Source organism: Nicotiana tabacum, chromosome 11 (genome assembly GCF_000715075.1).
Source record: "Nicotiana tabacum cultivar K326 chromosome 11, ASM71507v2, whole genome shotgun sequence".
Lineage (NCBI taxonomy): Eukaryota > Viridiplantae > Streptophyta > Magnoliopsida > Solanales > Solanaceae > Nicotiana > Nicotiana tabacum.
Window position 1 is genome coordinate 44,789,779 of NC_134090.1, and position 72,089 is coordinate 44,861,867.

The 72,089-nt window shown below is 39.2% G+C and overlaps 2 long non-coding RNA genes and 1 pseudogene across 2 annotated transcripts; 1 reads left to right on the forward strand and 2 right to left on the reverse strand.

The window, feature by feature from the left end:
• Window positions 1–25,328: 25,328 nt before the first annotated feature.
• Window positions 25,329–29,186, reverse strand: LOC142166270 (uncharacterized). The gene is made up of 3 exons (XR_012696538.1): window positions 29,031–29,186; window positions 28,794–28,867; window positions 25,329–25,564 (listed from the first exon to the last, which is right to left on the reverse strand). It is a non-coding gene; the product is annotated as an uncharacterized LOC142166270 (long non-coding RNA).
• Window positions 29,187–43,071: 13,885 nt separating this feature from the next.
• LOC107783675 (cytochrome P450 71AU50-like) lies at window positions 43,072–46,113 on the forward strand (annotated as a pseudogene).
• On the reverse strand, window positions 45,606–46,641 carry LOC142166271 (uncharacterized). The gene is made up of 2 exons (XR_012696539.1): window positions 46,428–46,641; window positions 45,606–45,829 (listed from the first exon to the last, which is right to left on the reverse strand). It is a non-coding gene; the product is annotated as an uncharacterized LOC142166271 (long non-coding RNA).
• Between the last annotated feature and the right edge of the window lie 25,448 nt (window positions 46,642–72,089).

Below are 72,089 nucleotides of genomic sequence, written 5' to 3' on the forward strand. Positions count from 1 at the left end.
GATTCATAACATTTAAGAAATCAAGGGTTTTCAAACAAACAATCAAAGCATTTACACCTAAATCATGCACTTTCTTATCAAACAGTTTTCTCATTAAAGAACTCATATACTTGGCTCTTCAAAATGTACAATTCAGTAGTTGACAATCGTTAGTCCGTGCTACTAACTCACCTCAAATATTTATCCGAGTTTAATTGCTATTAATGATTGCACATTGTATCTACCCATGAATTTTATCATCCTTATAATATAAACATCTCTATACGCTATAAAGTTTTTAAATTTAGTCGTAGGGAGTAAGAAAATTACCTTAAACATTATTCTCAAAAATCCTAGGTCTTGCATTTTTGGAAGGTCCTTCGAATTCTTGTTAAAGATCTATGATTTTGAAAATTTATGGTGTTAAACAATGTTAATGTTATGACCCAATTCCATTATAGGTTGTGATGGCGCCCAACACCGTTATTAAGCAAGCCAACACTGATCAAACTAGTGGTTTCCGGTTTAAATAAATTATTGAGTGGTAACATTTCCTTCTTTGTTAAAAAGATTTAGAAATTTGCAAGTGTAACATAAATAAACGGAAGCAGTGAGTACAAATCGAAATCATGTAAGCGAACCCAAAATCATAAGTCTACTAGTGTTTGCCAAGACCTGGTGCCACAAGTGTGTGGGCAATCCAGTAGAACATACAAAAGAATGCTAGTAAAACATAAGGGAGACTCCAGCTGCTGCAAAACGGCTCGGAAGGCAACTCACCGAGAAGTCTCGAGTTGGGGATCAACTATGTGTGCCAGACGGGTAACTAGATGCACCTGCCTCAGATCCTGTACAATTAAATACATAAGTGTAGTATGAATGCATAAACAACATGTACCCAGTAAGTATCCAGTCTAACCTCGAAGAAGTAGTGACGAGGGGTCGACTTTGACACTTACTATGGGTTAACAATAATATAATCAAATTGTTATACTAAGCATGGATTTCATGAATAATACTGAAAGCTTAATAACAGGAAATGATGAGTTTTTCTTTTACAAATACAAATTTCAAATTCAGGTTTATCATTTAACAGCTTACATTTCAATACATTTAAGCAGTATCAATCATGGAGAGTTCCAAAGAATTATCATGCGCAACTTATGCTGAGGTCGTACGGCCTGATCCAACATAATATTTAAATTGTGCACTACCGGAGGGTCGAACGTCGCGAACCATAGATGCATCTATTTAATCTGCTACTGAGGCGTTCGATTCACAAATAGCAATTTATTTTTAAAGAGCACACAAGTTTCTCATTTACAATCAAGTATTTCATTAAATCTTCAAGTAAGTGAATTTAACCGTTTACAATTCTCTTATCAGATTCCAACATGACATAAGCAATTAAATTAGCAAATAAGTGCAAATATTTTAAATAAAGCATGATACAGGTCCTAAACTACCCGGACAATAGCATGATAGTAGCTACGTACGAATTCTCATCACCTCGTACGTACATAGCCCCCCCCCCCCCCACATAGCCTCCACAAATAGGTACAAACATTTATTTAATTCACCTATGGGGTTAATTCCCTCTTACAAGGTTAGAAAGGAGACTTACCTCATCTCAAAGCCTACTTCCCGATTCAAGAATGCTATCAGACCTCCAAATTTGATGTCAAACGACTCGAAACTAGTCAAACATTACATAAATTAATCAATCTATGCTCAAAAGTCATTTTCTCACTATCAAAGTGATTAGCCAACCCAAAATACAAGATTCCTAAAATTCACACCCGGGCCCACATACCCGAATTCAGGAAATCTTCGATGAAAGTTGTTACCCATACCCTAAGGAACATAAATATATGATTTTTACTAAGTTCCATAACCATTTTCGTGGTTAAATCCCATTTTTATTAAACCCTAAGTTTTTCATCTAAACCCTTGATTTTCACCAATTTTCATGTTAAAATCTACCTGTAATCTATGTATTAATCTCACATTAAGTGAAAATTATTTACTTCACAAAGCTAGGTCGAAATCCACTCTTTAAAAGCTCTCCAATCGCTCAAGTGTGGAAGAAAATGTGATAAAAATGGCCTAAGTCCTTATTAAATGAACCCGTACTACCCAGCGACTTTCGCACCTGCGGTGCATTGGCTGCATCTGCGGTTCTACACCTGCGGCAAGACCTTCACAGGTGCGCCTTTTCCCCACCTGGCCAGGCTCTACATTTGCGAGCCCTTTTCGCTTCTACGACCACAGTTCTCGCACCTAGAGTCTCACATGTGTGTAAATTCCTCCCACCTGCGGTGCCTGGGCTTCCTTCGCATTTCCGCTTCTGCGGCTTATGGCTCGCACATATGGCTGGCCAAGCGCAGGTGCGGTTATGACAGAACTGGAGCTTCAGCAGCTACTCCCAACTTCTAACTTAGCCCGAGCCTTGTCCAATCGACACTCGGAGCCCTCAAGGCCGCGCCCGAATATACCACAAGTTTGAAATCGTAAAACGGACTCGCTCGAACTCTCGGAATGCCCGAAACAACATTAAAAATAAGAATCGCACCCCAAAACTAATTGATTCAAATTATGAACTTCAAGTTTTTCTATTCGCTCAAAATGCACCAAAATGTACTTAGACTACTCGGATTGATACCAAATTTTGCGTGTAAGTCTTAAATGACATTACGGAACTACTTTCGGTCTCAGAATTTTGTTTGGACCTCGATATCACAAAAACTCGCTCCAAACCAAATTTAAAGAACTTCTAAAACCTTTAAAGAACTGACTTTCACTATTAGGCGCCAAAACGCTCCCGATTAATCCAAAACCCGATCCGAACATATGCCCAAGTCCAAAATCATCATACAAACCGATTGAAACCGTCAAATCCTGATTCCGAGGTCTTTTACTCCCAATATTGACCGAAGTCAAACTTGGCCTTTTAAGCCAACCTTAAGGAACCATGTATTCCAATTTCAACCTGAACTCTTTCAAATCCCGAACTAACCATTCCCGCAAGTCATACATCAGTAAAAGTAAGTACGAGAAGTCTTATGTAGGGGAACATGATTCTAGAAAGCAAAACGACCGGTCGGGTCGTTACATTCTCCACTTCTTAAACAAACGTTTGTACTCGAACGGGTTTAGATTCATACCTGAAGTGCTGAATAAATGTAGATATCTGCTTCACATGTCCTCCTCTGACTCCCAGGCCGCCTCCTCGACTTTGGCCCCTCCATTGAACCTTTACCACGGATATCCTCTTGGATCTCAACTAGCGATCCTGTCTAGCAATAATGGCAACTGATTCCTTCTCATAATCTAAGATCTCATCTAGCTGAATAGTGCTGATATCTAACACATGTGACAAGTCGGCGTGATACGTCCGGAGCATTGACACATAAAAAACCGGATGAACTCCTGATAGGCTGGGAGGTAATACAAGCTCATTAGCAACCTCCCCAACTCGCCTCAACACCTCAAATTGGCCTATAAACCTTGGGCTCAACTTACCTTTCTTTCTGAATTTCATAATCCCCTTCATTACCGAGACTTTCAAGAGAACCTTCTCACCCACCATAAATGATAAATCATGCACCTTCTGGTTCGTGTAACTCTTCTGTTTGGATTGTGCTGTGCGAAGTCGTTCCTGAATCAACTTCACCTTTTCCAAGGCATCATTCACTAAATTGGTACCATATAATTTAGCCTCGCCGGGCTCAAACCACCCGATGGGAGAACGATATCGCCGACCATATAAAGCCTCAAATGGAGTCATCTCGATGCTGGACTGATAACTGTTGTTGTAAACAAACTCGGCCAAGGGCAAGAACTGATCCCACTGTCTCCTAAAGTCAATCACACATGCTCTGACCATGTCCTCCATGATCTGAACTGTCCGCTCCGACTGCCCCTCGGTCTGTGGATGAAACATAGTGCTGAGCTCTACATGGGTCCCCAACTCACTTTGTATGGCTCTCCAGAAGTGCAAGGTGAACTGAGGGCCTCTATCTGATATGATGGAAACAGGCACACCGTGCAACCGAACTATCTCTCGAATATAAATCTGGGCCAACCTCTTTGAAATATAAGTAGTTGCAACTGGAATAAAGTGTGCTGACTTGGTCAACCTGTCAACAATGACCCAAACTGCATCAAACTTCTGCAAGGTCTACGACAACCCAACTACGAAGTCCATAGTAATGTGTTCCCATTTCCACTCTGGTATAGTCATCTACTGGAGTAAGCCACTTGTCCTCTGGTGCTCATACTTAACCTGCTGGCAATTTAGGCACCTAGCTACATACTCAACTATGTCTTTCTTCATCTGCCGCCACCAATAATGCTGCCTCAGGTCACGATACATCTTTGTAGCACCTGGATGAATGGAATACCGAGATCTGTGTGCCTCTTCTAGAATCCTCTCCCTCAAGCCATCAACATTAGTAACACATAGATGACCCTGGAGTCGCAGAACACCAACCTCGCTAATAGAAACATCATTAGAACTACCCTATAGTACCGTCCCTCTGAGGACTGCCAAGTGCGGATCATCAAACTTTCGAGCCTTGATCTACTCCAATAGAGAAGACTAGGCAACAACACATGCAATAACTCGGCTGGGCTTTGAAATGTCCAACCTCACAAGTTTGTTAGCCAAGGACTAAATGTCCAGAGCTAGTGGCCTCTACTCTGCTGAAATGAATGCCAAGCTACCTATACTCTTTGCCTTCCTATTTAAGGCATCCGCAACCACATTTGCCTTGCCCGGATGATAAAGAATGTTGATGTCATAATCCTTTAGTAACTCAAGCCATCTACTCTGCCTCAAATTGAGATTCCTTTGCTTGAATAAATGCTGTAAGTTACGATGATCAGTGTAAACCTCACATGACACCCCATAAAGATAATGCCTCCAGATCTTAAGAGCATGAACAATCGCAGCTAATTCTAGATCATGCACATGGTAGTTCTTCTTATGAATCTTCAGTTGACGTGAAGAATATGCAATAACTCGTCCCTCCTACATCAGTACACAACCCAAACCAACGCGTGACGCGTAGAAATACACCGTGTACATCCCTGAGCCGGAAGGCAACACTAGAACTGGTGCTGTGGTCAAATATGTTTTAAGCTTCTGAAAGCTCACCTAACAATCATTGGACCAATATAACGGAGCACCCTTCTGGGTCAATCTAGTCAAAGGTGTTGCAATGGATTAAAGACCCTCCACAAACCAGCGATAATAACCTGCTAACCCCAGGAAACCCCTTATCTCAATCACCGAAGTGGGACGAGGCCAACTATGAACTGCCTCAATCTTCTTGGGATCCACCTTAATGCCCTTTCCTAATACAACATGCCCCAAGACTGCCACAGACTCTGGCCAAAACTTGTATGCGGTGAAATTAGAGGATTAATTCCTCGCTATCAAGCCACTTCGGAAGAATGCCTTGAGACCCCGAGGACATGGAGCCATGACCGAGTCCCCTCCCTTGAGGATTGTCGAGGCCCAACTCGAAGAAGATGGAGGTCGAGGCTAGAGCATAAGGGGAAGCTCCCAACGCACACGGCTAAATCTGGTAGAGCCGGCCTATCCAGAGCCTATGCCGAAGCATCACATCTCGTTGTCCCATCTCCATACTTTACAATTAATGTATGTTGTACTATAACCGGGTTCCCCTCCTATATAAAGGGAACCTACACTACTTTGTAATGGGTTGATGTTGCTCCAACTATTCCTCCAGAAGATCAATAATATCTCTCTCTTTCTTCTCTCTAACTTGCCTCGTTCCTACTAGCTCAAGGCCACTCTAGCACTTACTATTCTCTCACTTGTTCTTCATTTATTGCTTGGTATTGGCCATAAAGAGCCTTGTTTAATCATATCTTAACTGTTATCCCATTCCCGACTACCCCCGATAGTTCGAGATCGAGCCTAGATATCGACTCGAGGTCCTCCATCGACCATTCTGAAGCTAGAGCAGCAGGCCCCTCGGTTTGATCACTACCCCGTTTTAGCTTGAATTTTATAGTCAAACTTCATATTCTTAGCATCATCTACTCTAACAACTAACATAAAACTAGATCACGTATTTTTAGAATCCCATTCACAAATTAATCTGTTGTTACCATTTTCACGGTAAACAGTTTGCCGCCCATCGTGGGGCTAAAAATAATAGTGATTATTTTCTTGTTGGTTTCATTACAAAAATGCAAGTTATCTTTCACACCTTTTCTTGTCCAAGATCTCTTAATTTCAGGTCAAAATGTCTAGCTCGGTAAATAGAATCAAGAACGATAACCTCGAAAACCACAGGGAAAACAGTGTGGCTGTTCCGGCTGCCAGAACACAACCACAGAACCCGGATAATGCGTCGGGGCCGATTCTAGCGGATGCGGACTCACAGGACGCACAACAGGTCGACGAGACCTCGCACACCGACAAGAAGCCCAAAAACCCCTATCCTGGGAAGAACAGGAAGTTAGCCTTCATGTTATTTTTGAAATGTTGCAGGCACAATAGTTGGCCATCGCTCAGTTACAAAGTCATCCGAAGACTCCCAACATAGCAGCGCCGAAAACAACTCCCCCCGCCGAACAAGTACCCAAGATATCAAACAATAACGGATCGGTAGCCGACCCTACCATAATAAAGATGCTTGAGGATCTCAGCAAAAGGATCGAATTAGGCTCGTGGAGGTTCGTGTAATGGCCGTTCCCCGATGAAGCAGCCCTAGAACCCATTTCAAGGAAGTCTAGAATGCTAGAGCTTCATAAGTACAATGGGACCTCAGATCCAAACGAACACATCATCGCCTATACGTGCGTGGGAAAAGGCAATGACCCACGGGATGATGAGTTCGAGCCCACCTTATTGAAGAGGTTGGGGAAACACTTTCGAAAGGAACCATGATGTGGCGTCATAACCTAGCACCTGATCCCATAAACTCTCCTAACATACTAAAAGATTCCTCCGTAGAGATACACGCTGATGCCATCGAAGTAGAGACGAGAGAGCTCGACACATCCAGGGTCGAACAAAGGGAGAATAAAATGCCACAGGAATTCACACCTTATTCCCTGGTGGAACGAAGGAGATTGCCCCTGTCCTCGAATGATTGGGCAACACAGACCTTCACTCATAGCCTAAACAGCCCTAGACCGACGATCTCAGGGCAGTTCAAACAAAACTTGATTGGGTACCCAGCCAAGACCTGGTCGGATGCCCATACCCAGCATCGATCGCAAATCAAGGTCATGGATGGCCATCCGGGAGCCTCCTTGGGCTCACCTTACTCAAATAGGCTCCTAGCAAAGAAACCAATGCCAAACAAAGGGAGGTACCGCTTATACGCCGCAGACGGGGAGGGAATGCCCCGAGATGCAATCTACCTCGCAACAATCGGAGAACGGCCCGAGGACAATATCATTGAGGAATCAATAATGAAGCCAGATTCGACGAGGTCGCATGGCCGGCAAGGGCGCCTCGCCTATCAAAGTAAAATTTCCACATCGCTATACCAAACATCGTGTTTGTCGTAGGCGAAACCGGAGATGTCACATGGATCGAACCAATTCGGCCGAATTCCTCTCAAAGGAATCATAGCCTGGCGCGGGAAATACATAGCAAGCACGGCCACATGGCCGCGGGGCCAAAGACAGCCACCAGCTCTGTTGGAAAGACGCCAAGCCACTCTACAAAAATCACCACGGGAAACTGATGAGCGACCGAATTCAAGTTCAGTCCCCAGTATAGAAGGCAGTCTGGAGGAACAAAGCAAACGGGCCACTGCGCATTACCACGATAATAGAGGAGTGACGACCCTCTCCATGGACTTGTAAAAGGGAGAGTAAAATTTCTCGCCACCGGAGAAAGGCAGGTCTAGGGATTGTCGCGCCCCCTTTTTCCCTTTTCGCATCGGAAAATCGGGTTTATTGCATTTTGGGTATAAGACAACTCATTCCCTTTTGAAACTAGGTTTTGCATTTGAAGAGTCATCACCTAGTGATTTAAGGTGCATTAGGACACCTATATGGTTCATTTCTAAGTTTACTTGATAATTAGAGATAGGGTAAGGGCTGGAAATTATCCCAAGGGGAAGGTGTTAGGCACCCCTCAGGATCAACTAGTGTGGTTCCCGACCAGATAGTTTTGAGATTTTTGTACAATTAGCAGATAGACAAGTATAGGCTGAAGTAGTAGGGGATTTGAGTTTGAACACATAAGAGATTGAAAACAATTAAAAGGCAAATTTTGAAAAAATGAGTTATAGTTCTACAAATACTTGAGAATATAAAAGGAGGGGGTCCTAGGTTTATTTATAATATGGATCACATCAATGCGATACCCGGTATGACACTCTTCAGAAGAGGGGGTACACGTGGTATTAGCGCAGTCATCATATCCAAGTCAAGAATTAAACTCATGCAAATAGGGAGGCAGGGATTAAGCCTCATGCAAGTGTGGAGGCAAGGATTAGCCTCATACAAATGGGGAGGCAGGGATTAGCCTCATGCAAGTATAGAGTCAAGGATTAGACTCATGCAAATAGAGATGCAGGGATTAACCTCATGCAAGTAAGGAGTCAGGGATTAGACTCATGCGAATAGGGAGGCAAGGATTAGCCTCATGCAAGTATGGAGTGAGAGATTAGACTCATGCAAATAAGGAGGCAGGGATTAGCCTCATGCAAGTATGGAGTCAGAGATTAGACTCATGCAAATAGGGAGGCAGGGATTAGCCTCATGCAAGTGTGGAGGCAAGGATTAGCCTCATGCAAATGGGGAGGTAGGGATTAGCCTCATCCAAGTATGGAGTCAAGGATTAGACACATGCAAATAGGGAGGTAGGGATTAGCCTCATGCAAGTAAGGAGTCAGAGATTAGACTCATGCAAGTAGGGAGGCAGGGATTAGCCTCATGCAAATGTGGAGGCAAGGATTAGCCTTATGCAAATGGGGAGGCAGGGATTAGCCTCATGCAAGTAGGAAGGCAGGGATTAGCCTCATGCAAGTATGGAGTCAAGGATTAGACTCATGCAAGTATGGAGGTAGGGATTAGCCACATGGAATCAAGGATTAGACTCATACAAATAGGGAGGTAGGGATTAGCCTCATGCAAATGTGGAGGCAAAGATTAGCCTCATGCAAATGGGGAGGCAGGTATTAGCCTCATGGAGTCAAGGATTAGACTCATGCAAATGGGGAGGAAGGGATTAGCCTCATGCAAGTATGGAGTCAGGGATTAGACTCATGCAAATAAGGAGGCAGGGATTACCCTCATGCAAATATGGAGGCAAGGATTAGCCTCATGCAAATATGGTGGCAAGTATTAGCCTCATGCAGGTATGGAGGCAAGGATTAGCCTCATGCAGATATGGAGGCAAGGATTAGCCTCATGCAGAGGGCAAGTGGCAAATAAGAGTAGTATATGTCTTAGCTGGAGATATATTCGGTGTCTGATGGCCTGATTGATAGTGATCTTTTTGTGTATACATGTTTGCGAATGCTATCGTTACGTCAAATGTGCCTGTGTTCAAAGAAAAATTGTAAGTTATGTGGGGGAAGGTTGGTTCGTGCCTTTTTCGGCTGGCTTTGCTCTGCTCCATTCTGAAAGACTTTCGAGTTCCCCTGGGTGATACCTAACTTCTATGGAAATAGAGTTTTTGAAAATATGTAATTTGATAAAGATAGAGTTATTTCAGAAATATATTGATACATCAAGTAATTTTAAATGAACTAGTGACTGTAACACATCTCAAAGGCATTGCAGCTCTCTTATATTGGAATTTTGAGGGTCCTCCTCAAAATTCTGCCCCAGTTTGGCGGATGATCTTTTGATTGTTTGCAGATAATAAGCCTTGCTAAGTCTTTTTCGGAATTTTGAGAATCCTTCTCAAAATTCTGCCCCAGTTTCCTTAACTAATTGTTGACCGTCTGACACCTGCTGGCATTGGCTGGACTTGCTTCGGAATTTTGAGGACCTTCCTCAAAATTCTTCCCCAGTTTCTAATCTTGGGGGAAATGAAAATTTTATTATGATATGACCAAACCCATAAGGCTGCCTACGTATCCCCTTTTAAATGGGAATCAGGTTAAGCGTAGTTCAATTACGTTAGATGAGGAAATGTAAATAATCTAAGCATAGTATCTCTTGACTACGCCTGAATTGATTGGCTTTGGACAGATTTCTCCGTCCATTTCTGCAAGTATGAGTGCTCCTCCTATCAGCACCCTATGAACCATGTACAGACCCTGCCAGTTGAGGGAGAATTTCTCTTTGGCTTCATCTTGATGCGGGAAGATTTCTTCAATATCAGTTGCCCTGGTGCAAACCGTCTTGGTTTGACCCTTTTGTTGAAAACTCTGGTCATTCTGTTCTAATAAAATTGGTCGTGACATACTGTGTTCATCCTCTTTCCATCGATAAGGGCCAATTGTTCATAGGGACTCCTTATCCACTCTGCATCACTGAGTTCAGCTTCCTGTATGATTCTTAAAGAAGGAATCTCTACCTCGGATGGGATGACAGCCTCGGTACCATAAACCAGGATGTAGGGAGTTGCTCTGGTTGATGTGCGAACTGTAGTGTGGTATCCCAACAAAGCAAAGGGTAACTTCTCATGCCACTGTTTGTGATTCTCTACCATTTTCCTTAGTATCTTCTTAATGTTTTTGTTGGTGGCTTCTATGGCTCCATTCATCTGAGGCTTGTAGGTTGTGGAATTCTTGTGCTTGATTTTGAAAGTTTCACACATAACTTTCATCAGATCACTGTTGAGATTGGTGGCGTTGTCGGTAATAATGGACTTAGGAACCCCGAATCGGCAAACAATATGACCCTTGACAAAATCTGTGATGACTTTCTTGGTTACAGCTTTGTAAGATGCGGCCTCTACCCATTTTGTGAAGTAATCAATGGCGACTACAATAAATATGTGTCTGTTTGAAGTAGTGGGCTCAATTGGACCAATAACTTCCATTCCCCAGGCGGTGAATGGCCAAGGTGAGCTTGTTGCATTGACCTCATTCGGCGGCACTTTTATCATATCGACATGCACTTGACATTGAAAGCATTTGTGGACATACTGGATGCAATCTGTCTCCATGGTCATCCAAAAGTAACCGGCTCTGAGTATCTTCTTAGCCAAGATGAAACCATTCATGTGTGGGCCACAGGTCTCGGCATGTATGTCCTCAAGTAGTTTAGACGCTTCTTTTGCATCGACACATCTTAGCAATACCAAATTGGGAGTTCTTCTGTACAGATTTCCTCCGTTGTGGAAGAAGTGATTGGATAATCTCCTGAGTGTGCGTTTCTGAGTATGATTTGCATGCTCCGGGTATTATCTTTTCGATAAGTACTCCTTGATGTCATGGAACCAAGGCTTTCCATACGTTTCTTCTTCAACATGAGCACAATATGCCGGCTGATTATAGATCTTCACCGGAATGGGATCAATATAATTCTTATCTGGATGTTGTATCATAGATGACAAAGTGGCCAATGCATCGGCAAACTTATTCCGAATTCTGGGCACATGTCTGAATTCTATCTTCGTGAACCTCTTTCTCAGTTCTTGCACATGGTGCAGATAAGGCATTATCTTGGAATTATTGGTGACACGCTCTCCTTATACCTGGTGTACAAGCAGATATGAATCACTGATCACTAGCAACTCCTGAACGTCCATGTCGACTGCCATGTTGAGCCCTAGTATGCAGGCTTCATACTCTGCCATGTTGTTGGTACAAGGAAATCTGATTTTAGTAGATACCGGATAATACTGACCCATTTCTGATACCAAAACTGCTCCAATGCCCACTCCTTTAAAATTTTGCAGCTCCATCAAAGAACATCCTCCAACCATCGTATGCTTCGGTAATGTCTTCCCCTATGAACGACACTTCTTCATCAGGAAAATATGTTTTCAAAGGTTCGTATGCTCCTCCCACCGGCTTTTCAGCAAGGTGATCTGCTAATGTTTGTCCTTTGACCTCCTTTTGAGTTACGTAGACTATATCCAATTCACTCAACAATATCTGCCATTTGGCCAACTTTCCAGTCGGCATGGGTTTCTGGAATATGTACTTCAGAGGGTCCATCCTAGATATGAGGTATGTAGTGTAGGCACAGAAGTAATACCTCAATTTATGGGATGTCCAGGACAAAGCACAACAAGTGCATTCAAGCAGAGAGTACCGTGCTTCATAAGGTATGAACTTCTTACTCAGGTAGTATATGGCCTACTCCTTCCTTCCTGTCTCGTCATGTTGTCCCAAAACACACCCGAAGGCTCCATTTAATATAGATAGATAGAGAGTAGCAAAGGCCGTCCTGGTTCTGGCAGGACCAGAACTGGTGGTGTGGACATGTACTCCTTGATCTTGTCGAAAGCTTTCTAACAATCCTCGGTCCAGCTTGTTTCGGCATCTTTTCTTAGCATCTTGAAGATGGGCTCACATATGACTGTGGACTTTGCTATGAAGCGGCTGATGTAGTTGAGACATCTTAGGAAGCTCATCACATCTTTTTTGCTCTTAGGTGGTGGTAACTCCTGAATATCTTTGACTTTAGATGGATCCAACTCGATCTCTCGATGACTAACAATGAATCCCAATAATTTTCCTGCGGGAAACTCGAATACACATTTTGCGGGGTTCAGTTTCAAATTGTACCTCCTTAGTTTGTCAAAGAAATTTCTCAGATCCGCTATGTGATCTGCGGTCTTCTTGGATTTGATAATGACATCGTCCACATATATCTCTATTTCTTTGTGTATCATATCATGGAAGATGGTTGTCATGGCTCTCATGTAGGTGGCCCCAGCATTCTTCAAGCTGAATGGCATCATCTTGTAATAGTATACACCCCACGGTGCGATGAAGGCTGTCTTCTCTGCATCTTCTTCATCCATCCAAATCTGGTGATAACCTGCAAAGCAACTACAAAGGATTGGAGTTCATGCTTGGCGCAGTTATCGATCAGGATGTGTATATTTGGCAGCAGGAAGTTGTCATTGGGACATGCTCTGTTTAAATCCCGATAGTCAACACATACTCTGACCTTCTTGTCCTTCTTCGGAATTGGCACAATGTTAGCTAACCAGGTTGGATATTTAACCACCCTAAGAACTTTGGCTTTGATCTGCTTTGTAACTTCCTCTTTGATTTTCAGGCTCATGTCTGGTTTGAACTTTCTGAGTTTCTGTTTTACCGGCGGACACATGGGATTAATAGGCAAATTGTGAGCCACTATGGAAGTGCTCAAACTGATCATGTCATCATATGAACATGCAAAAATGTCCTCATATTCTTTTAGGAAATGAATGTACTCTTCCTTCTCTGTTGGTGACAAGTGAATGTTGATGTAGGTCTCCTCGACGGTCTCGACGTCTCCCAAATTTACTGCTTCGGTCTCATCCCGATTGGACTTAGGTTTATTCCAAAAAATTTCAACCTCCCTGACAATTTCCTCCGGTATCTCATCTTCTTCCTCTGAATCACTATTATCATGTTGTGTTTCCCTATTACATGTCACAATCACTGGTTCATCAGGAAAAGTAATAATAATGATGTAGAAAGGAAAAATGTAAAGATAGTAGTGAATAATAAAGAGCAAATATGTTTGATTAAAACTTGAAAAATTGTCCAGACAAAGTACGGCTCGATAAATCGAGCATTCATTTTGAAGCAAGTAAAACTTAAAACAAAATTACGGGAAATCTTAAATGCCTAGAATGGCTTATAGAAGTAAATTCTGCCAAGTTACCCAGGGACTTGGTGGGCTCGGGATGGTGTGGCAGTCCAGTTTTTGAGAAAAGCTCCCTTCTCCACAGTCTGAATAGTGAAGCCTTCTTCCTCCTCCTCCTCAATTATGGCACCGCAGTCCATGTCCTCATCCCCCAAGAACAAATTCTTCAACCCAGCTAGTGCTTCTTCTTCTACAGTCTCCCATATTGTGTCAGCCTGGTGAAAAGCTTGTTCCAAATATGGCACTGGCTGCTCAAGATGGTAATACGGTCCACGCTATGGAGGCGACCAATCATTGTACTTTTGCCATGTATACTGCTAGTCGAGCCCAAAGGTGGTACCATGATTTTTCAGTTGCATTGTTTTGGTTATACCATGGAGGTTCTTTCCCAACCATTTGTCGGGTTCATATTCAGACAATGCTAGTATGCTTTCTATTTTGTTACTCCATCACTTATCCTTCTCGGCGACAATGACCCGTTCAATATGATGATAGGTTTTCCCTCCTAGACTTCTTCTATGTCCAATGGCCGGGATGGTTTGACTAGTGTAGATGGGGTTACTTCCATCTCCATGAATGATTACCTCCAGGCGGTTCCATTCAAACTTCACGACTTGATGTAGTGTGGAAGGCACGGCTCCAGTGGCATGGATCCATGGCCGGCCCAACAGAAGATTATATGAGACTCAGCACCTGAAATTCAACCTCGAACTATGTTGGCCCCATCTGTAAGCAAAGGTTCATTTCCCCGATCGTGGCCCTCTAAGACCCATCGAAAGCCTTCACATTCATGCTTCCTACTCGTATCTCATGGAAACCTTTGTCCAACCTTTTCAGAGTGTCCAATGGACAAATATTTATGCTCGAACCTCCATCAACCAAGACCCTCGCAATGAACTTGTCTTCACATTGCACCGTAATATGTAATGCTCGATTGTGGTTCAGTCCCTCGGGTGGTAGCTCATATTCGTGGAAGATGATATTATGACTTTCTAGTACTTACCCAACCATGTTGGCCATTTCTCTGCCGGTGGTGTTATTGGGCACATAAGCCTTGCTCAACACTTTCATTAAGGCGTTCTTGTGTGCCTCTAAATTCTGCAATAGTGACAGGATAGATATCTGAGCAGGGACTTTGTTCAGATGGTCAACAACAGAGTACTACTTTGCCCGTACTTTCCTCCACATGTCATCTGGCTCGGTCTCAATGATAGGCTGCCTAGTAGTGGCTTCCTTACTTGAACCTCTGAGGTGTTTAGGTGTATAGACTCTTCTGATTCTAGTCATTCCTTGTGCAGCGTTAGATTCCTCTACCTTGGCCTTCCCTTTCCGCCGAGCCTCGGCAACATAATCCCAGGGTATTACTTTTGAGTTGAATGGGGGTGTGGTTGATACTGTCACAATGAAAGGTGTGACCACTTCTACTTCAAATGGAGCGGGGGTGGATGCGGACGGAGCCACTTCCACCTTGAATGGAACTGATGTAGTTACCTCAACCTCGATTGGTCCCTGAGTCTGAACCACAATAGAAGTAAGTGTGACTGCAACCTTAAAGTCATCGCCTTCTTGAATAAACTCGATCGACCCCTCAGGGTCCCATTCTTCATTTGTCTTTATCACATGTACACCATCACCTCTGTGATCAGGGAGGGGATTGTTGAGGACATTAGGTGAGGCTTCCTTTGCTTGTATGACCTTGTTGTCAATTAGTGTCTGGATCTTATCCTTCAATGTTTGGCACTCAACAGTGGTGTGCCCTTTCATACTGGACGCACAAGTTTTGTTCGGATTGACCCACTTGGATGGATTTTCTAATGCCATACTGGGAACATGAGTGACGTAACTGGCGACTTTCAACCTTTCATACAATTGGTCGATGGGCTCAGCAATGGCAGTGTATTGTCTGGGTGGCTTGCGGTCGAAGTTGGGTCTTGGTCTTGGATAATTTTGGCGTGCGGGTGGCGATTGGAAGTAGGATGGTTGGGAGTTATAGGTGTGATGGACAGTGGTTGGTGGGGAATATCTAAGAGGTGAAGGTTGATATATAGGCAGTGATGCTTAGTATGTGGGTGGAGGTATTTGATATGTGGGTGGAGGTGTTTAATATATGGGTGGAGGTGTCTGATAGGTAAGCGGAGATTTTGGGCCCTGGGCCACCATTACCGCCCTAACATCTCTCTTCTTCGATATGCCACCTGATTATAGTGCTTTATTTGTGGCTTGCAGTGCCTCGAAGTTTGTTTCCATCCCACTCTTGATTCTTTCTCCAAGCTTGATGATGTCAGAGAATTTGTGATTTTCGATAACCATCAACTTCTCATAATATTGTGGATCATGTGCTATAAGGAAGAAGTTATTCATCTATTCTTCGTCCAAAGTGGGCCTGACCTTGGCCGCTTCTGGCCTCCAACGAGTAGTGTATTTACGGAAAGTCTTAGTAGGTTTTTTCTTAAGATTCTGAATGTAGAAAACATCCGGTACATTTTCTATGTTGAATCGGAACTGGTCCATGAAATTCGACGCCATGATTACCCAATTGGACCATTTCTTGGGATTTTGGCTGATATACCAAGACAAGCATCCCCAGTAAGACTCCTAATAAAGAGCTTCATCCGGATCTTTTCATCTTTCCTGACCCTGACAAGCTTGTCACAATAGGTTCTTAGATGAACCCTGGGATCACCTGTGCCATCTAACATTTCGAACTTGGGAGGTTTGTACCCCTCTGGCAGTTCGACATCCGGCTGTATGCACAGATCTTCATAGTTCAAAACTTATATTCCTCTGTTTCCTTTAACACCTTGAACTCGGCTTGTTAACTTTTTGAGTTCTTCAACCATGTTTTTAATGAGCAGGTCCTTCTCAGAGGATTCCGGTGTATATGAGATTGGTTGAGTAGAGTGAGGTACAATTTCCACATATATAGGGTTGCTTTGATGGGTGCCAGGGACTTGGGTGTAATGATGGTCATTGGTGGAGTTTTGGGGATTGGGAATGGTTTGTGGTATGTTTTGGGGAGTGTGGTAAGTGGTGGTTGGTGGGTACTGAATAAGTTGATGATGATATTGTGGCGAAGTTGGTATCGGCAACGGATTGATATTTTGGGATGGAGTTGCGTATTGATTTGGTGCAGTAGGATTTTGTGCCTGTTGGTTTTGTGTGTTCTGAGGAGGTGCTGGGTTCTTTATGTTTTGTTGGTGGATATCGGGGACATTGAGGGTGAGTGACAAGTTTGCCAAGTTGTGAACCTGCTATTCCAGTATCTTTTGTTCCAGTCTCAAGACTAGATCATTTGGGACCGGAGTACTACGGTCATCTGAGGTTTCTGCGTTCTCAATATTCTCCTTTCGGATTCCACTTAAGTCATCCATCATTGCCTTTTCCTCTACCTCTTGTGTTGCTTGGATGAGGAGGATGAGATAGAGGGCCTCTAGATCTGCTGTGGTACACTGATGATGCCAGTATGAGTGAACCAACCTAAGGGGATGAGAATAATAAAAATAAGAAGAAGGAAAAAAATAAAAAGGTAACAAGTCAGTGAGGATCCTGAAATGTTTGCAGTATTTAAATACATATTACGGAGACGTAAATTCGTGTCCTACTTTGGGAACCTCGTTGTGCCCGAGGTAGGCCTAGCGACAAATAAATTTGGAGAACTTTAAATTCCAATAAATGCTTCATTTCATAATATAAAAATAGACGAATCCCAAAACGACACTAAGATAATAGAAAATAAGTCACTAATGGCACTTGGCCTTATTATATTCAGGAAAGCAAGTAAATGTAGCCTATTTGGTCCTAGAAGGGCCTTCCTTGGGATGAATGCTCTCATTGATCAAATCCTCTAGTTCACGTAGGTTCACCAGTAAGATTGCCTTTTTCCAAATGTCCTCCTTCGTTTCTCTCAGCGTTCTGGCAGTCGGTGACTCTCTTCCTCACTTTTCCTTCCAATTCCAACAGGTTGTATTCCAGATATTTCAGCTTTTCGCTACATTTGGCGGCCCTCTCTTCCATTCATTGATCTGTTCATCTGATGGAAGATTACTCCACCAGTCTAGCAAGAGTAAAGGTGTACTAACCATACCGAAGCTGGGGACCTCGTGCCTCTTTTTCTGCAAAACAAAAAGGGTTAGGCCTTTCTCCCCCCCCCCTCAGACTCGACTATTTATACATTCATGATCAACATATTGGCATTTAGTTCTCCAAATTAATTCACAGAACGTGGTTGTGTCCATTAGGATTATGGAAAACCCGATGGACTTTTGGATAGGCTTGTCTTAAAGGATCATTACATGGACATCATATTGATCCGACTAGGTTTGACCATGATGCATACACAATTTTAACCCGATGGGGTTTTAGACTAGTAACCTCAAGTGGACAACTCGAGCGGGAAGGCACAGAAAAATCGACTGCACCGCTGATCGACTGGTATTACTGCAAATAAGCCTTTTCGAATTTAAGGGTAGCAAATAGGAAGAGCACAACTACTCATTAAAGCGTTGCTATAGGATTTGATACGTACGAGTGGAATATGATGTGGAGCATGATTTATGCAGCAGTGAATAACATGTAGTCAAGTATTTACACGTAGGGAAAAATAAATACAGTATTTAAATAATTGAAAGACAGTTACAGGAAAAAGAAAATAAAGAGACAATTTAGTTTCAGGGATAAAGAACCATAAATGCTTAAAAGAAGATGGCGGTTAAATTCAAATAAGGGAGAGGGGTATGGGATGAAGCATACTTGAACTAATTCATAAAAAGATAAGTTCGTTATGGTAAGAGCCTAAGAGGTATCCCCAGCAGAGTCGCCATGCTGTCGCGCCCCCTTTTTTCCCTTCGGGGAGAAAGTATGAGTTCCGACGTTCATAGGGGTAATAACTCGTTTCCTTTTGGGATTTGGGTATTTGAAGAGTCGCCACCTAACAGATTATGGTGTGTTAGGGCACCTAAAGTGATTAACTCTTGGATTGATTTGCATTACCAGAGATTTAGGGTAAGGGCTCGAAATAACCTTGAGGGGAAGGTGTTAGGCACCACTCTTGGTCCACAACTTTGGGTCCCGGCCGAACTTATACTTATGAATTAATCCATTAACAAATAAGTAGTTGAAACAAATAATTGCAAGTAAAGCACGCTGGACGTTGTATGACTCAGATAATAGACAAAAGTTTTGAACAAGTTGTATACATATAAAACAAAGTTTTAAATAGAAGGGTTTTGGGAAAGGAGGGATCCTAGGTTGGTTAGCCTACAGGATCACCCCACACAATGTCCGGTAAACACTCCTCAATGAGGAGCTACACATGACATTAGCGCATTGTCATTATATCTCATATCTACCCTTCCCACCCCGTGGTCATAGCTTAAAGCGTTCTAATAACCTTGGCAATGTCCTATGTGTGCACTACCCGCCCCTTCCTTGTGGCCCTGGAGGTATTTTAGGACCTCTAAATCTGGGCAGTTCTAGACGACCCCTAAGGTGCTTAAAAGGGAGAAAATTCTTGGTGACAGGCAAGAATACATAGGACTTAACAGCTAAATATAAAAAGATACAGTTAAAAGGCCCAAGTTTACCTCCACAAGAAATACACATAGGCAGCACGTCTCAAACATAAACAATATCAGTTTTTGTTTAGAGAAAAAGGGCTAAACTGGACGTCTAAATGGATGTCAACGCACAGAAACATGCAACCTTGTTTTTGTAAACTTAATAGTAAGGCCCTAATCAGTTTTTCCTACTGATTTTAACCTGTTAAATCTGAACAACATCAAGTAGTAGAAATACAGTTTCAGAGTTGCATAATTTAAAAATGCCCTATAGGCTTGCCTACACGTTGAATAGTGATGCCCTAAGAGCATGATAACTATGTTTGATATAGTAAAATAGTGGGTAGATTTTTAAAACAGACTCTTGAATTCCTATAGGCATGCTTTCTAATAGTAAATTAGAGCAGTATTTGAAAAAATTCATTTCAGGAAAAACAAACCATTGATTAGACCAACTTCGAAGTAGACTAATCATGAATTGAACTGATTTATTTAAACTAAACTAATTTTAAATTCATAGATAGAATTTCTGATGTTGTTACCTATGAGCATGATATCTAGTTGTTTATAGACTTATAGGCATGATTTCTAGTGGAAATAAATGTAAACAACCATTGGAACAGAAACTTGAACTTGATCACATGCTTAAGTATGATATCTATTTGTGAAGTTGATTTTAAATCCTATAGGCATGATTTCTAGCATGGTGAGACAAACATAGCAAATATATGAAATCATATAGGCATGGTTTCTAACATGATAGGGCAGACATAGCATATATGAGATCCTATAGGCATGGTTTTGTACCTATATTACCCCACAAATATGTAACTACCCACTCCTTTTTACTAATCACCCCAATACTCATTTACAAATTATTACAAACTAGATGAATGAATTACATAGATAAAGAAAAAGAAGAAGTTACACTATAGGGAGCCTGAAGCAGGCCCAAGTGATTTCCCAAACCTCCAATAGCTTCAGATGCCAATTTCATAGACAATATCATTGTCTAGGTGCGTCAGAGTTTCCTAAGGATCTCAAGGATCCCGGGCAGTGCTCACACCTATACTTTGTAACCAAATTGAGTAAGTGCAGTGTGGAAGGGCCAGCCTTAGTGTGCTAGAGTTCAGATAGATCTCAAGAGGATCCCAAGGCAGTACACACACTGGAGGGTGCAGAACCCTGGGACTTAGGAGTAGAGTGAGAGTGCTTGACATAGTTTGAAAGGGTTTCAGTAGGAAAACAATGTAAAAGAGAGATTTAGTTGAAATAACTTTGTAAGCAAGAGAGTTGTTGGGTAAACAACTTTTGAAAACAGTGGTGTAATTAAACAAACAGCATGTCAGTCAAACAAGTTCAGCAATACTCAAATAACAGTCCTTCATACAGAGGAATGGGAATTGGGGGACACATAGAGCACAAAGTATTAGGACCATAGCAGTTCTTGTGGGGTTTAAGGGATTAGGGGATAGCTATTGGTACCAATACAGTAGGAGTTTTAGAAACAATCATAGAATCAACCATTTAATGTGACAGATCAGCTTGCATATCAAAACCGGATAACAAGTAGATAAGCATTCAAAGCAGGGTAGAGTCATGTTGAGACAAACTACTAGGGGAGGGGGGTAGAACATGTTCTGAAAAGCCCTAACAAGGTTAGACTAGCATGCTATATGAAGCACTAATGTAAGCATGTCAATTACATGTTGAACAACAAAACTATAGATAGAAACAAATTAGAAACATGATAAAGTGAAGTAGTAAAGAAGCATATTGGTTTTGAGACTTGAATTGAAATCATAACATACCGGTAGAGAGATGGTAAACACAAAGTGAGGAATAGGAAAGCACAATAGTTAGCCTTGGCTAGCAGCCGGCTAACTTAGAATAATAGCTAGTAACCAAAGAGAGAGCAGAAAGTTTTGAGTGTGAGAGAGAGCTTTTTGAACCAATGTGTTCGTGTGTTGTGTTATAAAAGCCAGGTACTTATAGTTTGAAAATAGGCAGAAAATAAGGTAGGAATCAAAGTTTAGCAATAATTATGGAACTAGTACTAATCAGAATCAAATCAATGCAAGTACTCCCTTAATTAAGGGGCAATTAACCAACGGTTATGAGCAAAAATATTTAAGGAAAGAAATCAAGTAAGGCATTAGGTACAAAATAGACAATTAGGGGTAAATACATGAGGGTTCAATTAAGGAAACAGTTAGTGAAGAATCAGCAAATAACATGGTTAACCTAAATAAGGTAAGAAAACTAAATGAGGTTGCAGAATATAGAAATAATTAAGAATCGGCATATAGCAAATTAGTGAATCAAGGACTCGAAATAAAACTGATTTAAGGAGAATATCATAGGTTCCCATGAATAAGAAAATAAGCCAAGTTTAGACAGGAAGAATCGAAGGTCTAAAGGAAAGTTTTCAAATCAAGCCAAGAAACAGGGAATTCAGAATCAATTAAAGAGAGTCATGAGTCAATGTTTTAGCATATAAATAGAGTAAGATAAGAATAAACTCTAGCAAACATGAAGGTTAAACAACACTGATAGAAAAGAGGCAAGTCTTGAGCAGTAGAAACATATTCGAGGCAAGATAGTCACAGAAACTCAAACGAGAACCGGTCAGTCATGCTGATACACAGAACCAAATGAAGAAACCTAGAAAATTAGGGCTTTCAACAAAGATGTAGTAAAGTCATAAAATCAGTTAAGATAATGCAAGAAATAGAAGTTTAAACGCAAAGAATCAGTTAAACAAGGTTTTAAAAAGAAGTTCTGAAACCCTAGTTTTTTGAAGCAGGTGAAAAACACTTAAAATCAACGATTCTTGTAAAGAATCTTAGGGACAGTGTAAAACATTAAAGGAACAAATTCAAATCATCTTAGATTTGTACAGATCTAGGAAGTACAGAAAATAAATTAGGAAACTCATATAGAGATGAAGAACCTGCTTAGAAAACCCAAAGATCGTTGCAAATACAGCATGATTTTGCTTGAAATCACACTGGAGTAGCCAAGAATAGGTAGGTGACGAACCCTAGGTGCAAGTCGGCATGGCCCTGGGTCCTTGAAGACCTTAGAGAAGGCAAGCATGGCATGAGAGACGCCATTGGAGGCGTAGGAGACGATGAGAGGTCACCGGAGATGACCGGAGAAGAGAGGTCGGTGGTTGAAGGGCTAGGGTTAGGTTGAGAGTGTACTAAGAGTACAGAGGATTTTAGGGTGGCGGTATATGAAAAATGATTAGGGTTGGGGTGGTTTAGAATTAAAAAAGGCAAGAATCAATACGGGCCGTTGATCTGAAAGATCAATGGCCATGATTTAATTGGTTCTGGGTCGGGTAGGTGTGTTTAGGGTTTGGGTGGGGTAATTTGGCCTAAAATTGAGCTGGGTATTAGGGTTAATTTAGGCTAAAATTGAAATCCAATTTGGCTAAGTTTTAAATAGCCAATTTAACCCTATATAATTTATAATAAATAATAGATGATTTTTAAAAAAGTAATTTCATGTACTAAAATGATTTAAAATAGATATTTAACATTTTAAAAATATAGAAGATCATTTTATGCATATAAAACGTAATAGTACATTAATAAGGCTAATATTGCAATTATATGCAAATTAGCTTTAAAAATACAAAATGCAATTATAAGGATGCACTAAAATATTTTAGCAATATTTTGGCATAAAAATAGAATTTAGATGACTAGATTACCAAAACAATAATTTGAGGGATAATTATTGGGGATTTTATGAGTAAAAAAGGGAGGAAATAAATCAATTTAAAATTATGGAAAAATTATAAAAACCTGGTGCATGCTTATATATGCATATATATACTATTTTGAAAGTATTTATGCATATTACAAATGTATAGGGAAAAATTTGGTATCAACATATAGTATATTGTGACGCATCTCGTATTGGACTTGGTGCGGTGTTGATGCAGGGTGGCAAGGTTATTGGATATGCTTCACGGCAGCTAAAGATTCACAAGAAGAATTATCATGTCCATGACTTGGAGCTGGCAGCCATTGTTCACGCATTGAAGATGTGGAGGCACTATCTATATAGCGTGTCAGGTGAGATGTTCACGGATCATAAGAGTTTGCAGTATTTGTTCAAGCAAAAAGAGCTCAATTTGAGGCAGAGGAGGTGGTTGGAGCTATTGAAAGACTATGATATCACCATCTTGTATCATCCCGGGAAGGCCAATGTGGTGGCCGATGCTTTGAGTAGGAAGTCAGCTAGTATGGGCAGCCTTGCGTATATTCCAGTCAATGAGAGATCGCTTGCCTTCGATGTTCAGTTTTTAGCCAATCAGTTCATGAGGTTGGATGTTTCTGAGTTCAGTCATGTTTTAGCTTGCACGATCGCTCGGTCTTCTTTGTTTGAGCGCATCGAGGAGCGAAAATTTGATGACCCTCATATGCTTGTCCTTAGGGACATAGTGCGGCACGGTGATGCCAAGAAGGTTACGGATGGAGATGATGGAGCTTTGAGGATGCGGGGTCGTGTTTGTGTGCCTAATGTGGATGGACTTCGTGAGTTGATTCTAAAGGAGGCCCACAGTTCCCGGTATTCTATTCATATGGGCGCTACCAAGATGTATCAGGACTTGCGGTAGCATTATTGGTGGAAGAGGATGATGAAAGATATAGTTGCACGTGTATCCCGGTGTCTAAATTGTCAACAAGTACGAGCATCAGAGACCTGGTGGTTTGCTTCAGAAGATGGAGATTCCTGAGTGGAAGTTGGAGCGTATCAATGTGGATTTCATTGTTGGACTCTCATAGACTCAGAGGAAGTTTGATGCAGTTTGGTTTATTGTGGATAGATTCCCATGGCAATTACCTATTTTTCAGAGCGGTTGGCAGAGATTTATATACGTGAGGTCGTTCGTCTTTACGGTGTGCCCGTGTCTATCATTTTTTATCAAGGTACGCAGTTTACCTCGCACTTCTAGAGGGCGGTACAACGTGAGTTGGGTACGCGGGTTGAGTTAAGCATAGCATTTCATCCTCAGACGGACGGATAATCCACGCGTACTATTCAGATCTTGGAGGATATGCTCTGCACATGTGTTATAGACTTTAGAGGATCGTGGAATAAGTTCTTGCCCCTTGTTGAGTTCGCCTACAACATCAGCTATCAGTCGAACATCCAGATTGCTCGCTATGAGGCATTATATAGTAGACGATGTCGGTCTTTGGTGGGATGGTTTGAGCCGGGGGAGGCTCGGTTATTGGGTACAAATTTGGTACAGGATGCCTTGGATAAGGTTAAGATCATTCAGGATAGACTTCGCATAGCTCAGTCCATATAGAATAGTTATGCTGATCGTTGGGTTTGTGGTGTGGCATTCATGGTCGTAAAGTGAGTGTTGCATCGGGTATCACCCATGAACACTAAAACAAAAAGGGACTTTAGCGGCAATAAAAAACAACATTGGCGGCAATAACAATAGCCGCTATATCATTTACCGGCAATTGGTATTTAGCCGCTGAAGCCGGGGTTGGTAAAGCCTTTAGCGGCGTTTATCCCAAAAGTTGGTAAAGGGTATGACTTATTGCCGCTAAAACTCATTTACTTTAACAGCAAATATTTGCGGCAATAATGATGGCTGCTAAACCACTCTAAAAATGGCTAATAATGCTCCTTTAACGTCCATTTTTATAGTTGCTAAAGTCAAAACAATTATCGCTAAAAGTCCATACCTTTAGCGGGAATTGTTTTGTGGCAATTAGAATGGCAACAATATCTCTTCTAAAAATGTATTATTATGCCCTTGTAGCGTCCATTTTAATGCCTAGTAAATTCAATTAAATTGCCACTAAAAGTCATCTTCAATTGCAATATAATGGCTACAATATTCATGTATAAACGTCTTAATTTGTGCTTTTATCGATAGCCGGTATATCCTGTTAAATTGGCGCTAAAAGTCAATAGATATAACGGTAAGTTTATCCATCATTAATAATGGCTACTATATTTGATAAAAAATAATGCAAATAACAAAACATATCAATATTAATTCATAAAACCATAATATATCTCGTTAAATCTTAACAAAAGGAAGTACTTCCAAAATATTAATATTACATTAAATTAAATAAATAAACTTAAAATTATTTAAACTAAATAGCTAATTTCATTATATAACTAATCTTCACAAATAACAATCTTCAAATAATTTCTGCAACTCTTTGTCATATTGAAATCTTTGGCCTGCTAAATTATTGAATATCATACTGTATGACCTGAAATTATAAAATAACTATATCAATAGATGAAATACAATACTCAATTCCAGGCTAGTTGGAGCTTGCTTGAGATTATGATTAGATAAGTCAATTCTTCCATATAGTAAAAAAGAACACACAATGCTCATGCAATGTTGGGAAGAGAAATGCGATAATAATGAACTAATCGAAACAGTGTCAGGAGCAACTGCATCATACTGCATGGGACAACCAAAATTAAAGAAAAAACAACATCGACACTATCCATCTCAAATTTAACTATAATTAGACCATATAAAGTCCTACATTGTAATTCACAAACTAGAAAATCCCTTAACCATTGCAACAACCGGCGTCCATGTCCAAAACTATTTAAGATTTGCTATCAGTCAAAGTGGATTATTATCCTCATGAAGATAACTTAGCAAGAATTTCATGTTGATAGCAAAAAGTTCCTTTTCTAGAAAGCCTAAGTTCTTTTGAGAGCAAAAAGTCAAATCTATCAAGTTCAAGATTGAAGATACCAGCAAAAGAGTCGAACTTAAACCGTTGGTTTGATATTGTGGATAACAACTTTTCTAGCAATAAGAAGAAAAATGTTTGAGCTTTTCTTCTACACTTACTACAAAATTAAACTGTCCTAAGGTGAGATTTTTTCTTTCACTCCAGAATAATAGTTCAACTTTTGGTCTCAAAACCAACTCAAACTATCCAAATTTCCAGTTGAATCTCAAAACTTAATGCTAACCAACTGGTTCAGAGCTGTAGATGTATATTAAAAATAAAGACGGAGAAAGTAGTTCACAACTGAAGATTACTATCTGCAGCTTTCATTGAAGAAACCAGCTTTCCGGATCAAAAGGCACCTATTTTTCTATCCAGATAAGTAGGTTTGTTGATCAAAATCAAGTATACCGAGATGGTTATCATTAAGTAACTGTCTAATGCACAACACCATCAGACCAACAATCCAGGCAGTGGAAAGATAAGTTATCACAGCTGCGAACTAACTATATGTTAAATCCCAATCTACACAGTTCATGGACTTTCTATGCCTATAAGCAGACCAAACTCTTGCAGCTGCAATGGATCAGATGCCCCACTGAGGCAACTTATAGTAGAATATTCAGATAATTGATTCAAGGACAAATAATTCCTATAGTGCTATTGAATGTAGTCATGTACTGTCACTGTATGGCCCATGAATGCTCCGTCTCGTAGGTCGTTCACAATTGAAATTTTCAATGGTATCTGAATCTTAAAAGAAGTTTAAAAAATGGGTTTCAATATTGACTGATATTTTTTGAATCAATATTAAGTAAATACTACATGAAATATGCATGTAATTTATATTTTTATCTACTTGTGGCAGAAAGGTGGCTTCCTTAAAAATATGGTAGACAATGGTGGAGGGGAGTTATTGGTAAAAAAATTAATAAGTGGGAAGACGAATTCAATATATAAAAGCTGACAAAAACACTAGCTTACTGAAATATGATCATCGTCATTGGGTTGGTTTTATCATTTGTCAAATGGTTCACTTAATGTTAATTTTTAATGAAGTAAATTATCAACTTGTACATATTTGCCGATAATAGTTTAATGTGTTGTCCTTGTATGTAGATGTATGCAAGGTCGAACCCTATTTTCTCCTTGCAGTCTTTGCATTTGTATCATTCCCCAACAATATGGTACATCTGCGTAGAGCTCATTGTTAATGATATCTCTGTAACAAAAGAGTACATATGCTATAAATTTCAAGGTCAGGTATATCAAGTTTGCAAAAGGTACTCCAGTTGCCATTAGACTTCCTACGTAGAAAAACTGTAACTTTCAGGCTTCTAAAGACAATTTCTCAAAAGAAAATTCAACATAGCAAGGAACTACCCTTGTATAATCCTTATAGTACTGTATGTAGTTTTAAAATGGCAACTTCCAAAGTCATGATATATAACTGAAACTTCAGTTTTCTACTATTCTCTTGGGTCCTATCTTAGTTGATATTGTTTCTTCCAGAAGAAGAGTAGGATATTTAATCACCTTTTTTATTTTTAGCATATGTTCCGACACGCATGGGCGGAGCTACAGTGTTGGTCGCGGGTTCGGCCGAATCCAATAGCTTTTGTTCATATCCTGTATTTATATTTAAAAAAATCCAATGTATATGTATAAATTATTAATTTAGAACCAAGTCACAAATTCTAGCTCGGCCTCTGCTGATCCATCATCAACTTCCTAATAAAGACTCTACTAAATAGGGAGATATGTAAAGAAAGAGCCTTTACATTCCCATCTTTTTTTCCTATCTTTCAGATTCTGTCAAGTTTTTATATCCAGAACTAAGTCATGTACTTTTAGGTACTAATCAATCAACTCATTAGATTGATCATCATGTGCCTGGTCTTAAAAGTAGTTCTGATTATCCATCAACTGCTCAAAATAAGGCTGGGTTGCAGAATGATTTTGACCGTCCATCAAATGCTCAATATAAGGTCGCACATCTTCATCGTCGTCTTGTTCAATTACCAGCCAGTTGCGACCTCTAGTTCGCGTAATTCCTTCTCCAAAATGAAAAAATTATCTAGCTGAATTAAGCTATACTAGTACTAATATAACTCCAACAGATCAGCAGAGATCAGCAGGTGACGCTCAAAACAGGAGGAAGCATCATGTTTATCTAAAGATGTGAAAAAATTAACAACTAGTGTGTTGTTTTCCTAGGAAGCTACCCTTGAGTTTGAAAATATTTGAGTCACGTTTTAGTTGTTTGACAAACTCTACACTGATTTACAATCTCACTAAACAATTATTATCAATAGTTTTTTAACAACAGTTAGAACAAAATGATCAAGTTAGTCAAATTGAGCATATGCTTATTTCGTACAAAGCCATCAGATTTATGAAAAGCAGAAAAGCTCGCATCAATTAACAAAAGAATAAAAACAGTATATATGTCGACTAGTGGAATTCATATCTCGACTAGTGATAGATTCAATGAAAACATCAATATGCATCGACGACGCTTAGAAAATTTCTGAAAATTCACAAGAATAACAATAGCATTAGAAAACATACCGAGGAACCAATTCATAAAACAATAAAGGAATAGAGGAGGAATAAACTCAATCAATCGCATATCAATTTAACAGCAGCCGAATATCACAAACTATTTAGCATATGCGGAAAACCTATACTTTTACAAATCTCAAAACGCAATAGTTGGATATAGAAAATCACAAATTTGTACCTGGTAAGCAGAATTTTTTGCTGATAAAGACTAGAAAGTGAAAGAGAAGAATGATTTCTGCAACAATCTTGAACCTACACGAAAAGAGAAGTTGGAGATGGATGAAAGGGAGAATACTAACAACGAATATTGAGAATAATCGAGCAGCACCAATCCAAATTCAATAGTAAATCGCAACTGCTGGGTAAGAAAAGAAGTAATAAGAGGAGTTATCTAGGGGGAAAGCTGGACGAAGACCTGATATGCTGATTTTGTTAATCCTGTCGTTCGATGAAGGCTGAGGAATGCGCGATTCTGTATCCCGTTCGATGAAGGCCGTGGAGGCGCGATAATAGGTTTTCCTATTATTTTGTAATTGGAGGGAATAGTTTAGTCTTAGTCCAAAAAATTAGAGGGAAAGAATTTTTTATTATGGGTTTGGAGGGAAAGTAAAAATAATAAAAATTGATTTAAATTAGTAATTTTTAGTGGCAACTTATTTTTATTGTCGGTAAAAGCATATCTTTTACCGACTAATGGTCATGTACCGCTAATATTTCAGCTTAAAGAATCTATTAACGGCAATTACCGTATTGCCGTTAAATAATTACCGCCAAAGGCCTTTTTTAGTAGTGGAAGAGTGTAATGAGGTTTGGAAAGAAGGGCAAGCTGAGCCCTAGATATATCGGGCCTTTTAAGATCCTTGAGCGAGTGGGAGAGGTGGCTTACACACTTGCGTTGCCACCATGTTTATCAGCGGTACATCTAGTGTTTCATGTGTCCATGCTTTGGAAGTATCATGGCGATCCATCCCACGTGTTAGACTTCAGCACTGTCTAGTTGGACAAGGATATGACCTACGAGGAAGAGCCGATAGTTATTCTAGACCGGCAGGTCCGTCAGTTGAGGTCAAAGAGTTATCCTTCAGCTCGAGTGCAGTGGAGAGGTTAGCCTGTTGAGACAGCTAACTAGGAGTCCAAGTCCGATATACGGAGCAGATATCCCCACCTTTTCACCAGCTCAGGTACTTTTCTATATCTGTTCGAGGATGAACGGTTATTTAAGAGGTGGAGAATGTGATGACCCAAAAGGTCATCTTATATTTTAGAACTCGATTATGTGTTTCGAGGCCTTTAAAATCTCATTTTACCCTCCTCAATTTGTGTGCATAGTCCGGGCATGTTTCCGAAAAGTTTTTATGGTGAAAGTTGATGAAAATAATAATTTTTGCCTTTAAAAGTTGATTTAGTTAACTTCGATCAACGTTTTGAGTAAACGAACCCGGATTCATGTTTTGACAGTCCCGGTGGGTCCGTATCGAAATATGGGACCTGGGCGTATGCCCGAAATCGAATTTCGAGGTCCCTAACTCGAGAAATGAATTTTTTATGAAAATTGAAAGTCTGAAAATTAAATAATTTTAAGAATTTGGTTAATGTTTGATTTCATTGGTATCGAGTCCATATTTTGGTTCCAAAGCCCGGTGCAGGTTCATTATGATATTTAAGACTTGTCTGTGAAATTTGGTGAGAAACGGAGTTGGTTTGACGTGATTCGGACGTCCGGTTGTGAAAATAGAGGTTTTAAAACTTTCTTGAAAATTTCATTCAATTTGGTGCTAAATTCGTAGTTATATGTGTTATTTTGGCGATTTGATCACGCGAGAAAGTTCGTATTATGTTTTAGGACTTGTGTGCATGTTTGGTTTGGAGTCCCGAGGGATCAGATGAGTTTCGGATAGGTTACAGGATGTTTAGAACTTAGGAAATCTGCTTTTTGGCTTCAGTTGATATCTGGTGTGTCCTTCATCGCGTTCGCGGAGGTACTCTCGCGAACGCGAAAGGTAAATTAGAGTCAGGGGGATTTTCTTCTTCGCGAGCGCGAAGGATTGTTCGCGAACACGGAGCATTGGGGGCATTACCCTTCACGAACGCGACCAGGCTCTCGCGAACACGTAGCGTAAGGGACCTGAGGGAGGGGACAACCGTTCTTCTACGTGAACGCGAGCACTGACTCGCGAATGCGAAGGCCAAGGGGGAGCAGCCTTCGCAAACGCATAGTAGAATTCACAAATGCGTAGGCCTTTGGGCCGCTGCCTTTCGCGATCGCGGCAGGCCCTTCCCGAACATGAAGAAGGCCTGACGCCTGAGACTTAAAACAGAGCAGAAATGGGATTTTTCAAAATTTCATAACTCTTTCATTATAACTCGGACTTAAGAGCGATTCTGAAGGGAGAATTCAACACCAAATCATAGTTTTGTACTCTTTAACTCATTTTCTTCCGTTTATAACATAACCCATTGAATTCCTAGAGCTAATCTTTGTTCTTTCATGGTAGAAAACTAGAGATTTAGGAAGAATTGGAGGTTTTTGCAAATTGGGGATTTAGACCTTAATTTGAGGTCAGATTCCAAAACTAATTATATATCCGGGCTCAGAGATGAATGGATAAATAAATTTTGGTCCGAACCTTGAGTTTTGACCAAGTGGGCCCGGAGTCAATTTTTGGCTTTTTGGGTGAAAGTTTGAGAAATCTAAATTTATGCATTGTAGTTGATTCCTTTAGAAATAAGAGTTAATTGTGGCTAGATACGGGTGTTTTGGAGGTAGATACTAGAGGAAAAGCGATAATTGAGCATTGAGTGGCATGCGGAGCGAGGTAAGTGTCTTGTCTAACTTTGACTCGAGGGATTAGGAATCCTTGACTTATTTTCTATGTGAAATCCATGTGAGTGGCATATAGGTGAAGTGACGAGTACCTATGCGCCGCTAATTTATCTGTTTTTCCTGTTTTCTTCCCGTTCTTCTTATATTGTCTTTTCCTGCCTTAACTGCTACATGCTTTACTTGTAATTCCATCCTATTTGCTACTTGTTAGACATTGTATCTCTTGTTGGAAGTATTAGTTCTTTCATAGCTTCGTTGTCTCCTAGTATTTGTTTAAGCTGGTTATTGGTACTTTCAAGGCATATTCTGTATTGGTCTCGTTGAGTATTATTACTTGTGTAAAGTCTCATAGTGTATAATCTTCTTAGATGTTTTGGTTAGAAGTGGAGCCTTGTGAAGAGTTATGTAATTCGAGTTGTGTAATTTCTATATTTGTTGAGTAAATGATATTCATATGGTAGGATCGGGTTGCACGCCGCAATAGGTGAAATAAGGGTGATATATTAAGGAGGAATAAGGGTGAATTGCTATGTACGATGGGATCGGATTGCACGTTGTAACATGTATAATTAGGGTAGATTGTGGTGAAATAAGGGTAAACTGTGATTGTGATTATTGTGATATGGTGGGATAAGGGTGATATGGTGGGATATTGTGATATGGTGATTATAATATTGTGATATGGTGATTATTGTGATATGGTTGAGTAAATGATATTGATACGGTGGGATCGGGTTGCGCGCCGCAATAGGTGAAAAAGGGTGATATATTAAGGAGGAATAATGGTGAATTGCTATGTACGATGGGATCGTGTTGCACGCCGCAACATGTGTAATTAGGGTGGATTGTGGTGAAATAAGGGTGAACTGTGATTGTGATTATTGTGATATGGTGGGATCGGGTTGCACGCCGTAACAACCTTTATGTTAATATTTTTCTTGACTGTGTTAGTTGAAACGATAGTCTGAAACTGCACTTAAGGGTTGGTAATAGCTGAGCATTGATGATATGCTTTGAGAACTGTATTCATTCCTTGTAAGTTACTGCTTTATTTTATCCTGTCCTTCTTTCTGCTTTTATTATACACTGTACGCAGGTTATATTGTAAATGCCCCACCGTATCCTCGTCACTACCTCGTTGAGGTTAGGCTCGGCACTTACCTGTACATGTGATCGATTGTACTGATACTACACTTTGCACTTCCTGTGCAGATTTTGGAGCATGTTCGTGTTGATCGAGAGGTTGGCTGTAGGATTCACTCGTTCGGAGACCCAAGGTAGTCTTATCGGCGTCTGCAGGTCCTGGTGTCCCATTCTATACCCCAAACTTTGTTGTTTTCCTTATTTCGTAAACAAGTGTATTTTCTTTCGGACAAATGCTTGTAGTAAAATCTTAGAATGTTCGTGGATGGTGACACTAGATTTTGGGTAGTAACAGTAGCAGCATATAAACAAAGAGGCTATTTACTTGCTTCCACATTTATATCTACTTATTTTAGCTTGTTTATTGTTGATCACTGAAACATAAAGGATTTGGCTAATAAAAACTTTAACGTTGGCTTTCCTAGTAAGTATGATATTAGGTGTTATCACGGTCTCGATGGTGGAAATTTCGGGTCGTGACATTTTTCGATGATGACAACTTGGTTTTTGTTATTGGGTTAGACTCTTACTGGTGGTTTTAAAATCATTGATTAGTTATAGCTATAAATTAAATAAAAAATAGTAGAGCTCAAGTATTAACAATAAGATCAATTTTTTGTCTTACTTTTCTTGTTATATATAGTTAATTGCTGCACAAATTAATTTAAAAGTTAACAAAAAGCTCTTTCCCGTTAATTCTTATTGTAAGTGGCCACTGTGACAATGTCAACAATTTGCAAGCAAATATTGATAAAATATTATTTGCTGCAATGCAAAAAAAAATATTTTCAGTCTGTGATTATGGAGTACTAATTAACAAATTATAGCACCTTACAAGGTTAAAAAGCACTTCGGTATACTAAGTTTCTGATATGTGCAGGACTCAGAGAAAGGTCGGACCATAAGAGTCTCTTATACGCAGTCTTACCTTGTATTTTTGCAAGAGAATGTTTTCACGACGGGAACCCGTGACCTAAATTACAGCACCTTAGAATGTTCATTTTAGAAAGGTCAGTTTCTTTTGTCCTTTTTTCTTATATAGTAGGGTTTTGAACTCATCCGGATATTCTAGTACATGAACAGAGAATTAGGAACTGCCGAATTTAAGACGTTTTTCTAAAGTCAAGTGTAACTAACTTTTGCAAAATTTTCAATAATTTAGATAGAGGCAACCAAGGCTCTTCTGAATAAAATTTAATTAAGAAATTGGATCTCAAGTTTTGCTAAATCATAATCATAAAAGCGAACTAAATCTGTTGCTGTCAACTACAGCCCCTAGTTCCAAAATAGCTGGAAAGATAAATATTTTATCGAAATTCGTTCTTTTTGTCCTCTTTTTAAAAAAATTGAAAACAAACAAAATACCAAATAAAAGGTTTAAAACGTGCATTTACAGTCTCTTTCTATCAATTATTGTACCTTTCCTTTCCCTGCATCTATATTTCTCATGTCAGAAAAAAAAAAAAAAAAAAGCCACAGCAATCTCACCTTCTGTTTTTTTGGCTGAAATCATCGAATGGAATACTTACAATAGTAACGTTTAATAATATTCAATGTATAGGTACTTCACTTTTTTCGTAGAGATGGTCTAAAGAAAATTAAAAAATTTATCAGCAAATCACTGCATAATTATGCTTAAGCAGTAGTTTTCGCCAAGTCCTTCTGTTAATTGTCCTTAGTTTGAGCATTTTATATTAATGCTTTGGTTCTCTACCATACATCTTTGATATGTTATACCTACTTTACAGGAAGGGCTACGACTTGCCCGTGGCGGAGGTAGAGTGTTGGGACCGGGTTCAGCCGAACCCAGTAACTTTCATTCGAATAATGTATTTTATCTTAAAAAATTCATTAAATATGTATAAATAATTAATTTAGAACCCAATAACTTTTAGTGATTAGAATCCCGAACCCATAAGCTCGAAATCCTGGCTCCGCCTCTGCGACTTGCCCTATAATATAATTTTACACCATTGGAGGTCAATGTGAATTCAACTGAGGTAATTTTCTCTCTCCACTCTCACAATTCACATTACTCATCCTTGATTAATGAATGCAGGAGGTCAATGTGAATTCAACTGAGGTAATTTTCTCTCTCCACTCTCACAATTCACATTACTCATCCTTGATTAATGAATGCAGGTATCTCCTACATCTACTGGGTAGACCTTGGGTGACACACATTTACAAGGAGCAAAATCAAGTGGCAGATAAGCTGGCCAAACAAGGGGCAACTCTTCCTCTGCAAGCCCCCATTACTGTATTTTTGGAATCACCTTATTTTGTCATGCACGAGTTCAGAGATGATCAACGGGGAACACTTCACAAACGTTCCATAACTGCTACCATGAAGCTGGACCACCCCTCCTTTTGTTTAAATTGGTCGTTCAACTCTTGTAATATTAACTTTGACATTTCAGTAGAAGTTGGTATAACTGCACGCCACTCTTTTTGTAATACTGTACCACATTATGCTCCTTGTATTGTTCCTTAATATATGAAATATGCATCTTTGATTGACCTAAAAAAGAGATTGCTCTCGTGTATTGAAACTGATAAGAGTACATTGAATTTGTCCAGTGACAAATGGAAGGTAAACCTAACAAAATGTGCAGAGCCATAGAAACTGTCGCGCCCCCCTTTTTTCCCTCCGCGAAGAGAGAAGTCCGGGTTCCAACATTCATGGGGGTAATAACTCGTTTCCTTTTTTGGGAATTGGGTATTGAAGAGTCGCCACCTAACGGATTATGGTGCGTTAGGGTACCTAGAGCGACTAACTCTTAGACTAGTTTACATTACCAGAGATTTAGGGTAAGGGCTCGAAATAACCTTGAGGGGAAGGTGTTAGGCACCATTCTTGGTCCACAACGGTCGGTCCCGACCGAATTTATACTATGTAAATTAGTCATTTTAGCAAATAAATAATTTTAACACGTTTTTGCAAGTAAAGACATGTTTTGACATTCTAAGTACATGTATGGTTCAAGTAATGAAAACCAGGGAAAATGTTTGAACATATGTAAAGAGAAGTAAATGCATTTAAAACATATAGGAGTTGGGAAAAGAGGGGTCCTGGGTTGATTTGCCTATAGGATCACCTCACACAATGCCCGATAAACACTCCTCAATGAGGGGCTACACGTGATATTAGCGCGTAGTTATTATATCCTTACTACCCAATTCCCTCCCCCTAGTCATAGCCTAAAACGTTCTAGTAACCTTGAAAATGTCCTATGCATGCACTACCCGTCCCTTCCTTATGGCCCTGGAGGTATTTAGGACCTTAAATTTAGGTGGTTCTAGAACTTCTTAAGGTTTTAAAGGATAAAAGTCTAGGAGTCAATCAAAAATAATTAGGACTGCATTTAAAGAGAACAAATTACAGGCTCACAGTCACCTCCACAGATATAACAAGCAAGTGTACGTCTTCAAACAACAGTCAAGTATTTAAGAAAATCCTAGAACATGATATCTAAATGAGCAGAACGCATACAACATTGAATTAAGACTGAAGACCTACTGATTTTAGACCTGTGAATGCGAGCAGTTTTAAAGCGCAATTTTATAGTTGCGGGACTTTAATCGCCTATAGGCTTGCCTAAACGCATAACAGTGGTGTCCTAAGAGCATGACATCTATATTGATTATGAATGCAGTAAAACGACAAAAATGATTTTTTAAACGACAACTTCAGATCCTATAGACATGCTTTCTATCGGTATTAACTTAAGGCAGTATTTGAAAACTTATTAAGAAACGGACAGATTAATTAACCAATTCAGAATGAACAAACATGAATTAAACCGATTTATTTAACTAAACTAGTTTTGAGTTCTATAGGCATGATTTCTATTATAGCTGATTTTAATTCCTACATGCATGGTATCTAATTATTAAAAGCTGACTCTTGAACTTATAGGCATGATTTCTAAGAAGACGAATGTGAATACATGCTGTAACGAAAACTGAACTTCAATTACTTTATAGGCATGATATCTAATTATAAAGCTGATTTTAATCCTATAGGCATGATATATAGTTATAAAGCTGATTTTAACTCTATAGGCATGATCTCTAATATTAAAGCCATTTAGACCCTATAGGCATGGTTTCTAATTTTGTGGAAGTAAAGCAAACATAGTGAACACATTTGAATTAACACAACCCTATAGGCATGGTATCTACCCAAGCTACCCAACATATATATGACTACCCACCCTTTTTCACTAATTACTCCAATATTGTTTACAATAATTATTACAGATCAATGAATAAAAATACATAAATAAATAGTAGTTAATCTATAGGGAGCCTGCAGTAGGCCCAAATGACTTCCCAAGCCACCAATAGCCTCAAATGCCAAAGTTCCATAGACAATTTCGTGTCTAGGTGTGTCAGAGTTCCCTAAGGATCTCAAGGATCCCGGACAGTGCTCACACCTAGATCTTTGCTCAAATAATAACTAACTTAGGTGCAGTGTGGAAAGGCCAGCTCTGACATGCCAGAGTTCAGAGAGATCTCAAGGATCTCAAGGCAGTAAACATGTTAGAGAGCCATAACCTAGTATTCTAAGAGTAAAGTGAGAGTGCATAACAGTTGAAGGAGTTTAATAGAAAGGTATTAAGACTGAAAAGAACTTTTTGAAAATCATTAGTACTGAAACAGTTTGAGGAGAGTACCAAAATAGCATGCAATTAATTGGTCATAAGAGAAATCCAGATTCAGAAAAGAACATTTAACAAACAGATTTCACATGGGGATAAAAGGATTGGGGGCACATAAGAGTCACATTAGGGTACTTGGATAGGGTATAGAGGAAACATATAGTCAACAAACTGCATACAACACTTAGGATCTTAGAGACTCAATAGTTAAGACATAGATAATAGTTGGTATGTCTTGAATAGGATTGAACATTCAGTTTGGACATGCTAGGTGAAGAAGTAAGCAGGAAAGAGTGCAGAATATAAAGCATGCATTGATCAAGACAAAATTTAGACATGCTAAGCAAAGAAGTAAACATGAATACAAGTTGAATTCATAACTGATGAACTAGTGCAGTGTAACGACCCAACCGGTCGTTTTGAGCTTTTGCACTTTGCTTGCCAGTTCTCGGGCATGACTAGCACCATGTGATGTATTATGACTTATGTAAATCGTTGGTTTTGCTTTTCAGGGTAATCAGAATGAATTTTGAAGAATAGTTCTCAGTTTGAAGCTTAAAATTTGAAAGGTTTGATCAAGATTTGACTTATTAGTAGATGACCTCGGATTGTAATTTTTATGATTTGGTTAGCTCCGTTAGGTGATTTGGGACTTAAGAGCATGATCGGAATGTATTTTGGAGGTCCGTGGAAGGTGTAGGCTTGAATTGGCGAAATTGGAATTTTGGCATTCTCTGGTTGATAGGTGAGATTTTGATTTAGGGGTCATAATGGAATTCCGAAAGTTGGAGTAGGTCCATTGTGTCATTTGTGACGTGTGTGCAGAATTTCAGGTCATTCGGATGATGTTTGATAGACTTTTTGATCGAAAGCGGAATTTGAAAGTTTTTGGAGTTCTTAGGCTTGAATCCGATGTAATTTTGGCGTTTTGATGGTGTCTTGAGCATTCCGAAGGTTAGAACAGGTTTGAATGATGTTATGGGATATGTTGGCATATTTGGTTGAGGTCCAGAGGGCCTCGGGTGAGTTTTGGGTGGTTAACAGATCAAATTTTGGACTTTGGACTTGGCAGTTTTGCTGGTTTTTATTGCAGACATTTTTGTTCATCGTGTTTACGAAGGTGCATCACGTTCGCGAAGGGTATTTTATGTGATGATGATTTTCATTCTGCGCATTCGTGAGGGGAGATACGCATTCGCGAAGGGGAACTGGAGGCAAGGGAGGATTTGTGCTCCGCGTTCGCGAAGTGGGAGCCGCGATCGCGAATGCCCGTTCTGTGGTGCATCGCGTTGGCGAGATGGTCCTCGCATCCGCGTAGGAGGATCTTTGGTCAGTAGCAAATTGTGCTACACGAACACAAGTGTGTGACCGCGTTCGCGAAGGGTTAAACCTGGGCATCATTAAATAGCCAATCTGCGACCCTTCTTCATTTTTTCACCATTTTTGAACGGTATTGAAGCTTTTGAGAGGGATTCTTGAGGGAACCAAAGGGTAATCTCTTGAAGGTAAGATTCTTGACTTCATAACTAGTTTATATATTATTAAAGGCCTAATTAGTGGTGAAAGTTTGGGAAAAATCAGTCCAAGATGGGTAATTAGGCTTGAGATTAAGAGACCTTAAAATAGGTATTTGAGGGGCCAATTGAACTTCGATTTCAGTGTTCTTGATATGTATAGACTCGTGGGAGGATGAGGATCATTTTGGCATAAATTTTAACGAGTTCTGAGACATGGACCCGCGAGCCGGGTTTGGCCAATTTCGGAATTTTTTTATGTAAATTGGATATTTTCGAGTGGACTTTGTTCCTTTAGCATATTTTGATGGTATGAATCTGATTTTTGTCAGATTCAGCGCAATTGGAGACTAATTTGAGAGGCAAAGGCATCGCGGGCTAGAGTTTGGACCAGATCGAGGTGAGTAATGATTGTAAATATTGTCCTGAGGGTATGAAACCCCGAATTTCACATCGTTGTGCTATATTGAGGTGACACACACGTTAGATGACGAGCGTGGGGTCGTGCACCATTGGGGATTGAGACTTAGTCCATCCCAAATGACTGTTTTACCGCGTATTTGATTGAAAAACTATTGATATCATCATGTTTTGGGCTGAATGCCATATTTGGGCTTCGTGCCAACTATTTGGACCTTTAGGGGATTTTTACTGCTATTTCCTCACTGTTTTGATTTTATATCTGTACTCAATCATGCTATATTATAATGTTTTCATAACTCAGCCATGTTTACTCTGTTTTAATACTTTAAATGATATTTTGGACTGATCATCATATTTTACTGTGCCCGAGTGGCTTTTAGAAATTTCTGACTGAGTAAGGCCGAGGACCTGTATTGTGAGGATACTTTTGGGTCGGGCTGCACGCCGCATCATTGATACACTGATTTATGATTATGAGGCCGAGGGCCTGAGATTGTTTGCCACAAGGTGGTTCATTGATATGAGGCCGAGAGCCTATTAATTATGCCACGAGATGACTTGATATTGCACTTGGGCCGTAAGGGGCCCTTCCCGGAGTCTGTACACCCCCAGTGAGCGCGGGTACCCTAAGTGAGTGATATATTGATTATGCCACGAGATGGCTTGTTATTGCGCTTGGGCCGTAAGGGGCCCTCCCGGAGTCTGTATACCCCCAGTGAGCGCGGGTACCCAGTGTGTTATGTGATATAGCCCGAGGGGCTGATGTTGTTCCATGTTATTGCCCGAGGGGCGGTTCTTGATTTATGTTATATCCAAGAGGTTGATTACGAGTGGTTGTGAGGTAGTCTGAGGGGCTAGTTCTATTGATATTATGCCCGAGGGGCGGTTTATGGTACATGTTTTGTCGAAGGGCTGCTTATGTTTCTATCATGTTTACTCACTATTTTATCACTCGTTTGAAACTATTGAAAATTATTTTTAAAGGGGTTTCACCGAAACTGGGCATGATTTACGAAGTAAATAATTTCTGTACTGTGTTGGAAATATCCTGTATTTGTTGTAGCATTTTGACATGATTTATGTGCTTTCTTACTGCTCAGCTTTTATTTACCTTTATTACACATAGAGTTGGAGTACTCACATTACTCCTTGCACCTTGTGTGCAGATTCAGGTATTTCTGAACCCGGTAGTGGGTGTTGATTGTTCGGAGGCAGAGTCATCGAAGTTTAGCAAGGTAGCTACCCGACGTTCTCAGCATTGCTTTTCTCCCTCTTGTTTTCGTTAGACTGTATTCAGTACACTTTCAGACTTTTCCGTTGTATTCAGACCTTAGTAGATGCTCGTGACTTGTGACACCCCGATATCGGGCTTGTATATTATTTCTTTACTGTTCATTTAGACTTATATTATGAAATATTTTTTTAAATTAAAGGCTTAAACATGATTCTTATTGATAAATGGTTAATTTGGGAGTTGTATCGACTGACCTAGTTTCACGATAGGCACCACCACGACCGGGCCGGTTTTAGGATCGTGACATGTAGGAATGAAATACATAGGGTTTGGATTTCAAAACTTAACTAGAGACATACCAGTTGAAGAAAAGGGTGCAGAATATAAAGCAAATAAAGTTCCAATATCTAGCCTTGGCTTTCAGCCGGCTAGATCAGTGAGTACCACAAGTAGCAGAAGAGAAAGAGAACTTTAGAGTGTAAAGAGTAGTGTTTTTTGAACTATGTCGTTGTTGTGAACTTAAAATAAGAGGGGGTTTATATAATAATCAAAACTTAACAACTAAGGTAAGAGATCAATTAAGTAGCAAATCAGGGAAGTCACATGTGAATCAACAAGTCCTTCCCTTAATCAAGGGACAATTAAATCAACGGTAAAAGCAGACTAAGTATTTAAAGAAAAGAATCAAGTAAGGTTTGAGTATAGAGTAGGTAATTAGAGGTAAATGAACAGAAGTTTAATTAAGGCCACAATCAGTAAGAATCAGTAAAATACAAACAAGGCAAGGGAAAATTAATTAAAGCAGGCAATTCAATCAAATTGAGTAGAGAGGTAAGAATCGAAAGTTTAAGGGAAAGTATTCAAATTAAACCATGAAATAAGGGATTCAGAATAATCAAGAGTTCAATCAAAGAGAAAGTTATGAAAGAGTCAGCATGTTTAGTATATAAAATAGGGTAAAACATGAATAGTCAGGACGAATACAAGCATATAGAATCAGTGAAAGGATTGAACTAAGAAATTCAGTAGAAGCATATTAGGACAAGAAAATCACGAGAAATCACAAGAACTCAAAGCAGGAACATAATCAGATGTACCAGTACTCAGAAACCAAACGAAGAATCCCAAAAATTAGGGCTTTCAGTACAAGCAAGCTAAGGTTGTAGCAGACTTACAAAATCAGTCAAAACATATGAGAAGCAGAAGATTAAACACAAAAAGTCATTAAACAATTTGTAAAAAGAAATTCTGAAAACCCTAGTTTAGAAAAAGATGAAAATCACTTTAAAAAGACTCAAGGCTGTTGTAAAACTCACATGAAACAAACCTAAATCATCTTAGATCTGTACAGATCTAAGAGGTTTAGAAAAGATATTAAGGTTTCGAAGAGAACAACATAGAGGTGAAGAAACATGTTTAGAAAACCATAGATCGTAGTCAATATAGGACGATCTTACTCGGAATCACACTGGAATGGCCTGAAACAGGCGAGAGGGGAACCATAGAGGCAATCCAACTAGCCCAGGTCCCTTGAGGGCCCTGGAGATGGCAAGATTAACGTTAGGGAGGCCATTGGAGGCATGAGAGGTGGTGAGAAGTCATCGGAGATGGCCTTGGACGAGGGTCAGTGAGGTTTGATTAGGATTAGGTTAAGAGCTTTTGAGAGATGAGAGGAACAAATGACGGCGGTGAGAAGAGGGAGATGATTAGGGTTTGGGGGTATAAGTTAGTTTATTTTAGGAAGGGTCGTTTGTCCGTTGATCTATATGATCAACGACCGGGATTAAAGGGTTTTGGGGGCCGGATCGGATAGCTGGGTTTGCGCTAGATAATTTAATTGGGGATTGGGCTGGTAATTGGGTTAGATTGGGGCTGAAATTGAAAATAAAATAGGCTAGATTTTAAATAGCCACTTTTAATAGTTATATAATTTATAAAAATAATAAATGAATTCCAAAAAATATTTCCGTGTACTAAAATGATTTAAAATAGTTGTTTAACATTTAAAATATAAAAGATCATTTTATGCATCAATAATGTAATTATACGTTAACATGAGCTATTATTGCAAAGATATGCAATTTAGGCTAAAAATGTAAATGCAATTATAAAAATGCACTAAATATGTTTAAACACTATTTTGGCATAAATAAAGAATTTAGATGACTAAATCACCACAAAAATAATTTGAAAGATAATTATTGAAAATTTTATAAATAAAAAGAGAAGTAGTAAATCAATTTGGAGCTTTTAAAATTATAGAAAAATTATAAAAATGTTTATTCATGCTTATAACTTCATATTTGCTATTTTGAAAGTATATGCATGTATTAAAAATATATGAGAAAAGATTGGGTATCAACAAAAACCGACTACTACCAATTGACAATTAGTGATCCACGTATGAATAGACTACACACAGGGAGCTGCATTTCTCAGCCATTAAAATTTCTTCACGTGATGACAATATAAACACTAAAATGTCCTCTAGATGGTCCATATTTTACAGAAGAGAGGACACGATGCTAATTAAAGTGAATGAAAGGCTAGTCTTTTCTTTAACTTGTACCATTTAATTCACAGTCTACTTTCATAGAAGACACTAGACGGTAAGATGCTTCAAAGCTAATATTTCCATACAATAAGTTGTGGTATGAGTGCATAAGTAGGTGAAAAAATACATGTGTCAAGCTATCAAAGTAGTAGTAACGCCTAAAGAAGCTAGAGCAAGGTCTGCTTGAAAATGAAACGAATTATTTATTGTGCCATAAAGACCCTTATGACCACGTCCCACAGACGCTTTATGAACTCGTACAACATCCGTTCTTTCAATTCTTGGTTCGAACTGAAAGAATTTCGGCATTTAAATATGTCTCAATCAAACTAAAGAGATGTCTATGAATTTCGGCATTTAAATATGACCATCAGTAAGTGACTATATGTTCCCCAGTAAATAGTAACTAAAGGAGTATTTTCTTTACCTTTTCCCTTTCTGCCTTTTTGTTGTCATGTGAGCTATTTTTGCCCTCCAATTTCCACCACAATTCCTCTGCTTCCACAAAGACCTATAAGTACTACCTTTTCAACAAGTATATTAGTAGTAGCAAAAAGGGGTGTGAATTCCATCCATGGCTTCTCTTTGGCTAGCTCTTGCAGTAGTTGCCTTGTTTTTTCTTCTTCTTCAACAACTGCAGAAGTTCAGTAAGAAGAAAAAGAAACTTCCACCAGGGCCAAGAGGGCTTCCACTTCTTCGAAATCTACACATGGTAGGCGATAATCTTCACCAAGATCTTTACAAAATAGCTAATAAATATGGCCCCATAATGACTATCCGCTTTGGTCTTGTACCTATCATTGTTGCTTCCTCTCCTCATGCTGCAGAACAGTTCTTGAAGACTCATGATTTGGTTTTTGCCAGCAGACCCTATAATGAAGTTCCTCAGTACATGTTCTATGAACGGAGGAATCTGGTCTCAGCCAAGTACGGACCATATTGGAGAAACATGCGCATGTGAATTTCCTCAAACAGGCTAAGCAATGCCAAGATCCATCAATTTCACCCTATGAGGAAACAAGAATTAGGAATTCTTGTGAATTTCCTCAAACAGGCTGCATGTGAAGGCACTGTGATTGATCTTAGTGCTAAAGTTGCATCTCTTAGCGCGAACATGTCTTGTCTGATGATATTTGGGAAGAAGTACATGGACGAGGATCTTGGCGATAAGGGTTTTAAAGCTCTAACTCAAGATATACTTGCAGCATTGCCAAATTTTGCTGAATTCTTTCCCTTTCTTCGTGTTCTTGATCTCCAGGGATTTGGCCTTCGTATGAAGGAATTAGCTAAGCTTTTTGATGAGTTCGTGGAGAGAGTTATTGATGAGCATGTTTAGTCCACTGAGCAGAAGCAAGCAAAAGACATGGTTGATACACTGAGTATTATGCAATCTAAAGAAGGTGAATTCGAGTTTGATCGCCGCCATATAAAAGCTATTTTGTTGGTAATGTTCACTCTAATTCCACATCTGCTTCGAAAATATTAGGCAAGTAGTACAAGTTCATTTCCCCTTGAGGATAATGGCATAAAGAAAAGGGGAACACATAAAACACAAAATCTCTGAATGATGCCCACAATGGTATTAAGAAAAGGGGAACACATAAAACACATATATTCCTTCTCTAGTTCGAGCTTATAAATATTTTGAGATATTACTATTAGTTATCTTATGGAGGGGAGCTTTGGTGTAACTGGTAAAGTTGCTGCCATGTGACCAGGAGGTCACGGGTTCAAGTCGTGAAAATAGCCTCTTGCAGAAATGCAGGGTAAGACTGCGTACAATACACCATTGTAGTCCGGCCCTTCCCCGAACCCCGCGCATAGCGGGAGGTTAGTGCACCGAGCTGCCTTACTATTAGTTATCTTATCATATATATATCATGCTGCAAAGTGCACCGAGCTGCCCTACTATTAGTTATCTTATCATATATACCATGCTGCAAAAATAGTATCTTATGTTGGTGTAACAATTTTTCACAAAGTCTTTGACGATTTCAATAAATGATTTTATTCACTCTATAATTTCACTTGCTATAGGTCAACAAGGTTACAATTTACAAATACTTCGGTTTAGGTAATGACACTGAACTTTGCTTCATGTCATACACCGTTTTAGTACTACTACTATGATGTCTGTTATAAAATCTTTACTTGACAGACCAACTACAGTTTAGTGGCATTCTTCGAAACTACATAGAAATAGTGGTAGGACAATTGTTCTATATGTAATATGCTTTATTATTTTTGCTGGCCTTCTCTTGGAAAAAGCAAACTCAGCTGAAGTTTCCAATTTTATGTATGTTATGAGTTTAACAACTAAAGAATACTGATATGTGTAGGACTTGCTGATAGCTTCAATGGATACTTCATCAACAACAATTGAATGGATTCTAACGGAACTTTTAAGGCACCCTGAAATGATGAAGAAACTCCAGAATGAGTTGGAACAAGTAGTTGGTAAAAATAGGATAGTAGAAGAATCCGACATAGAAAACCTACAATACTTGGATATGGTCATAAAAGAAAGTTGTAGGCTCCATCCCTTTGCTCCATTATTACTTCCTCATGAGTCTATTGAAGATTGCACGGCTGATGGTTTTCATTTACTTAAAGGATCCCGACTTTTGTTTAATGTTTGGGCAATAGAGAGAGATTCAGACACTTGGATTGAGCCATAAAAGTTCAAACCTGAAAGGTTTCAAGGAATCAATATTGATCTTCCAGGACGAAACTATGAACTTTTACCATTTGGCTCTGGGAGAAGAGGCTGCCCTGGTTTGCAGTTGGGGCTCACTGTCGTTCGTTTGGTGGTCGCACAATTGGTTCAGTGCTTTGATTGGGAGCTACCAAATGGCATGCTGCCAAAAGATATTGACATGACAGAAAAATTTGGATTAGTAACAGCTAGAGCTCAACATCTAATGGCGATTCCTACTTATCAATTGCATATGAAGTAAAATGCAAATGTCAAATAAGTCAAGGAGGGCATTTGTTGAATAAGATGAGGGTTAGACCAAAAAGGAGGGCATTTGTTTTATTTTCTATAGTATGTTGAACTTATTTTCGAACAAGTACCTTTCTTGTATTTCTTCTAAGTTTGCCTTAAGAAACGCCAGAACATAAATAATGCATCTAAGTTCAACTCATCGCCTCATTAATATATGTATATTCTCACCCTAAAGGGAACACATATATAATGCCTCATAAATATATGTACACAACAATATATAGAAATATTTGTGCTAGCACATAAAAGATAAGGACATATTTATCTTTCACCCTAATCCCCAAATATATAATGAGTTTTGCCTATTTATTATTTGCCAGTAGTTTATTGCTGGATTATTGTTCTTTACGTTTATGTTTTGCATCAAGAAATTATAAAAAAAAAAAAGGAAGAATACATTACATCTAATCAGATGAACAAACCAATAGCATTAGAACCTTAAGCTTTACCTCCATTATTGTTGGTCGACAGTGGAAGATGCTACAACGAACGAAATGCAAAGTCATTTCTGCTAAATGCCGAAAAGAGCGTCTCACATTTCATAGCGGAGAATTGAACTGATGAATTTTAGATTGGGTGCTGGATTTCTCGCCAGAGTGCTTTAATTTGGAGTGAAAAATGGAAGAGACTCTGATATCTAAAAATGAAATGCAGAGACAAACAATGGGGATTACCCAACATTTACACCTTGGTTGGTTGTTACTGGGTTACTCTGAATACAATATTTGCTTTGATTAGTTAATTAAATTAAATTATATTGTATTATTAAATATATAGTTACGTAAAAAAACGAAAAATGCTACTTTATAAAATGACTGATTTGGTGTGATCGCATGGTTAACTTATTTTTTCTATCATATTCCCCTTCCATATTATTAAATAATTCTATTTTATCCTTTACCTTACTTTTTTATGTAATAATTCTACGTTATATTTTATTTTTTCTTTATAATATTACAAGTTTATTCTTCATATTATTGGTGTATGATATTATGAAATGACAAAAAAACAATACAATATATCCAAACATTATATATATCAAAATAATACAGCACAATACAATACAATACAATACAATACTATACGATACAATACATTATGAAACGACGCATAACCATCCAAACAAATTTTTAGTTGAATAAAAAAAATTAGGTACGATGGTAAATCATAACAGCCCTATATTATAATATGTTTGGTCAAGCTTCTAAAATAAGCTTATTATTGAAAGTATTTTTCCCAGAAGTATTTTTCAAAAAAGTATTTATAGTGATAAGCCTTTTATTTTTGACTAATTAATTTGAAAAACAGTTTTGAACAACAATTAGTGTTTGGTCAATATTTTAAAAAGTGTTTCTAAAAGCCTGTTTGGCCAAGCTTTTTGGAGGCCAAAAGTATTATTAATAAATAAATATTTTACTTAGAAGTTTGAGGGCCAAGACAGAAAGGTGCTTTTGAGTAGTAGCTGAAGTAACATTTCTGCTTTTGAAAAGAAGCTAAAAATTCTAGCTTCTTCTGAGAACCAGAAGCAGAAATTAATTTTTTTTTAAGACAAAAATATCTTTACCATAAATCTATATTTTCAAATTACTCGTTAATTAACTTTTTTTTTTTACATCTTTTATTTCTACAACTAGTAAATATGTCTGCGCTTCGCGAGTTAAATTAACGACATGATATTTTTTCTAATACTAGAATATTAAAAGAGTTGCCGATAGTAGACACTTAATTTTGTACCTCCATCTCAATTGTTTTCTAAAAATTTCTAGCTGATACATTTAAGTAAAATACTTCTATTTTAACAATTTAAGAATTTAATAGGTTTATATTCAAGTAATATTTTTACTTTTCTTTACCTTTATAAAAAGAAAAAAATAGTTATAATTCTCGAAATACCAAAAAAAAAAAAAGCAAAAATTAGTTTATCATTTACTACTTCCCATTATCTTGACATTCGATTTTTTTTTCTCCAATGACATTTTTGAATTCCCAATCTCCCATTTTGTCATTTTTCTTGTTGATTATCTATCCTTTGGTTTTTAAATTTTTTTTTCTATCATTTTTTATTTTGATAATTTTCTCCATGTATATACCAACCTTACATTTTTTAATTCATTCCTTTTTTATTTTCTTCCTTTTTTATTTTTCTTCTTCCTTTATTCTCATACTATATCATCCAATTCCTCCAGTAAAATAGAAAAAAAACCTTCCTTAAAAAATCTAAGTCAATTTCCCTTTCTCCTGTTACTAATTAAGTCATTTTCTCTCTTGATCAATCTTTTCGTATATTATATTTTGTACTATATAATAAAAGTGAAAAATCACTTTTTAAATAATATTTGTTATACCTCCCTGTGAGGTTTTAAATAATAGACAAGAGGGGTTGCTAAGCAACCCCACTTCCAACCGAGAGGTTGTGAGTTCGAGTCTCCCCAAGAGCAAGGTGGGATGTTCTTGGAGGGAAGGATGCCGGGGGTCTATTTGGAAACAGTCTCTCTACCCTAGGGTAGGGGTAAGGTCTGCGTACACACTACCCTCCCCAGACCCCACTAAGTGGGATTATACTGGGTTGTTGTTGTTGTTATATTGATTTGATTTTGCTTAGGGCTTTATTTGAGTTACTAACTTTTATGGGCTATAAAATATATTTGATCATTCAAAAATTCTAAGTCCAAGCTTGAAACAATACATTAAAAGAGATAACTATTAAAGAGTTTTTTCTTTTATTTTCTTGTTTCATTTATTTTCTAATATTTCACACTCTTTTATTCTTCTATAAAACCAGAAATAATTATTCATCCTTAAATAACCAAATCAATAATCCCCTTTTTAACAATCTTATGAAAAATTTCAAAAATTTAGTACAATTTATACTACTTTATGTATTCAGATATATATATATATATATATATATATATATATATATATATATATATATCGAGAGAGATTTTCCCCCTTAGTATAATCATTCCTAATATTCAAAAATAAGGCATTTTTACACCCAAAAAAAGGCAAAACTATTACATATGCACTCATTCTATAATTACAAGCATGCAGTACTTTAAGAGTAACAAAATATGCACACATCATTGATAATAGCTTCTTCATCAAGCTTGTATTTGACTCCCCAAATACTGTGATTTGTACCGACAAATGTTCTTCTCTTCCCCATTCCTTAATGAACAACCAAAATATTTAAATATGAAAGTGTAACGACCCGAACGGTCGTTTTGAGCATTACGGTAGTTTGGTGGAACGAGTAGCTCCGTGTGATATATTAGGACTTGTGTGCAAAATTTGAGTCGATTCCAAGTTGATTTGATATATTTCGGCGCGAGTTTTTGGAAGTCGAAAGTTCAAAAGTTCATTAAGTTTGATTTGAGGTGTGTTTTATCGTTTCAATGTTGTTATGCGTGATTTGAGGCATCGAATAAGACCGTATTATATTATGGGACTTGTTGGAATGTTCGTACGGGGTCCCGAGGGGCTCGGGTGAGTTGTGTTGTACTCGTTTTTCTTATGTTTCGACGCCGTTTCTTAAAGCATAAATGGTACCACATTAAGGATATGAGCTCCGATTTCTATTTTTATTGAAGCATTAGATCCGTATCGTAATTATGGAGCCATATCAAAAAGAATCATCGAATTTAGACATCGTATGAGGATTTTATGATCATTTTACTAAGAATTGGATTGCTAGATTTTTAAGATTAATTAAGAAATTGCCACTGAGTTCGTATTTAAGAATCTACACTATTTCAAAATATTGAAACCAACATATCTCCTTCAATATAAGGTCAATTGGTGTGATTCAAGAGTTGAACTTGACTATAATTTCATAAGAAATCCATTAGAGGCATCAAAATGGGATCGTTTAGCATGAATCGAGGCAGAATAACTGGCAGAAAAATATACAAAATAAGGGTTTGTTCATTTGGTCATATTTTGAGTTGGGAAGCTCGGATTTGGGCGATTTTGGAGGCGATTTTCACCATATGGATTGTGGTAAGTGTTCTCTATTCGATTTTGGTTATATTTCATGAATCCATCTTCGTTTTTGGCATTTGATTGATGATTTCAAAGTGAAATTTGGGGGTTTTTGCCTAAAGTTTCATAAAGTAATTTTTTAAGTTTTGAACATCGATTCGGAGTCGGAATGGATGAAATTAGTATGGTTGGACTCATAATTGATGAGTTGTCAGATTTGGTGAGTTTTGTCTGGTTTCGAGATGCGGGTCCGACCTGGGGTTTTTGGCAAATTTTGGACTTTTGATTAAAGATTCAGCCTTTTTCGATTGGGATTGGTTCCTTTAGCATTGTTTGATGTATTTGAGTTGTTTTTGGTTAGTTTTGAGCTGTTTAGAGGTCGGAACGTGCGAGATGGCATTTTTGGAGCATCATTCTGCTTGCTCAGTATTGGAATCAACTTGTTCAAGATAAGTAACACTTCTAAACTTAGTGTTGAGGGTATGAAATCCTAAATTATATGTTGTGTGATTGGTATTGAGGTGATACACATGCTAGGTGGCGGGCGTGTGGGCGTGCACCCTGTGAATTGTGACTCTGTTGTTTTCCCTGGCACTGTGTAGTAGCCCTAGTTTGTTGATATCTGTGTTTTCACCATGTGATTAATTAATTGAGATGTCAATCATGCTAGATATCATGTTTAGGCTTTATGCTGATATTTTTAGGACCCATAGTGGTCGTTTCTTGCTGTCACCTCACTGAATTTATTAATATTTCGTAATTAGTCATATTCATGCATTCATATCATATCTCAGTATCAGTTGTTATTTATTGATACATCATATCATTGTTGTCGGGCTTGTTTCACGATATTAAGAGCCCGAGAGACTGGAGAGATTACTGACTGAGTGAGGCCGAGGGCCTGATTGTGAGGATATTTATGGGATCGCGTTGTACGTCGTACCATGTTTTATTGATTTATGCCTGAGTGAGGTCGAGGGCCTGATGTGTCCTACATGGTTGGGGAGAAGGTCTTGCTGAAGGTTTCACCCATGAAGGGTGTTATGGGATTTGGAATGAAGGGCAAGTTGAGCCCTCGGTTCATTGGGCCTTTTGAGGTACTTCGGAGAATTGGGGATGTGGCATATGAGCTTGTGTCACGACCCAAATCCCGACCCTGGTCGTGATGGCGCCTCTCGTGAAGACAAGGCCAGCCAGTCTAACCCAACTCGTCCTTTAAAACAGTAATTTAACACAAATATAGTATAAACATGGTTTAATAGTACCAAATAGCGGAAAGTATGAATAAGAAATGCAGAAATCCATCCCGACACAGCCCTAACCGGGGAGTCACAAGTCACGAGCATCTACTAGGGTATAAATACAACTGAAAGCCTGGAGTGTACAAATATAGACTAATTAAATGAGGAGAGATAAAAGCAGTGCTGCGAACGTCGGCAGCTACCTTGCTAAATTCTGATGACTCTGCCTCCGATCAGCCAAAACATACCTGAATCTGCACACAAGGTGTAGGGAGTAATGTGAGTACTCCGACTCAGTGAGTAATAATAATAAATAAAGACTGAAGGTAAGAAATCACGCAAAAACACAAGGTATTCCATATTGAAGCAGTAAAATCACTTTAAACAGTAAAGCAGTGAGAAATCAAGTGAAAATCCCTTTTTCCAACAAGTAAAGCAAGTAGTTTACAAGTGAGTAACAAAAATGATAGAAATGTAAACAGCCCCTCGGGCAAAACATGTACAACAAACTGCCCCTCGGGCATAATATCAACAGAACCAGCCCCTCGGGCTCAATATCACAACAGTGCCAGCCCATCGGGCTCAATATCAGAACAGTAACAACCCCTCGGGCTCACTCTCAGAATAGTATCAGCCCCTCGGGCTACCTCACAATCACTCATATCAGCCCCTCGGGCATAGTGTCAATCACTCAGAACAATGGTTACCCGCGCTCACTGTGGGTGTGCAGACTCCGGAGGGCCCCCTTACGACCCAAACACTATATCAAGCCACCTCGTGGCATCATCACTCGGCCCCCTTACGGCCCAAAAACTATTACATATGCACTCATTCTATAATTACAAGCATGCAGTACTTTAAGAGTAACAAAATATGCACACATCATTGATAATAGCTTCTTCATCAAGCTTGTATTTGACTCCCCAAATACTGTGATTTGTACCGACAAATGTTCTTCTCTTCCCCATTCCTTAATGAACAACCAAAATATTTAAATATGAAAGTGTAACGACCCGAACGGTCATTTTGAGCATTACGGTAGTTTGGTGGAACGAGTAGCTCCGTGTAATATATTAGGACTTGTGTGCAAAATTTGAGTCGATTCCGAGTTGATTTGATATATTTCGGCGCGAGTTTTTGGAAGTCGAAAGTTCAAAAGTTCATTAAGTTTGATTGGAGGTGTGTTTCATCGTTTCAATATTGTTATGCGTGATTTGAGGCATCGAATAAGACCGTATTATATTATGGGACTTGTTGGAATGTTCGTACGGGGTCCCGAGGGGCTCGGGTGAGTTGTGTTGCACTCGTTTTTCTTATGTTTCGACGCCCTCAGGACATCTTTTACAACCATTACTCACCTCGAACCGGCTAATCCTCTAGCTCGCGATGCCTTTGCCCCTCGAATCGGCCTCTGAATGCTCCAAATCTAGCCGAAATCCGTACAAAACTATCAAAATGTGATAAGGGAACAGAACCGACTTGAAAATAATCAATTACCACAAAATTCCTGAAATTGGTCAAACTCGAACCCCGGGCCTACATCTCGGAATTTGACAAAATTCACAAAACTAGAATCCTTATACTTTCACGAGTCTAACCATACAAAAATTATCCAATTCCGATACTATTTGGTCCTTCAAATCATCATTTTACATTTTTGAAAGAGTTTACAACTTCTTCCCAAATTCCATCCCAAATCACGAATTAAATGATGAATTCAATGATAGATTCATGTACTCTAGCCAAAATCTGAGTTAGAATCACTTACCCCATGAATTTCTTGAAAAACCTTCGAAAAATCGCCAAATTCCGAGATCTCTAGGTCAAAATATCAAATAAAACTCAAAACCTCGTATTTATAGAGTACCCCTCAGGTTTCAGCCTCCGCGGGCTGCACCAAATCGACCGCGGTCCGCGCAAAAACAACCGCGGCTGCACAGGCCTTCTTCTACAGTGGCAAGCTTTAGTATTTTGGCCATAACTTTCTCTACAGATGTCCAAATTGTGATATCTTTAAATTTCTGGAAACTAGACACGAAGTGCTATAACTTTCGTTTTTGAATCACCTCAAAATTCCTTGTAGATCAAAAGATATGAGCTTCCGAAGTTGGACTAGCGGGAAGGTTCTTCACCACGGCCGCGCCCGCTTTTGTACGGTCCGCGCGACACCTACCTGGACACGCCCGCTTTTGTGCGGTCCGCACAGCACTCACCTCAGGCACACTCATTTTTGTGCGGACCACGTGGGTGAGTTCCGGGGCCTGCAACCCTTCTGAACCTGCTACGGCTATGATTTTTGCACTAAAACATCCCGGAACCTACCCGGAACCCCTGAAACTTCAAACCAATTGTACCAACACATCCCACGACATTGCTTAAGCTTGCTCAAAACTTCGAAACGCTCACAACAACATCAAATCGCCAATTTAACATAGGATTCAAGCCTAAGAACTCCAAGAACTCTTAAATTATGCTTTCGATCAAAAAGTCTATCAAATCTCGTCCAAATGACCTGAAATTTTGCACACACATCCCAAATGACACAAAGAAGCTACTACAACTCTCGGAATTCCATTCCGACCCTTATATCAAAATCTCGCCTATCAACCCGAAATTGCCAAAATATCAATTTCACCAATTCAGGCCTAAATCTCATCTACAACTCCAAACCCCATTCTGATCGCGCTACTAAGTCACAAATCACCTAACGGAGCTAACCAAACCATAAAAATTCTAATCCGATATCAAATACACACAAGTCAAATCTTGGTCAAACCTTTCAAATTTTAAGCTTTCATTGAGACCGTTCTTCCAAATTAAATTCTGATTAACTTGAAACCCAACACCAACGATTTACATAAGTCATATTGCATCACACAGGGCAAGTCATTCCCGAGAACTGGCGAGCGAAATGCAAAAGTTCAAAACGACCGGTCGGGTCGTTATAGTTGAGTGACTGTGAGGGCTGAGTGACTGTGAGGACTGAGTAACTGTGAGGATTGAGTGAATTGATACTCTGAGAGTATGCATATGGTTTTATTACTGAGTCACATTGCATTTGACATGCACATGACATACAAGCATAGAGATGCATTTTCCTCATGTTGTACGGTATCACGCCATTCATGAATTTTTACACACATTGATATATGGGCATAGAGAGGTAATTTACACATGCTATCTGGAAAGAAAATAAAACATCATATTTACTGTTGAAAGGATTTTTTGGAAAAGTTACAGTTTTCAAACTTACTCATATTCTTGATGATTTTGGTAAAAGATTTGGGCTTTCATTGGTATACTTGAAAAGCAAAACTATTTTCGGTAACTATGAAAAGGCTGAGCACTTTATCTCTGAGCTATTTCTTTATTTATTTGGTTTACACTGTTATGAACTGCTATTTGGTTATTGGTGTTGGACCCGACCTGTGTTCCAGCTCGTCACCACTTTCAACCTAAGGTTAAGATTGTTACCTTTTGAGTACATAGGGTTGGTTGTACTCATACTAAACTTCTCGCACATTGCGTGAAGATGTCGGATGTCGATGTTGCTGTGTTTGATGAGAGTTGGATTAGAAGATGTGCCTGCGTCCCTGTTGTAGCTGCCTCTTGTTCATGGTTGCCTTAGATTTTAAAACTCTGTTTATGTCCTTTTAAAACATAATATGTATTTAATTCATATCGGCTTTGTAAACTCTATTCTTAGAAGCTCATGATTTGTACTACCAGTCCTCGGAAAATGTATAAGATTTAGATAATTCTCTTATTTAAACTATCTTATGGAATATTATTGGAATTGGATAGGATAGTTGGCTTACCTAGCGGGTTGGGTTAGGTGCCATCACGACTAGTGAATTTTGGTCTTGACAGATTGGCATCAGAGCTCTCGGTTTATAGGTTCTACAAGTCATGAGCAAGTGCCTAGTAGAGTCTTGCGGATCGGTATAATGAAGTCCATACCTATCTTTGAGAGGCTACAGGGTATTTAGGATATACCTCCCATCTTTCTTTCCTTATCGTGCGACATTGATTCAGCTTGAAGTGTAATCCTTTGAATTCCTTCCACGCATTCGTATGCACACTTGAGCGATCGGTATCAGTTGTGCATCGACGACTTGTGATTCCATGGATGGGGTGCAAGATGTAATTTTTGTATGTTGATGATGGGCCAGTTTGGAGGACCTGAGGCCGAGTTTTGACTGTAGCTTGAGCACTGAGGTGTTGATTGCGTGAGCATGTGCTTTTGGATGCATATGTCCGGAAGTGTCCCTATTACTAGAATTTGTGGCTGGATGGCTACATGATGAGTATGATGTGACTGCGAGATGTGTTCATTTGATTTGAATGTGATGAGAAGGGTTTGTTTAAGGTATAGAAAGAACTATTTGGTGCTTGATTTCCCTCTTGATTTGACGTATAGTCTCGAGTTATAGGTGTGTTGAAGGATCTTTTCATGTTGTTTAGTTGAGGAGTGAAGTAGATTTTCATGTCATGATATGAGTTCAGACTCAGGAAGATTAAGTGGTTGCGTAATAGTTATGACTGTAGAAGGGTATAGAAAGATGTCAGTGTGAGGCTAAGTAGGTGGGTTATGTCCTGCTGGATGTCCTGAGGTTGTGTGATCCCTATGTTGTTTTGTTGAGAGTTCTCTTTTACCAGTGAATTATATATAGTGCAATTTGAGTTTGGTTCACTTGTGAAAGTTTGCTTGACTGTTACGAGGATGAATACGATATTTGCAAATGATTTGAGGTATTATATGGTTTACGTTACATGAGCTTAGGAAAGATTTAGTTGAATCCTATTGCGGTGTTATGCTAGTATGGGGTGGCTATTGTAAGTTATCAGATGCTTTATTCCTTGGTTGTGAGCCAAGCGGGGGAGTCTGCTATCGATAGATTGATTGCACGGTTATGTGTTGTATTAGTTTCAGTTTGAGGTATGCTGGTGAATTAGTTATGGCTTACAAAGGTTGAAATCGAGGATGACTCGAGTAAGGAAATTTCTGAATTCGGGTTGTATTACACTCTATAGGTATATGGAAATCATATAATGATGAGTGGTTATTCGTGAAGGATGTAGTGTTCATGGAGTAGAAATTTGCTCGATTGCTTAAAGGTGTGAATTACTTCTTAGGGTGTTGGGATGCAAATGGGGCATAGGTCATTCGGTTCGTTTGGGCAGTGCTATTAAGATTCGAGTAGAGTGGAAGACTCTCGAGAAAGGTTATAATGAATTCAAGATTTATATGTGGCAATTGAGAATTCTGCGAATTTGCATACGACTAAAAGCTGAGAGTTACATTAGATGGTGTCAAGACTCACCGTATTTCTATATCGTTATGGATTTTACATTTAGTACCAGGAAGGTAATATGAACAGCTTTAAATTCACAGAAGGTCTCTTTAGAGTGGGTATATCGATTATGGTACTTTTGGGGTGCTTGGGGGGGAGGCATTCAGTGGCTTATGAGCCTTAGGGCGGTGTGGTTCTATGCTATGGTCTCGTATGGTGAGTCTTGGTTGAGGTTTGTGGTATTAAGGATAGGAGAAGTATCAGTTTGAAGACAGTTCTGTAGGAACTCGGAGAGTTAGGACAATTGGATAACGGGTTGGATCCGCATGGTAATGGATGCGATTGGCTCTTTGGGTTCTTATAATGTAGTGAGTTCTATAGGTGCTTCGTGGCAATGCTCTTGGGTTTTGGCAGCCTGCGTGGCTGGTTGAGATAGAGAGATTTAGTTCTGATGGCTTGATTATGTGCAAATGAGTTTCAAAGAGTTTTCAATGGTTACTACCATGGTTCGAGGTGTATATTTCCTACTGGTGTGTGGAACATGTTGCGAATAGGGATTTTCTCCTGGATGAGATCAAATGGAAGATTTCTAACTGGTTGAGTATGTAGTTTACTATGACTCAGAGTGGATTATGAGATTTTTGTACTTTTCATACACTGACATGGTATATGCAGTGTGTTGTGTGGGATTGAGATTTGTATGATCAAGGTCACGGTGTATTCTTAGGCAACATGGACAGTTTCAAATGACTAGGTGAATGATATTACTATTTGGTATGGCTTGATGAAAGTATACATTTCAGAAGGGGCAATATGTTTTGATTTATGGATACTTCATTCATATTGTGGCACTCTCCTGGTTGACCGACTGCTGATAATCAAATTTTGCTATGTGGCACGAAAGAATTATAGAAGTATTCCTTATCGGATGATCGTGTATGAGAGATATGTTAGACATTCTAGTGGTGGAGATGGGATCGGATATGGTGATTTGTGTGTTCTGTGGATTTGGAGACTGGGAGTTCTTAGGAGCATATTGTATCATGGTTGTAGATTGTGAAGTCGTGGCCGAAGCTAGCTAGATGATAGTATGTGTTATGATTCAGTCATTGTGAAATATCGAGGGGTTATTTATCTATTCATGGGTGACTAGAGCTGATTTGGGGGTCCACTGGTACGCCTAATTAGGATGTGTATTCTACATCGAGTCGAATTCATTGGCTCCATACTGCTATTGCTGAGGAATGTACCATTCAGTTGTTATTGAGCTTATTCGTGTTCTGAGATGATCTGTGAGTTACTCTTCTATGCTATGAGGAGTTGTGAATTGTGGGTTATACGTACACATGGTGCGGTTCTATTGGGGCCTTATAACGGAATTTGAGTGAGATGAGTATTTGGGTATTGCATGATTTATGGCGTATTGGTTATGTTCTCGGGGTTTGTATGGCACTGTGTTATTTGCCTCTCCGTGGTTATGGTAATGCACTTTGAGTACTAGATGTCGAATTGTGTGGGGTTATTGATTTTGAGCATGGTGGCTTGAGGTATATGCCATGGATCAGTGTTTGGATGGGGCACACATTGCAGCGAAATTATGTTGAGGTATGAACCTTTGTGTTGGATTCGTGTGATGGTCCTATGGGGTGTGATGGATTTTTAGTATTTCGTTGTGGCAGTACTTGTTAAGCTTGCGGGAATGTCCTCTCGTTTGAGTCATTTTTCATGATTTGAGTACATTTGGATTGTTGCTTATTGGTGCACGAATTGCACGGGTTGTGGCTTTAGATTGTGTTGATATGGCTTGTAACTAGAATGATTGTGTTGGATGAGATAAGGTCATTGGACCTAGAATGGATACTATCTTAATTAATTACAGTATAATTGGAAGGATAATATCGAAAGTTGGCTTAGAAATTGGCTATAGTTCTTGTCAAAGGAGAGAGAGTTCCATGACTTGTTGGTCTGATAAGTGGTTACGAGTTTTTGCATGTTTCTTTTATCATTGGCAGTGTACAAAGGTTCAGAACAAGATTTTAGTTGATATGAGTTTCGTTACCAGTGTCGAGTTGGTTATCAAGCAGCTATTGCGGTCGGAAGTTATCGCTAGTATTTGAGTTGTGTGGTATATCTTGTGATTGTGTTGTGGGTCATGGTTATGGCTTGATACAGCTTGTTCAGACTTATACAGTGTATATATGCGAAGTTTGGGTCTTGTGCTAGTTCCGGATGTTGGAAATTTGATACTGTGGTTTACGAGCTAAGGATAAAGTAAAGATATTAAGTTATGTGGTGTGGTCGTGCCTAGTTGAAATAGGGTGATGTGGTATCACCCCCGAGTATGTGCATGGTAAAGTTATATGGTGGTTTGATGGCCTTGGGAACAACTCTTGGTACGTTCGAGGACGAACATATGCTTAAGTGGGGGAGAATGTAACGACCCGATGGTCGTTTTGAGCATTTGCGCTTCGCTCGGTAGTTTGGGGGCACAAATAGCTCTGTATGATGTATTAGGTCTTGTGTGAAAAATTTGAGTTCATTCCGAGTTGATTTGATATGTTTTGGCGCGAGTTTTTGGAAGTCGAAAGTTCATTAAGTTTGATTTGAGGTGTGTTTTATTGTTTCGATGTTGTTATACGTGATTTGAGGCCTTGAGTAAGTCTGTGTTATGTTATGGGACTTCGTACGGGGTCCCGAGGGGCTCGGGTGAGTTTTGGATAGAATTGGGTTGTGTTGCGCTCGTTTTTCTTATATTTCGACGTCGTTTCTTCAAGCATAAATGGTATCACATTAAGAAAATGAGCTCCGATTTCTATTTTTATAAAAGCATTAGATCCATATTGTAATTATGAAGCCATAGCAAAAAGAATCGTCAAATTTGGACATCGTATGAGGATTTTATGGTCATTTTACTAAGAATTGGGTTGCCAGATTTTTCAGATTAATTACGAAATTGCCGTTAAGTTCGTATTTAAAAATCTACACTATTTCCAAATATTGAAACTAACATATCTCCTTAAATATAAGGTCAAATGGAGTGATTCAAATGCCAAACTTGACTAAACGTTTACAAGGAATTCATCGGAGGTATCAAAAGCGAGTTTCGGGATCATTTGATACAAGTATAGAGGCAGAATATCTGACAGAAAAATATATAAAATTAGGGTTAGTTCATTTGGTCATATTTTGAGTTGGGGAGCTCGGGTTTGGGCGATTTTGGAGGTGATGTTCACCATATGGATTGGGTTAAGTGTTCTCTATTCAGTTTTGGTTATATTTCATGAATCCATCTTCGTTTTTGGCATTTGATTGATGATTTCAAAGTGAAATTTGGGGGCTTTTGCCTAAAGTTTCATAAAGTGAATTTTTAAGTTTTGAACATCGATTCGGAGTCAGAATTGGATGAAATTAGCATGGTTGGACTCATAATTGAATGGGTTGTCAGATTTTGTGAGTTTTGTCAAGTTCCGAAATACGGGCCCATGTTGCGCTTTTTATCCGATTTTGGGCTTTTAATTAAAGATTTGACCTTTTCGATTGGGATTGGTTCCTTTAGCATTGTTTGTTGTATTTATAACGACCCGATCGGTCATTTTGAGCATTTGCACTTCACTCGGTTGTTTGAGGGCATGAGTAGCTCCATATGATGTATTATGACTTGTGTGAATCGTTGGTTTTGGTTTTCAAGTAACTCAGAATTTATTTAGAAGAATGATTCTCATCTACAAGGATTAAGCTGGAAAAATTGACCGAATATTGACTTATGTTTACAAAACCTCGGATTTGAATTTTGATGGTTCCGTTAGCTCCGTTAGCTGATTTTGGACTTGGGAGAGCGTCCGAAATATGATTTGGAGGTCCGTAGTAGAATTAAGCTTGAATTGGCGAAGGTTGGAAATTTGGCATTTTTGGTCGGCAGTGAAAAATTTGATATCGGGATTGAAATGGACTTTCGGAAGTTAGAATAGGTTCGTGGTGTTATTTGTAAAATGTGTGTGAAATTTGAGGTCATTCGAACGTATTTTGATAGGCTTTAGCGTCGTTTGCGGAATTTGAAAGTTTAGAAGTTCTTAGGCTTGAATCCGAGGGTAATTTGGTGTTTTGATGTTGTTTTGAGTAATTCGAAGGCTCAACTGAGTTCTTATGTTGATATATGACTTGTTGGTATGTTTGGTTGAGGTCCTGAGGGGCTCGGGATGATTTCAGATGGTTAACAGAGAGTTTGGAAATGGAAAAAATACAGCTGAAGCTGCTGCTGCTGGTGTTTCCACACCTGCAGAGTGGGAACCGTAGGCGCGAGGTCGCAGGAGCGGCTAAGGAGCCGAAGAAGCGGCCACAAGGGACTTGAGCAAGAGCCACAGGCGTGAAGTGTTTCCCGCACCTGAGAGAGGCGCAAATGCGGGCAGTCAAGCGTAGGTGCGAGAGAGGATGAGCAGATGCGAGGTTGTTTCCGCACCTGCGATGATCGCAGATGCGATCGTGAGGCGCAGATGCAATCCTAGGGATTTAAGTGATTTTCCGCAGATGCAGAGGTTTTTGCGCAAAAGCAGCACTGCAGATGCACATTCTGGACTGCAGGTGCGAAAAGCCTGGGCAGAAGGTATGTACAAGACTTCACAAATATTTGCTCATTTCCACCATTTTCAACTCGGACATTTGAGCTTTTGGAGTGATATTTTAAGGGGATTCAAGTATATTCACTGAGGTAAGTTGCTTGAGCCCTATTACCATTAATTATGGTGTTTTTCTGTTGATTTCCCATCTAATTCATAGGGTTTTTGAAGTGAAATAAGGGGTTAGGGCTTAGGATTTTGGAGAGAGTAATTTGGGAATTTGAGGGAGCAAATGATGTCAGATTTTGATGAAATTGTTATGGTTAGACTCATGAGTGAATGCGCTTTCTATTTTTGTGACTTCTGTCAGATTTCGAGACGTGAGCCCGGGGGCCGGGTCTGAGTCGATTTCGGGATTTGAGTCCAATTTAGTAGTTTGTCTTGTGGAGTTGGTTCCTTGGCATATATTGATTGTGTTGTATTACTATTGGCTAGATTCAGGACGTTTGGAGGTCAGTTCGAAAGGCAAAAGCATCGTGGAGTAGGATTTTGCTCGGATTGAGGTAAGTAACGGCTATAAATCTGGTCCTGAGGGTATGAAACCCCGGACATCATGTCGTTTGACTATTTTAGAGGTGATGCACATGCTAGGTGACGGGCGTGTGGGCGTGCACCGTAGGAATTATGACTTGGTCCGTCCCATGAGACTGTGGAATCAATTAACCTATTGTTTAGTACATGTTCCCTCTATTTTCATGGAAATTAACTGTACTTCATGTTAGAAATCATGTTTAGGCCTTATGTTATCGTTGTTGAGATCTATGAGGTCGTGTACTTGCTGAATTATCTGCTATTTGCTGTTTTGTTCTCAGTCATGATATTACTTGTGTATCTTACCTCCGTCCTTTCCTATTTATCATTGATACATGTTAGTATCTTTGTTTGGGCTGAATTCTATGTTTTCTAAGAGCCCGAGGGTATGGTGAGGTTGGTGACTGAGATAGGGCCTGAGTGCCAAGCTGTGAGCTATATGAGTGTATATGGATCGAGTTGCACGTCACAATGAGCCTTTGGGCTGATTACTTATATTGGATCGGGTTGCATACAGCAACGAGCCTTTGGACTTATTATTTATATTGGATCGGGTTGCACGCCGCAACGAGCCTTATGGCTGTTTATATATTGGATAAGGTTGCACGCCGTATCGATATAGTGCTTGGGCTGAAGGAGCCCCTCCGGAGTCTGCACACCCCTAGTGAGCGCATGTACCTATTGAGTGTGATTATTGAGGGCTGAGAGCCGAGTGATTGAGCTGTTGAGATGAGCTAAGTGACTGTTTTCTTTAGAGGTTGTACTTGCTTTCAGTTAATTTTTGCACTTAGTTGTTATTTGTCCTTGTTGTATAGATTTCTAGAAAACTTGATATCTGGTTTACTTGAGCACGAACTGATGTGATCTAAACTGATGAATTTGAAAACATGACTGTTCTTCCTTGAAAGATATTGAGATAACTGTATTTGCATAGCTCGTCACTACTTCTCAGTTCCTTATTTATTTCTGTTACTTACTGAGTTGAAAGTACTCACGTTACTCCCTGCACCTTGTGTGCAGATCCAGGTGAGACCGGTTGCAAGGGTCGTTGAGCTTATGGTGGTTGACTGCTTAGAGACCTACACGGTAGCTTCCAGCGTCTGCAGCCCTTGGCTCTCCTTCCATTATTATCTTTCTTTCTGTTTTATAACATTTGACGGATTATTGTAAACTTTGGTTCTAGAACAGTTGTAGATGCTCATGACTTAATGGCACCCCGATGTCGGGCTATCTTTCCACAGTTTCTTTTTGAGTTGAACTCTTTTATGAAATTTCAGTATGAAAAAACTTTTACTTATCTTTTAATGAAATATCGAAGTGTTTTGGAAGTGTGTCGGCTTGCCTAGTACCATGATATGTGTCATAACGATAGGATTTAGTTTTGGGTCGTGACAATATTTGAGTTGTTTTTGGTTAGTTTCGACCCGTTCGGAGGTCAGAACGCACGAGATGGCATTTTTGGAGCATCGTTTGGCTTGCTCGGTGTTGGAATCGGCTTGTTCAGATAAGTAACTCTTCTAAACTTAGTGCTGACAGTATGAAACCCCAAATTATATGTTGTGTGATTGGTATTGAGGTGACGCACATGCTAGGCAACGGGCGTGTGGGAGTGCACCCTATGAATTGTGACTCCGTTATTTTCCCTGGCACTATTTAGTGGCTCTAGTTTGTTGATATCTATGTTTTCACCATGTGATTAATTAATCGAGATGTCAATCAATCTAGATATCATGTTTAGGCTTTATGATGATATTTTTAGGACTCATAGTGGTCGTTTCTTGCTGTCACCTCACTGATTTCATTGATATTTCGTACTCAGTCATATTCATGCATTCATATCATATCTCAGTCTTAGTTATTATTTATTGATATATCATATCATTATTGTCGGGCTAGTTTCATGACATTGAGAGCCTGAGAGCCTGAAGAGACTGATGATTGAGTGAGGTCGAGGGCCTGATTGTGAGAATATTTATGGGATCAGACTACACGCCGCAACATGTTTTATTGATTTATGCCTGAGTGAGGCCGAGGGCTTGATTATGAGGATATTTATGGGATCAGGCTCCACTCCGCAACATGTTTTATTGAATTGTGTCATGATTGACTTGTTATAGTGCTTGGGCTAAAGGAGACCCTCTGGAGTCTGCACACCCCTAGTGAGCGCAGGTACCTACTGAGTGCGAGTGTCGAGTGATTGGGAGGATTGAGTGACTGTGAGGAATGAGTGACTGTGAGGGCTGAGTGACTGTGAGGACTGAGCGACTGTGAGGATTGATTGAATTTATACTCTGAGAGTATGCATATGGTTTTATTACTGAGTCGCATCGTATTTGACATGCACATGTCATGACCCAAAATCCACTAGTCGTGATGGCACCTAACCCAACCCGCTAGGTAAGCCAACTAATAACTATCCAATTCCAATGAAGTCAATTAAACCATTTAATAGAGAAGTTAACTGAATTCTTATACATTCCCCAAGGACTGGTAGTACAAATCATGAACTTCTATGAATAGAGTTTAGAAAGCTGGAATGAAATAAATACAACATCTGTTTGAAAAGTACATAAATAGAGTTCTATGAATCTAACTCTACCATGAACAAGAGGCAACTACAGCAGGAATGCAAGTACATCTTCAAATCCAGCAACCATCGAACGCAACAACATCGGTATCCGGGATCTGCACACAATGTGCAGGAAGTGCATTATGAGTACAATCGACCACATATACTCAAAAAGTAACAAATCTAAACTTAGGTTGAAGGCAGTGACGAGTTGGAACATAAATTGGGTCCAACACCAATAACCAATAACAGTTCATAACAGTGTAAAACAAATAAATAAAGAAATAGATTAGATATAAAAATGCTCAACCTTTTCATAGTTTTCTAAAAAAATAAAACAGTTCCACTTTTCATATATACCAATAAAAGCCCAAATCTTTTACCGAAATCATAAAAACTATGAGTAAGTTTGAAAACAGTAACCTTTTCCCAAAAATTATTTCAATAGTAAATATGATGTTTCATTTTCTTTCCAGATAGCATGTGTGAAATACCTATCTATGCCCATATATCAATATGATATACAAGCATATAGACGCATTTTTCTCATGCTGTACGGTATCACGTCATTCATGACGTTTTACACACGTTGATACGTGGGCATAGAGAGGTAATTCACATATGCTATCTGGAAAGAAAATGAAACATCATATTTACTGTTGAAATGATATTTGGAAAAAGTTACAGTTTTCAAACTTACTCATTTTCTTGACGATTTCGGTAAAGGATTTGGGCTTTCATTGGTATACTTGAAAAGCGGAACTATTTTCGGAAAGCTATGAAAAGGTTGAGCACTTTATCTCTGAGCTATTTCTTTATTTATTTGCTTTACACTGTTATGAACTGCTATTTGGTTATTGGTGTTGGACCCGACCTATATTCTAGTTCGTCACTACTTTCAACCTGAGGTTAGGTTTGTTACTTTTTGAGTACATGGGGTCGGTTGTACTCATACTAAACTTCCTGCACATTGCATGCAGATCTCGGATGTCGATGTGTGTTCGTGGAGAGTTGGATTAGATGATGTGCCTGCGTCCCCGTTGTAACTGCCTCTTGTTCATGGCAGCCTTAGATTTTAAAACTCTATTTATGTACTTTTCAAAGAGAAGATGTATTTAATTCATATGGGCTTTGTAAACTCTATTCTTAGAAGCTCATGATTTATAATATCAGTCCTTGGAAAATATATAAGATTTAGATAATTCTCTTATTTAAATTGTCTTATCGAATATTGTTGGAATTGGATAGGATAGTTGACTTACCTAGAGGGTTGGGTTAGGTGCCATCACGACTAGTGAATTTGGGTCGTGACATAAAGAAACTTCGGGAGAAAAAAAAGATTTTTCTGTAGAGAGAGCTTCAAACAAAAATGAGAGAATGAAAATGAATGATTATAGATGAAGAGAAGAGAGTTATGTGATTGAGAAGATATTACTTAGTATTTATAGTAACCAAAAGAAAAAAAAACTAACAATACAATTGATAACTTGAGTAATAGGAAGGGATAGTAATTTGAGTAGTTATTGTAGTATAATTAGCATTATGTATTATTGCATATGTTACAACTTTAATGCAACCGTTTCACTTTTTCTCTTGGAATGAAGAAAACATATATTTAGTAGAAAAATAAGAAAAAAGTGCAAAATAATAAGAAAAAAGATAATACTTTTCTTGGCCAAAGAAAGGTGCCAAGTCAGCATTCTTTTTCCCTCCTTTATATATATAGACTCCCTTCTTCTCTTTTTCTTTTTTATTTTTTCCGTGCTTTTATGTCAAATATTGTGCATCAATGCATGAAGAAATGCAGAATTGAGAGAAGAAGAGCTGGGAGCAACATTGATTGTGATTGCTTAAAGAGAAAATGATGAGTTAAAAAAATATTTATATAGATAGCTCACTAACCGACTTAAATGTCACGACCCAAATCCACCATGTCGTGATGGCGCCTAACGTGGAACTAGGCAAGCTGACTCATGTATCAAACAACCCGATATATCAAAATAAAGATTTCTTTAAGCTAGTAATTAATAAAACTTCGTAATATAAGTCTGAATAGCAAAGTGCGGAGAGAAAAGTCCGGCATCGGGGTGTCACAAGTCATGAGCATCTACTAAAAATTTTCCCAAATGCTAAGACTAATACAGTCTAGAAATCATCTAATAATATCTATAGGAAGATAGGAGGGAGAAGAGCAAGGCTGCGATCGCCATGCAGCTACCTTGCCAACTCCAAAATATCCGCGACGGATGAAAAATCAACGCTCGCTTGCATGTCCAGCAACCCCTGGATCTGCGCGAACTCAGTAAGTAATAAAGGTAAATAAAGACTCAGCAGTAGGAAACACATCAAAATCCACATCATGAAATCTCAGTAAGTACAACTTGCTTTCACATCAGTGTATGAGTCAAATCACCTCGTTTAAAATCCAGTTTTCGGTAAAAAATATTTGAAAGATGCTTTTCAACAGTTTCAATAGAGGCTTAAAGCAATTTAGAGTAAAAGTGATGAAAATCATAAACAGCCCCTCGGAAAAACATAGTTCGTACACAGCCCCTTAGGCAACATGAATCATAAACCGCCCCTAAGCCTCGGGCATAACATCACTAAGAATCAGTCCCTTGGGCAAACCTCACCGTCACTCGTAAACAACCCCTCGGTCACAACATGAATCAAGAACAGCCCCTCGGGCACAATATAAATTAAGAATAGCCCCTCGAGCGCAACATAAATCAAGAACAGCCCCTCGGGCAAAACATCATATCACTCACTCAAGGTACCTGTGCTCATTGAGGGTGTGCAGACTCCAGAGGGGCTCCTACAACCCAAGCGCTATAACAAGCCACCTCGTGGCATAAATCAATCAGGCCCTCTCATAATCATAAATCAATACCATCATGCTACGGCGCACAACCCGATCCCATAATATCTTGACAACACAGACTCTCTGTCTCACTCAGTCAGAAAACTTTCTAGCCACTCGGGCTATTAGTAAAACTGGGTGCTCAACCCAAAATATCATTTTATGCATCAAAACAGAGTAATAAAGACTGACTTATGAAATCAGTAAAATATAGCATGATTGAGTATCTTAAGTCAAAACAGTGAGGAAATAATAAGAAAAGGACCCTAAGGGTCCGAACAGCTTGGTAGAAGGCCCAAATATGGCATTCAACCCAAATTATAGAAATTCTTTCTAAAACACATAAGTATCATATAGTTTCTAGTCAAATACGCAACTTAATAATTGCTACTGGATGGACCAAGTCACAATCCCAACGGTGTGCGCCCACATGCTCGTCATCTAGCATGTGCGTCACCTCAAAATAGTGAAATGATGTGAAATCCGGGGCTTTATACCCTCAGGACAAGATTTACAATCATTACTTACCTCAAACCGGTCAAATCCCTACTCCGCGATGCTCTTGCCCCTCGAATCGGCCTCCAATAGCTCCGAATCTATCCACAATCATAACAATACCATAAATATATGCTAATAGAATGAATTCCACAAGAAAAATATTAAATTAGGCACAAATCCTGAAATCCTTTCAAATTCGGTCCCCGGGCCCACATCTCGGAATCCAACAAAAATCATAAAACTAGAAAGCCCATTCACTCACGAATCCATATATATAAAATTTATTGAAATCCAACCTCATTTGGTCACTCAAATCCTCAAAATCCTCTCTCCAAATTTTCAAGCCCTAAATCCCTAACTTCTAGCTCAACTTCTCAATTAAATTATGAATAAAACCATAGATTCATGAAATTTAAACCATTATAGGTTAGAATCACTTAACCCAGTGTTGCTCCTTCAAATCCCTCGAAAGATCGCCTATCTCCCGAGTTCCTCGACCCCAAAATCGAAAAATGAAGAACAAATCTCGAGCTGGGGTTTTTCTGACCAGTAAAACCGCACCTGCGGTCAAATTCCCGCTTCTGCGGCACCGCACCTGCGGAATTTCCATCGCAGGTGCAGAACCCACTTAATGAACCACTTTCTGCATCTGCAGTCAACCCATCGCACCTACGGTACGCACCTATGAGTCATCTTCCGCTTCTGCGGAACGGACCAAACTCCACAGCGTCTGAATCTGTGGCTCCCAACTCGCACGTGCGGCCTCGCACCTGCGGCTCCCCTTCCGCAGGTGCGGAAACACCAGCAGAAATCACACCAGCAGCCCTCAACACCAAAAACCCATCCACCGACCTTCTGAAACATACGTGAGGCCCTCGGGACCTCAACCAATAATACCAACAAGTCACATATCACCACTCAAACTTAGTCGGACTTTCGGAATACACAAAACAATATCAAACCACCGAATCACCCTCGGATTCAACCCTAAGAACTCCTAAACTTCCGAATTCTGCAAACGATGACGAAACCTACCAAACCTCATCCAAATGATACAAAATTTTGCACACACATTGCAATTGACACCATGGACCTATTCCAATTTCCGAAATTACATTCCGACCCCGATATCAAAATTTTCACTACCGATCAAGAAACGCCAAATTTTTAATTTCGCCAATTCAAGCCTAATTCTACCAAGGATCTCCAAATCACATTCCGGACGCTCTCCCAAGTCCAAAATAACCTAACAGAGCTAACCAAATCATAAAAAATCCAAATCCGAGATCAAATACTAACAAGTCAAAACTTAGTCAAACCTTTCAAATTTAAAGCTTCAAGCTGAGAATCATTCTTCCATATCAGTTCCGATTAACCTGAAAACCAAAACCGACGATTTACATATGTCATAATACATTATACGAGACTACTTATGCCTGAGAACTGGCGAGGGAAGTGCAAACGCTCAAAACGACTGGTCGAGTAGTTACATCCTCCCCCACTTAAACATACTTTTGTCCTCGAACATGCCCAGAGTTGTTCCAAAAACCATCAAATCGTTGTATAACCTTACCATACACATACCTGGGGGTGATCCCATGTCACCCTATCCCATATAGGTCTGATATCACAACATAACTGAAATTTCACAATTCACCCTAGCCCATAACCTTAGAAACAAATTTCCACTTCCGAAATTATCTATAAGATCAGAATCTCACATCTACACACTGAATAAGTCTAAACATGCCATAACCACAATTCCAGATGAAATCACATGATATACCACATAACTCAAACACTCATAGTGATAACTTCTAATAGCAGTAGTTGCTCAAACAACGCAATACCGGTAATAAACCTCTTATCAAACAAGGCCTCATCCCAACACTTTCGTATACTGCCAATGATGAAAGAAACACGTAGAGATCATAATCATTCTTCCGATCAACCGATCATGGAGTTCCCTCTCTGTCGGTAAGGGTTGTAGTAAATTTATAAGCTGAATTCTGATATTATCCTTCCAACAAGCTAAAATCCAATCCGATAGTATTCATTCTAGGTTCAGCGACCTCATCCCATCCAACATGACTACTCTGGTGACATGACACCTCAATACGATTTAAAGCCACAATCCGTGCACCAAAAAGCAATAATCCAAATGTACTCAAATCATGGAAAATGACTCAAATGAGAGAGTTGCACCGCAAGCTTACCAGTACCACCTCCACACAATGCTAAGAACCCATCACACATAGTAGAACCAGAACACACGAATCTAACTCGAAGGATCATATCCCAACATAACTTCGTTGTAATGCGTGAACTTATTCAAACATTGATCCACATGAAACACCTCAAGTCACCAGGCTCAAAATCAACACCTACGCGTAATTTGATGTCTAGTACCAAAAGTGAATCACCATATCCACGGAGAAGCAAATGATGCAATGTCATACCAGCCCGAAAGGACATATCCAATGCGCAATCAATAATGCAACACCCAAATACCCGTCTCTCTCAAACTCCACTATCAAACCAAATAGAACCATATCATTTGTGCATAAAATCAACGAGTTACAATCCCGCATACCTTACAAGGGTAACTCATAACAAATCTCAGGACACGAATAAGCTTATCAACAACCGAATGGCACCTTCCTCAACAATAGTTGCTCGAAGTCAACAAATTTGACCCGGTGTAGAACACATATCCATACAGGCCTACAAATGAACCCTAATTAACTCTGGTCACCCATAACAGATAAATAACTCTCCGAAAGCTCACAATGACTGAATCATGGCACATACTAATATCTGACTATCTTTGCCCACATCTTCACAGTCCACAACCACGAAATAACCTATTTATGAGAATTCCCAGTCTCTAAATCCATAAGGCACACGAATCACCATATCCGATCTCAACTCTACCGCCTAAATGCCACGCTTTGCCAATTACACAGTCACCCTACAAGGAATGCTTCTAAAATTCTTCTGTGCCACAAAGCAAAATTTAAACTCCAACAATCGATCAAACAAGAGAGTGACACAATACCGATGAAGTATCCATAACTCAAACACATTGCCCTTTCTGAAATGTATACTCTCATCAAGCCACACCAATTAGTAATATCATTTACCTAGTCATCTGAAACTGTCCATGTTGCCTAAGAATTTATGACCTTCCTTTCAAAACTGAATCGTGACCTTACACATGCAAATCTCAACCCTACACAAGATACCACATATTCCATGACATCTTATGATAAACATAAGAACTTCATAATCCATTCCGAGCCACAAGCAACCGTACTCAACTAGCCAAGAACTTTCTATTTGTTCTTATCTAGAAGAAAACCACTATACATCACATGCTCCTCATGCCAGTAAAAAATATACATCTCTAACCGTGGTAGAAACCATTAAGAACTCTCTGAATACCATTTGCACAAAACCAAACCGTCAGGACTAAATCCTTCTAACTCAACCAAGCTACGCAGGTCACCAAAAACCCAAGAGCATTGCTACGAAACACCTGTAGAAACTCATCACCTCACAAGAACCCAAAGAACTAATCATATCCCTTACCATGCCGATCCGACCTACTACCAAGTTGTCCTATTTATCCAAGTTCCTTCTGAATTACCTTCAAATTGATATTTCCCCTAGCTATAATACCGTAATCCTCAACCCAGACTCATCAGACAAGACCCAAGCATAAAACCACACCGTCTAAGGCTCATAAGCCGCTGAATACTCTCTTAAATGTCCCTAAAAGCACTATATTCAAAATACTAACCTTGAAGAGACTTCTTGCGAATCTAAATCCATTACCTTCACCTTCTTGATACTGATACGTAGAATCCATAGTGATATAAAAATGCCACAAGTCTTGATACCCTCCAATGTAAAACTTAGTTTCTAGCCAAATACACATCCTGAAGATCTCCAATTATTACATGTAAATCTTGAATCCTTTAAAACCATTCTTGGGCGTCATCCACTCTACTCAAGTTTCAATTAAACTGATCAAATGAACCGAATGACTTGTGCCCCATCAGTACAACAACACCTAAGGAAATAACCCATCCTTCTAAGCAGCCTAGTGATATCCTACTCCATACCCGTTACATCTCTTACAACAACAACTAATTCATCCAACATTTCTCATATACCCACAAAGCATAACACAACCCTTATCCAAAATTTCCTTTACTCGAGTCATCCTTGATCTCAACCTCTGTAAGCCATAACTGATTCGCCGGTATATCTCAAACTAAAACTAATACAACACTTAGCCGTGCAATCAACTTATCAATAGCAGACTCCCCTATTTGGCTCAAAGCCATAGGTCAAAACACACAGAAACTCACAATACCCATACTCTACTACTGCCATAATACCATAGCGAGATTAAACTAAATCCTTCATAAGCTCGTGCAACACACCATCTAGTAATTTTAAATCATCTGCAAATCTCGCATTCACCCTCGTAACAGTCAAGCTAACTCTCATACA